This window comes from Camelus dromedarius, chromosome 1 (assembly GCF_036321535.1).
Source record: "Camelus dromedarius isolate mCamDro1 chromosome 1, mCamDro1.pat, whole genome shotgun sequence".
Classification (NCBI taxonomy): Eukaryota; Metazoa; Chordata; class Mammalia; order Artiodactyla; family Camelidae; genus Camelus; species Camelus dromedarius.
Genome location: NC_087436.1, coordinates 96,741,882 through 96,813,970, shown reverse-complemented (window position 1 = coordinate 96,813,970; position 72,089 = coordinate 96,741,882).

The following is a 72,089-nucleotide window of genomic DNA, read 5'->3' as shown; positions in this document are numbered from 1 at the left end:
GATTTAAGGGACTGAAAATTAAGGCTTGTATCCACATGAGTGGTAATTTCTATTAATAAATAAATAACAAAAATGGATGTCCTTATTAATAAGAAAATATATCACCTACTTGAAATGAAGCAGAGAAATAATTCAGTAACAATGTTACAAGGGAGTGACATACCAAGATGGTGAATATGAAATCCTGGACTCTCCTTCCCCTCCTATGATATGGATTGAACAACAATGTATATATCAACTCTCTTTGTGAGAAATCAAGAACTAGTTAAGAGGGTCCTCCACCCCAGGTAAGTGAATAACTAGCAACTTTAAAACTAGCAGGGGAAGCAGAGACATCCTCTTACCAAAATACTCACCCCCAGAACAGTGCCCTATAATTAGGATGGAGCTTCCAGCTCCCAACTTCTCCTTGAGGAGTGAGTGAGGTGGTCTGCACATCCAACATCCCCACTTCTCTGGGTTTCTACATGAGGGACTCACTTTTCTCTCTCTTCTTTGAGAGCTGATGGAGTATTATGCTAGTCCCTCAGGGGCTACAGAGAACAAAACAACAGTCAGGACTAGCATGCAGGCATTGATCACAGCTCTTCTCTCCGGCTCAGCGCAGAATGAGTGATGATACACCCAAGCTCTCAGCTTCCCCAAGGAGTAAAAGCACTGGACTGTGCATATAATTTCCAATACTTCCAGGTGCTCCCAGAGAAACTGACTTCTATCTCACATGTTTCAGAGGTCAGACAGGGCCTAGCATATACCAGTCCCCTGGAGGGTACAGAGAGAAAAACTATGGTTTGAACTAGTGGGTGAGCACTTACCTCAGCTCCCTTCCTTGGCTTAGCATAGAGTGAGTGGGTAATACAACCCAGCTCCCAGTGTCGCCTTGAGGAGGGAAGAATTGGACTGCACACCCAGGATTTCAACTTCTCTGGAGCCATCCAAAAGACTGGCTTCTCTCTTGTCTGTCAGAGTGCTGATGGGGCCTAGCATACTCTAGACACCTGGGTGCAGCAAGGAACAAAGACGACAGTACAGACTAGTATTAACTTTAGAGAGGCCCACAAAAGGTCAGAACAGGTTGAAGGTGAAAGATTTTTCCTGTACAAGACCAATCTGAGAATATTGGGAGAGATGGCAGTTTTTGTTTTTGTTTGCATAAATACTAACCCAGAATCAAATAAAATTAACAAACAGAAGAAATTGATCCCAAGGAAGAAACCAGATATAACTCCAAAAGTCTACTTTAATGAAATAGAGTTATAGAATTTGCCTGACAAAGAATTCAAGCATGATAAAAATGTTCAATGAACAAAGGGAGAATTTCCAAAAAATAATAGAAAATTTTGAAGAGTGAAATAGAAATACTAGAGCTGAAGAATAAGTAAGTGAACTTAAAAATTCAATAGAAGGGTTTAATAGATTAGAAGACAAAGAAGAGAAAACCAGCAAACCTGAAGACAGGTCATTTAAAAGAGGAACATAAAGAGAAAAACTGAAGAAAGCTTAAGAGACTTATGGGACAACATCAAGTAGGTGATATGCATTATGAAAATCTCAGAAAAAGAGGAGAGAGAAAGAGGATTACAAAGATTATTCAAAGAAATAATGGCTGAAAACTTACCAAATCTAAAAAAGAAAATGGACATCAGATCTAGAAAGCTCAAAGGATTCCAAAAAAGTTGAATTCAAAGAAATTTACACCAGTGGGGAGGGTACAGCCTAAGTGGTAGAGCACATGCTTAGCATGCACGAGGTCCTGGGTTCAATTCTTAGCACCCCCTCTAAAAATAAATAAGCCTAATTACCTCTCCTCCCTACCAAAATAAAATAATTAAATAATACATTAAAAAATAATTTAAAAAAAAAACAAAGAAATTTACACCAACTTACTTTATAATTAAATTGTCAAAATTCAGAGAATTTTGGAAAGTAGCAAGAAAAAAGTGACTTGTTGCATACATAGGAACTGTATAAGACCGTCAGCAAAATTTTCTGCAGAAATTTTCCAGGGCAGAAGGGAGTGGAATGATATATATGATACTCTGAAGGGAAAAAAAAACCTGCCAACAAAGAATACTATACCTTGTAAAACTGACCTTCAAAAATTAAGGACAAATAAGACTGTCTCAGACAAACAAAAGCTGAAGGACCTGCACCAGACTTGCTTTATGAGAAATGATTAAGGGAGTTTTTCAACTTGAAATGAAAGACACTAAACAGCAACACAATAACATATACAGTATAGAATTCTTTGGTAAAAGTAAATATATTGACAAATACAGAACAATGTATCAGTGTAATAATGGTGGGCAAATCACTTTAAATACTAGTATAAAAGTTTTTAAAGGTATTAAAATAACTATAACTAAAATACATTAAAGTATACATAATATGTATAGGTATAAACTGTGATATCAATAACAAAGTGTTGGAAAGGAGTAAAAGTGTAGAGTTTCTTATGCAATAGAAGTTAAGTTGCTATCAGCTTAAAACAGACTGTTATAATTATGGTATTTTATATACACCCCATGGTAACTGCAAAGAAAATACTATAGCTGTTATGCAAAAGAAAAATTAAAAGGAATCATAGCATATCAGCACAAACAAATAAACAAAAAACCCAAACAAAACAAAAAGGAAGACAGCAAAAGAAGGAAAAGGAATTAACAAAATGTCTATAGTAAATCCTTTTCTATCAATAATTACATAAAATAAAAAATGAATTAAATAAATTAAATTAATTCCTAATTAAAAGACAGAATAGCTGAATAGATAAAAAACAAATTCCAACTATATGCTGTATATAAAAGGCTCACTTCAGATTTAAGGACACACATGGGCTGAAAGAAAAAAGGATAGGAAAAGATATTCCATGCAAATGGTAACCAAAAAAAAAGCAGAGGTGGTTATATCTATAGCAGACAAAATAGACTTTAAGTCAAAAACTGTCACAAAACACAAAGAAGAACATTAAATAATGATAAAAGGGTCAATTCACCAAGAAGATATATTAATTCTTAATATAGATATACCCACCATCAGTGCTCCTAAATATGTAAAGTATTAACAGTATTGAAGGGAGAAATAATAATACAATAATAATGAGAGACTTTAATATCCCAATCTCAACAATGAATAGAACAACTAGACAGAAAATCAACAAACAGTGGACTTGGACAATATTATAGATGAATCTAACAGACATATATAGAATATTCAAACAAACAGCAGTAAAAAATGTACTCTTCTCAAGCACACAAAAAATTCTCCAAGATAAATCACATGTTGGTTCATAAAACAAGTTTTAACAATTTTAAGATTGAAATCATACCAAGGGTCTACTCAAATCACAATGGACTGAAAGTAGAAAACAACAGCAGAGGGAAAACTGAAAAATTCACCAATACATGGAAATTAAGCAACACACTTTGAACAACCAGTGGATCAAAGAAAGAAATAAAATGAGAAATTTAAAAATATCTAGGGACAATAGAAAATACAACATACCAAAATGTATGAATTTCAGGAAAAGCAGTATAAAGAGGGAAGTTAATCATGATAAATGTTTACATTGAAAAACAAGAAAGATCTCAAATAAACAGCTTAACTTTATGTTTCAAAGAACTAGAAAAAACAAGTTAAATCAAATTTAAAAGTTAGCCAGAAGGAAGTAATAAAGAACAGAGCAAAAATAAATGAAAAAAAAAAAGAACAGAAAAAAGTCAATGAAACTGAGTTATTTTTTGAAAAGATAAACAAAATTAATATATTTAGCTAGAAAAATTAAGAAAAGAGAGAAGATTCAAAGTAATAAAAACAAAAATGAAAGATGTTATAACTAATGCCACAGAAATAAAAAGATTCATAAGAAATTACTATGAATAATTGCATGTCAAAAAATTGGGTAACTTAGAAAAAGTAAATGAATTCCTAGAAATGTTCAGCCTACCAAGACTGAATTATAAAGAAACAGAAATTCTGAAAAGCCCTATAACTAACAGGGAGATTGAGTTAGTAATCAAAAACCTCCCAACAAAGAAAAGTCCAGAACCAGATGACTTCATTGGTAAATTCTACCAAACATTTACAGAGGAGTGCCAATCCTTCTCAAACTCTTAAAAAATTTCAGTCTCTTCTTATGAGGCCAGCATTACCTTGATACCAAAGCCAGACAAGACACGACAAGAAAAGAAAACTACAGGCCAACTTCCATGAAAAATATAGATGCAAAAATTCTCAACAAAATACCAACAAATTGGGATACAAGGATGATTTAACATATGAAAGTCAATTAGTGTGATACACCATATTAACAGAATGAAGACTAAGAATCACATGATCATCTCAATGGATGCAGAAAAAGCATTTATTAAAATACATATTCTTTTATGATTAAAAAATCTCTCAACAAACTAGGAATAGAAGAAAATTAACTTAAAATAATAAAAGCCACATACAAAAAGTGCACAACCAACATCAAACTCAAGAGGAAAAAAACTGAAATCTTTTCCATGAAGATCAGGAACAAGACAAGAATGCTCACTCTCACCACTTCTATTCAGCATATTAACTAGTCAGGGCAATTTGGCAAGAGAAATAAATGAAAAGCATCCAAATCAGAAAGAAAGAAATATAACCGTTCCTGTTTGCAGATGACATGATATTAAATATAAAAAACTCTATTCCAACCAAAAAAAAGTTAGAATTGATGAATTCAGTAAAGGTACAGGATACAAAGTCAACATAAAAAAACTTCATTGTATTTCTATATGCTAATTATGAACTGTCTGAAAAAGAAAATAGGGAAACAATCCCTCTTATAATAGTATCTAAAAGAATAAAATACCTAAAATAAACTTAACTAAGGAAGTGAAGGACTTCGATTTCAGTTCAGGACTGAAAACTGCAAAACATTTATAAAAGGAAGTAAAGAATACAAATAAATGAATAGATAACCTGAGTTTATGGATTAGAAGACTTAATATTGTTAAAATATCCATACCATCCAAACCAATCTACAGATTCCATGCCATCACTACAAAAATTCAAAACGTGTTTTTTATAGAAATAGAAAAAAATCCTCAAATTAAAAAAAAAACCACAAAAGATTCCAAATATCCAGAATAGTCTTGAAAAAGAACAAAGCTGGCTTATCACCCTTCCTGATTTCAATATATTTACAAAGTTACCATAATTAAAATAGCATTGTACTTGTACAAAGACAGACATCTAGACTATTCAAACAAAATAGAGAGCTCTAAAATAAATCCATGCATACATATATGGTCAACTGATCTTTGACAAGGGTGCCATGAATAAACAGTAGGGAAAGGACAGTCTTTCAACAATGGAAAAATTGGATATCCACATGCAAAGGAATGAATTTGGATGTCATACACAAAAATCAATTCAAAATGGATTAAAGGCAAACATTTTTCATGACATTGGTCTTGGCCATGATTTCATGCTTATGGCACCAAAACCACAGGCAATGGAAGCAAAAATACATAAGCTGGATTACATTAAACTAAGATGCTTCTACACAGCAAAGGATATAATCAATAAAGTGAAAAGGCAACCTATGGAATGGAAATAAAAACCAAACATATATATAATTAGGTTAATATTCATAATATATAAAGAACTCCTACCACTCAAAAGTATGAAAAAAACCCCAAATAATCCAATTGAAAAATGGGCCAAGAACTCAAATAGACATTTCTCCAAAGAAGATATACATAAAAAGATGTTCAAAGTCACTATTCACCAGAGAAATGGAAATCAAGATCACAATGAGTTATCACCTCATAATTTTTAGCATGGCTTTTATCAATAAAAACAAAGGACAACAAACATTGATGAGGACGTGGAAAAATTGGAACCCTTGTACACTGTTGGTGAGAATGCAAAATTGTGCAGCTGCTATTGAAAATAGCAAGAAATTTCCTCAAGAAATTAAAAAGAGAACTACCATATGAGCAATCCAACTTCAGGTTATTTATCTAAAAAAATGAAATCAGAATTTTGAAGATATATTAGCACCCCTATGTTCACTGCAGCAGTGCTCACAATAGCCAAAATGTTGAAATAACCTAAATATCCCTTGAAGGAGAATAGATTTTTTTAAATGTGATATGTACATAAAATGGAGTATTATTCAGCTTTAAAAATGGCAAATCCAGCAATACACAACAGCCTGTATAAACCTGGAGATCATAATGTCAAGTGAAATAAGCCAGTCACAAAGGACAAATATTGCTTGTTTCCATTTATGAGTTATGTAAATAGTCAAATTCATAAAAGAAATAATAGGACTGTGTTTGCTAGGAGAAAAATAGGAGTTTGCTAATCACCAAGTATAAAATTTCAGTTATGCAAGTTGAATAATTTCTAGAGAGCTGATGTATAACATTGTGCCTAAAGATAACAATGCTGTATTATATAATTGAAAAATCTGTTAAGTGGGTATAGATCTCATGTTGAGTGTTCTTAACCACAATATATTCTTTTTAAAAAGCCAAATAAAAATTAAAATGTTGCAAATGCAAAAGTTAAGATGACAATTTAAAAGGTCTGTTGTCTCTAGGAATCAGATCTGCACAGAGAATAGAGAAGGAGCTGGAGTGTTTGGGAAAACATGTTTCATAACTACCATTAAGCCAGGAGCAACAGAAGAACGCGAGTACAATGAAGATAGGCTGATTAAGCTGGAAGAGGAGAGATTTCTTTAGGAAAAATGTTGACTATAGACAATAGACAAGAGTAAGGTGAAGTGGAAAATGAGAACTTGAACATCTATATACACAGAAAACAAAAAATAAGTTGTGGCAGATTTATCTATTTTGAATTGACTTAGGTCTGCCTGGATGAAAAGAGTATTGTAATTTATTGCATAGCCCTGTCCTCTCACATCTAAACATTTGTTCTAGCCTACAAGTTATTTTTACAAATGTAGACACCCTCTTATTTCCAACACAAAATCCTGAGCATCAAATTCAAAGCCTCTTCAGTCTGGATCTAGCCTGTCCTCCTAATCACAGGTCCTCATTTGTTTGTACATTCATTTATTCAATGGCATTTACTTGGAATTTACCAGTTGCCAGGTACTTTGCTAGTACATGGAAGACAGTGCTAAAAAGACATTCGCAGTCTCCTGCAACATAGATTTACTATCTTGATGGAAAGAAAAATATTGTAGACAATTTCCAAAGTCAGTTTTCAGTTGGAATTTTATTAAGAGTAAAGAAGACAAACAACTGATCCAAGGTCATATAATAAAGGGACTTAACCAAGTCTTCCCTGTCAGATAAGTGTGCCCTGAGGAAATGGGGGTTAGCCTTAGCTCTAATTTTGAGTGGGTATTAGCTGGAAGATAGAGAGATAGAAGCTTTGGAGGTAGAGAGAGAGAGCTCATTCCAAGCAGAAGGGAAAAGCACATGAGAAGGTCCTAAGGTAGTCAGAAGCAGATGTAGTCCACTTGAGGACATAAAATGTGCTTAATGTTGTACAGTTAGAGCTCAGAATTCTCAAGATTAGCAAGTGAGGACTAACGTGACCAAGAAGTAGCTGGGTCATTACAGCTGCGTTGACCCAGGTGAAAAGAAGAAATTAGTTATGAGACTACAAGGGTGCTGTACCAGAGGAAGTCAATACACGAAGTGGTTGAAAGCAGGTTACTAGGGCTCCTAATGTAAGTGGAAATAAGAGATGAGGTTGGAAGTTTGCACGAAGGTGTGGGGGCATTATAAGGCTTGTCTTCACCGAGAACAAATGGACACCACTGAAGTTTTCAAAGGTGAGGAAAGACAGGGTCACACTTGTATTTTAATTTATCTTATTTTATTTTTATTGAAGTATAGTTGAAATATATTAGTTTCAGGTGTGCAACATGGTGATTTGATATTTTTATACATTACAAAATGATCACTACTATGAGCCATTACCATCTGTCACCTACCAAGCTATTACACTCTTATTGACTATATTCCCTATGCTGTACATTACATCCCCCAACCACTTTATAACAGGAAGTTTGGACCTCTTAATCCCCTTCACTTATTCTGTCCACCACCACCCCCATCTCCCTCTCCTCTGGAATACTTGCATTTTTAAAAAGGTCAGCATGGCTACAAACTGAAGAATGGTGGTCAGAGATCTGTAGGGACAAAGAAAGCAGGTGGAGACCGATGCTCTCACTCACAATTCCCTAAATGTGCCTTAAGACTTCTCACCCCTGCATCACTGCTGACTCGTTTTTCCTTTTGAAATATGTTGCCTCTGTCAACCCCTTTCCCTATCTCAACATATCAAAATTCCGTATGTCCTTCATTGCGCTACCAAAATTCTGCTCCTTCATAAGTCTAACTGTCAATCAGTATGGTTCTGAAAGATCATCTTATTCTCTAGGAATTAATTCCTCTTACTTTCAGTTGATCCATTTATACTTAGAACATTTTTGTACCACTTTGTCATACTTCAGACAGTTTATCTTTATTCTGTATTGGCTGCAAGGATTTTTCTAGTCCTCATTTTTTTGAGGACATATATCTTATCGCTCTGTATCCTTCTAGCATCTAGGATAGTGCTTACAAACAACAGATGGTAATTTAAAAAAATTTTAACTATCTATAACATGAAGATTCTCAATGCATGATTTGAAGGATGTTGGGGCACTTAACAGAGATATCCAAAATGGGAAGTTCAGCAAAGAACCTGACTGTTTTCTGCATAGATTATTTCATTACTCCCTTGCTGGGCTGCCAATAACACCTGATCCACATGTTAAAACCTGGTTTTTAGAGATTTCTTCAATTAGTATTGTCCTTTCTGATTGAGAAATAAGTGCAATCTTTTCAATGTTTTATTTCCAGAGTTAATATGTTTGTATGGTTGATGGATGTCATTAATAAAATCCATTAGGAAAGAAAGAATATAAATAATTGCTTTGTGAAATGGAAAATGCTAATTGCTAGAGAGAGTCCAGGAGAATCGTTTTGCTTGGATAGGCGGCACCAAACTGTAATTGCTTAGTGCTCTCCCTTTGTGTTTTCATAGGAGCAACAACCAGTGATTTCTTGATAGTCTATAGTTTTATTTGTACCATACACCTGCTTCTAAATGTAATAATTAACTTGTGCAATTTATAATTCTATACCTTCTTTAAAATCATCATAATTCTGCTTAGTTAAAAAGATAGTTTCCACAGTATGTGTTTTGGGTTGTACTGGGATAAATCATTTAACTATCACATACAAAAAAAAAAAATCTTACTTCCCTTAACTACTTCTCTGAAGGGCAGCCTCCTTAGGTACTTGTGTTGTTCTCTCCAAACTATTTTATCTGACACCAAACATAGGCTTCACATTTCCAAGTAAAGTACAACATCTCTCAAGGTTTGTTGTCATGTTTCCAATCCTGTGGGTGTCTCCCAGGCAACAGAATTTTAGGGGGACTAAACATAGTATATGAAAAACAGATGGAAATTGAGATGTTGATCAAGTGAACAGTGGAAACTAGAAAAATGACAGACCTTATCTAGATGTTTATAACCTAATGATACTGCAAGGAGCAAGTAGTGAAAATTGACTGCTGATATACCAGCCTATAATAGACAGAGCTGGAGGTAGGCTGTCTTGACCAATATGGAAGGCAGGATAATTTCTGCAACTCCCCAAATATGGCCACATCCTAATTCCCAGAATCTAAGAATAGGTTAGGTGACATGAGAAAGAGGAATTAAGGTTGCTAATCAGTTGACTTTATAATAAGAAGGTTATCCTGTATTATCTAGGTGGGCCCAATGTAATCACATGTCCTTAAAACAAAAAGTAGGAAAAGGAGGCAGAAGAGTCAGAGAGAGCTGTGACTACAACCAGACAGAGAGAAAAGCAACACTGTTGGCTTTGAAGATGGGGGACAGGATCCAAGTGTTAAGGCAGGCTGGCGGCCTCTTAAAAAGAAGTAAGGAAATGAATTCTCCCCTGGAATCTCCAGAAAGACATGCAGCCTTGCCAGTGCCTTAATTTTAGTCCACTGGGGCCCAATTTGGGTTTCTGACATCCAGCAATGTACAGTAACAAATTCATGTTGTTTCAAGTCACAAAATTTGTGGTAGTTGGTTACAGCCATGATAGGGAAATAATAAAATTAGCATGTTTGTCTTTTCTTCACTGTTACAGGGCTTGGGGCCTAAGGGAATCCTCAGGATTAAAATAAACATAAAATATATGCATAGAGTAGGTGGGAAAAATGGAACAATACTACAAGGTCCAGTAGTTTATAGACCATGAGGGATCCAATATATGATGTGGTTTAGGCCAACACAAAAATATGGGACAAGAGTTCTCCTTGACATACAGATTTTTTTTAGAATCAGTACCACCCCCTCTTCACAGTTCTCTCCCCAGTATTTCCCTAAGGCATCTACAGAAAAGGCCTAAAATACTGCATGAGTATCTGAGATCAAAAGACACTTCTCATGACTCACACCATCCAGTTCCCCCCTTTCTACACACCAGACACTGCCACTGGCTGGGGGAGCTCCTGATATTCTTGTCCTAAAAATGGTGGCGGGTTGCTATGGTACAAGATGGAAAATGAGGGTTTCAATGAGTTAAATATAGCCTGAAATTGTGAACCATGAAATAGTTTTGCAAGATAAGTGGAAGTCAGAGTCAGTAGGCTGCATTACTGACAAACTCCATAAAATCAAATATCTCTACGTAGGGTTCCCTGTCTTCAGGCCTGGACAAATTCTTTCTGTGTGCTGGGCCAAAGCCAGACTACACATCTCACTCAGAATTTCTCCCCTAAGTTTCCTTGTTTCTGGAAGGTCTTCCAGGTACACTGTGGCTCTTCCAGATACAGGCCATTGGTTGTAAAATGGAGATGGAAACTAAAGTTGAAGAACATATTTTATTTGGAAAAACATCATGCATTATTATAGGCAAGTCCTGCTATGAAGAGAACAGTGGATCAGGTATGCTGCAGTAAGAGGTGTAATAGTAGAAGTACTCTGCTAGCATGAAAATAATGTAATTTCATTAGGCTATGGTCAGGGGGACATGCAGAAATGGTCCTGGAGAGAGGTGGGCATGCATATGAAAGATGTAGATTAAAACCATATAAAATTAGGATACAAAGAAATGTCTAAAGTTGGATATCTGGGTGCTTTCACATCCAAAGAAAAACAGATATCATTTTCTCTCTCTCTCTTACACAGACACACACAAAGAGGTATCTGGAGGAAAAGAATATAGAATGACATTACATATAATATTGTCATGAATATGTCCACACCAATCATGGGCATAACTATGAGAAATGGTAAAACCAGAGATTTGAGTTATAACAGAACTTTGGGAAACCCAGGTTTCTATACTAGATCTAGGTTTGTGCAATGGACTACTAAAATTTTATTTGTATAGCACTCAATGTTTTGAATAGAGAAAAAGAGGCAATAAAGATGCTAATGCAAGAAGCTTTATACAAGGGATTAAAATAAAGGTAGTTGTCTAGTTCTTTTTTATCATTTGTCACTCATATTTAGAGACTAAGGCGGAGTTTAATTGAATCTTTGTGTTGCCTACTCCTCTCCAGATCATGAAATTCCCAGGGGAACAATATATCTAATATACATAAAGAGTGAGAAGCAAATCCACCCCTCCCTTATCATTAGCTGAGACTCCTATAATATTTTCCGTAGAAGAACTCTGGTAAAGCTTGATCTGAAATCTCAATTCAATTTGGAGTCCTATGCCAAGAGTTAAATCACAGAATCTTAACATTCTCTTATCAGTCACATAGTGTAGAAACATAAAGCAACGAAGCTTAGTCTGAAACAGAGTGTGATCAGGCACGAAAGAGGCCTTGGCTCTAGTTCAGTTTAAATTCCAGTATGTTGAAGAAAGGATAAGAAAAAGAAGGGAGATACAGGCACAGAAGATTTTAGCACAATAATTCCCTGCACTTATAAAACTGAGTTTAAAATTTATCTTGCCACTTAATCAATCATATTAATATTTCCTACTCTTATGAAGAAGCATAGAAGAGTGTAGGCAGTAAAAAGAAATGGAGAGATGCTTTCTTTCATAACACATGGTAGCAAACATGGAATGCTAGGGTCTAAGTTGTCCTGACAGTACTACTAACTCAAAGGGTATTAATTAGTAGAGCTCTGGTGGCTATAACAAATAACACCCCCTCCCCAAATTTCAGTGTTTTAAAGATGGGGTTTTATTTCTTCCCCATATATAACACTCCACATGGAAAATCAAAGGCCCAGACTCCTCCTATCTTGTGGCTCCTCTACTAGCCATGGAGTCTTCTGCCTGCAGCTGCCAGAAGAAAAATAAAGTGGAGAAAGCCTTCTCACTTCTTAAACATTTTGGTCTTAAAGTGACGCTATGTCACTTCTCACCTTCAATTGATTAGAACTTGGTCATACTTGGATGGAAGTGTGACCAGAATATACTGTCCCTGCCTGGAAAGTCACCTCCCAGTGACAATTTTATACAATGGAAGAGGAAACACAAAGGTTTGGTTTAGACATCCAGCCAACTGCCTTGCCTACCTTTGGCAATTCACCAAGAGACTCATGGGGATTTGTTTGGTTTTTTTTTTTTTTTTTTTTTTGTCTGAGAATTTTTACCCTTGGTGTCTGAAACCTACTGCTAAATTTGCTATATCATTCTGATCCCTAGTGCCATCTTAAGCTACCTCCTTTAATTTACTATTTGCTTAAATAAGTCTTGGTGGAAGCATCTGTTTTGAGTTTTCCTGTTAGAAATAAACATAGTATCTAGCACTTCACTCTGGAAACTTCAGGTAAAAATATTTATTGAATTAAAAATGAGAAAAGAGACTTCCCAATCTCTTCTTCTTCCCTAGTCAGTCAGGGTTCCAATTAAATATCTAGATCATTATTTCAGTGAGACAGGAAAGAAGGGTCAAAATCAGAATAATAAGCTCATCTTCTGATGGTCTTTCTTTCATTATCATAGTTTAGATTTAAATCTAAACCTGAAAAACAAATATCAGACAAATTCATACCTAAAGGATATGTGCAGTGAAGTTATTCAATTTACAATGCACAGAGGTTTGTGGGGATGGGGACAAGGTGATCCCTCCTCATCTCTTAGCTACACTGACTGAGTCTCATAAGAATAAAACTTGCTGATTAGTGCGGGATGAAGACACAGCTCTCCACCTACCTGCAATCTCCTCCTACTACAACCTGGATGAGTTTAGAAGTAAGGACTCATCAGTGCTAAAAACATTGTGGAGAAATGCTTGGATTCTAAAGAAAAACAAGATATGTTTAATGCATAAAATACTGAAAAATTTAGTGGAAGAAAATCATATTTATTTTCAGACCCAGAGTAATAGTCTTTTTAAATTGAACTTAAAAAACAATAGAGAAACAGTGCCCTATTTAGGAAAATGCCAGTTCCTGTATCTTCTTTTACAGACACATAACATGAAAGACTATTATATATACACCAAATCCATTGCTAAGGATTTCCAATCAACTTGGACCTTAATACATAGAGCAAAATGATGTAAATTGCTTTGAAAAGACACTCAGAAACAATCAAAATGAGGATAGCTCTCTAATCCTGGTATTATGTACAAAATAACTTCAGGGGCCAGATTAAACATTAATAATTAGTTACTCATGAAAGTCAGGGGAAATGGCTTCAAGTGATGTCTTAGTTTGGGCTGCTATAACAGTGTACGTTAGACTGGGTGGCTTAAACAACATTTATTTCTCACAGTTCTGGAGACTGGAAGTCTGAGATCAGGGTCCCAGCATAGAGGGTGTGGGCCCTCTTACTGGTTACGTGCTCACATGGCCTTCTTTGGTGGGTGCATGCATAGAGAGTGATATTGTGTCTTTTCCTCTTTTTAAAAGGGCATTAATTTCATCATGGGGCCTCTGTCCTCAGGAATTCATCAAACCCTAAGTACTTCCCAAGGCCTTACTTTCAAATACCATTACATTTCAGATTAAGGCTTCAATGTATGAATTTTGAGGGGAACACTCAATCCTTAACATCTGGCAATCATTAAAGAAGTGCTATTTATATAGTTCATGCGTCCTGGGAAAACTCCCATGCTAATATTCCAATAAAATCTAAAAGACTTTCCCTCTCTATCTTTCTCTTTCTCTCAATAAAATATCTTGGCTAGAACTTATTTGATGGAAATCAAAAGATGAAGAAAACTAGAAGACATTTCTTTTCTATCATATATCATTAGTTAGATACTGAATGCCATACATTCAAATCCTCAAGATGGTACAACGTGTGTATGTTTATGTGTGTGTTCCTTATTTTAAAATAACTTTAAGGGGCCCTTGGCATAAAATCAATTAAATTTCTTTTAATTAGAAGATAAACTTCATAAAGGGTGTGTGCCAAATTTGAATAGTGTATGTGGAAATGAAGGTACCCATTTTGGGTCCTAGTATAGACAGGCAGTGATTCTTGCTGGTTAAGCACTCAGTTGTTACAGCAATGAACTTGAATTTAAACTTGGTTCTTCTACTAGGTGTATGAATTCAAACAATTACTCAATTTCTGTGCCTCAATAATCTCATCAGATAAAGAAGGATCATAAGTTTGTTGTGAGGATTAAATGAGTTAAAAATGTGAAGCACTTAGAACAGTACTTAGAACACACAAGAAGCTATATATGTATTTTTGTTGTTATTATTATTACTGTCGCTGCTATTGCTACTACTACTACAAGGGAACAAGAAGGCTCCAGGAGAATCCCTGTAGCAGCCAATAGTAACTTAAGGCAAAACACGGTAGAAATGAAAGTTCCAGGGATGAAACCAGTACTTAGACATTACTGAAGAAAGTATGAATAATTTAATTTAGTTTATGGGAATAGAATTAATGGAAAAAGAGGAAAGGATGAAGACAGTGTTTGAAAAATGTGAATCACAGAAAAAGAAAGTAATAATCACACAACCAGGTCATACTAAGAATTACATCTAAAAATAAGACCAGGAGGACAGAACTAACTAGCTACCAATACCAGGAAATAAAGAGAGATGGTCCTGACACATCAGCCCTAGTCAGTTGGCTTTCGAAATTATGGTGATGGGAATGCAGAACCCAAATAAGTCTGAGATTGTGGCTGCATCTTGCAGGCTACACAAGTAGCCTGGCTTCCCCCTACTGGGATGTACTGGTGGAGAAGACCCCAACAGCTTCAAACTCCACTTTGTCTCCTTGGTTCCCATTTGTTTTGGGAGATGAGTAAGGAGCTAAACTTACCTGGACTCTCCTTTTGAAAATCTGTATCAAAATTAAGATGAAAAGTTACTGACAGAAGGAGAGGAAGGCAAGATGTATTTGGAATCTTCAACATATTATTTTCTGGGTTGGCTATGAATGAAGGTAAAAAGAACTAACTGCATACTTCTGTCTAGTGTTGTTATAGAAAGAGCTAAATTTAAAGGAAGCATTTATTCCTAATCAAAGGGAAAACTTGGAGTAAAGTCTGTTCCAAAGTCAACTTTCAAAACTACACATTTATGCAGCAGCAAATACTGGAAATACACCATTTCATGCTCAAGAGAGTTATCCCTGCTCTGCATTAATATCTTTGATTCAGAGGGTGATGGGCAGTGAGTGGCGCATATGGTAACTCAAAAGGCAGAGTGCAGGGAGAAGGTGATGGTTTTGCTACCTGGTAGTAAAGAGTAAGACTTTAAGAGTTAACAAAACAAAACAAAACACTAGCAAGTGATAAGCTCCACCCTCTCCTCCATCATAACTAATACGTAGAGAAAGACATTTTTATTTTAAAATAACAATATTTTTCCTTTAAATAAAGATAGGTATTTCTGTTTGCACTATAACATTTGGGATCTCGTCTCTACTTCATGATCTTCATGATTTTTTTTTTAATTTCTATGAAAAATTTATGTGGAGACAATCAGTGGTTTGAAGCAATGTGATCTGACCCAGGTCCCCTTTCCTAGGGATTGTAGTATTTGCCTATTCATATCTCATCTCTTCTCTCTCTCCTCTCTTCTTCTTCTCCTTGTCCTTCTTCTTCTTTCACTCCCTCTTTTCCATTCCCCTCTTTTCTTAAAACTGCTAGGTGCCCTTTTACAGAGAGGGCAATGCCATTTAACAACCCTGTGCTTTCATTCTCCCATCTATAAAATAGGATCAAGAAAAACTCGAGGTTATCATGAAAATTAAACAAGACATTCTATAGTAATGAACTTAGCAAAGTATTTGGTGCCTTGTAAGTGATCCAAAAATGGTAGCAATAATAATGGTGATGATTATCAAAGAAAAACTGTATTAGAGAGAATTAAAGATATAAGAAAGACTTTATGTGAGACTACTGCAATCGGAGAGGGAGACTGAACTCCACTGAAAAAAAAACGCAGGAGTGGTTTTTAAGCATCGGAGTAAGCTAGTAGATTAGAACTGGAGAATGTTGGTGAATAGGTAGTCAATGTGATTAGGCAATAAATGTTTGCTAACTGTCCTAAATTAAGCCCCTACCTTCCCACAGAGACTAGGAGATAGTGACTGTATCTCCTTTGATGATCCCATTTCATCCCAGGGCTGTGAGAAAGACATGCCTTGGTTATAAAACTGGCAAAAGGCTGGGTGAAACATTAGGTCTAAAGGGGCAGAGAGAATTTACAGTGAAAAGTTTATTAAGTAAATACTCTAGGAAAAGGGAGGTTAGGGGTGTAGAGGCAGGAAGAAGCCTATCTAGAGTTTAGTCAAGTGAGGCAGCCTTGATCCTGATATTCAGGATGAAGGTAATAGCAACTGCAAATGCACATGGATTATGGGAACAATGAATTAACAGTAAAATGATGTGTATTTCACATTCATTTTCTTTTAGATAAACACAGCGTACTGTGAATACAATGACAGAGAATCCCTAAGGTCTTGTTGTGAGCATTTGTGGAGTCTTAATTACATAGGTTGAAAGCTGCTTCAAGAAATCAGATTTCTATTCTTTTTAATTTCTAAATTGAGAGATACAGTATCAAAGTCAGCCAAAGGGGATATATATTATGGGAACTGAGAGAGAATGTATAATCCATTAGTGCTTGGATTAAAATATTTATACATTCAAAGATAAATCCCTTTTATTCACCTCTAAGTTGATATATGAATGTGTTACTAGGAAACCTTCAATATTAACACTGCTTTATATAGCCTCAGGCACCCTGAGAAGAATATCAAAATACCTATTCATTGTTTAAAAAGGTTGACAAGATTTGAGTCTGAAAATAGTTCCTCTTTATGTGCTATAAAAATTTTCTTTCTTGAATTCTGTTGAAGCTGAAGTTAATTTTGATTATGGGTAGGTAAGGCCACCCATTCTTAGCAACTAGACTAACAGGAATATGTAGATGAATTGGGTGTGCTGGCAAAATTAGATAGAAAAATGCAAATGCCCTGACAATTAGATATTTAAGTCAAAGGAATATATGCAAATCACTTAGTTTTCACACTGGAAACTTTTATTAAAATTCTGCTTTTGAATTTAGGAAAATGTTAATTATTTCTTTCATGCTAAGATGTAAATGAGCTTTCCTGCAATTAAATTCATAATAATTGTTTTAAAATATACTAAGCAACAGCACAACAATAGACAACATTTAGCATTGAAAATGAGACAGTCTGTGTTTATAAACAACTTCATTCTCACGTGACCTTTGACAAATATCTTTATCTTTCTGGACCTCAGGTTCTCACCTGAAAAAAAAAAGATATACGATACCTACTCTACTATTATCACATTATGAAGAATTCTCAGAAGAATTGATGGAGGTGGTATGACATTTTAAAATGCTTTTTAAATTTCAGAGTAGTGAACACATTTCACTGTGGTCATTAACTATTGAGTTCCATGTGAAACTTACTTGAATTCTAGGTATACCTCATTTTGATTTTTCTGTGAAACTATCAGAGGTGAAATCTATGGTCTATCTAAATGAGATTAACTTCAATCCTAATCCAAACCTAGAGAGAATTGCAAGTCCTGTCTAAGAATTCTGTGGATAAGTAGAGAGTTTATCTTCTCAAGGTTGTCTCTGCTTACTCCTATTTCTTGCCTGTGCTTTCTCTGTTCATCACTAAGTATTTTTGATGTAAAATTAATCCTCCTTCATTGTTTTCCAAAAACAAAATGATAAAAAAAAGAAACATGCACAAAAAAATTTAGTTGATTTTATAGACAGGAGAGATTTTACAGACAATTTTGGAGTCCCACAGTTTAAATAGTATGTTAGGCATTTCAATTCTTAATTGTCACTTTAGCCCTACTGCCACTGCCTTCCGTTACCTATACCCAAGCATCTAATCGCCTTGCTGCTTTTTCCCCTTCTCGTCTATTTTTTTCTCTCAGGAGCCACTAACAATATCAAGAAACAAATAAAAAATTTCTATCTTTTTCTCATATAGAGAAGCATAATTTTATTTTTATTTCTTTGGCTTTAGATGATTCACAAGCCTTTAGGGTCTCACATTGTATCCTGGTAGATTATCCTGATGTTTATCAAACAGCACCTGACTTTTTCCAAACACACATAAAATAAAACAAAGCAAAACAAAACAAAACAAAATGTTGCCACAGTTAAAAGGCTACTTTGCCTTCCTATCCAAGGAAGAGTTGTGATCATTAAAATAATTTTTGGAAACTGTTGATAAACTTCTTGTCTTTCTCTAAAGAGGATAATGGACTACGGTATCACTTTAGATCCTTTTAGATCAGGAGTTCATAGCTCTCTCAGTGTCCAATGTGAGGTAGCTTTTTTGGAGTCAATTCTGAATATGTGTAGGTGGTTCATTTCCATAACACTGTCACATAAGTCTAGGTTTTGTAGAGCCCTTTCCTAGTGTAGCTGGAGATCCTATTCAAGATAGTAAAATTCTAGTAGAAGCAATTGTGAAATAATTAGTTAAGTAATAGATAAGACCCATAAGGTTTTATTTCCTCTTCTATTCTCAGAGCCAAGTTCAGTGCCCAGTACAGAGTAAAAATTCAATAAAGCATGTCAAATGAGGACAGAATGAACAAACAAAGCAGAAACATAGAGCTTTATCACTAGCCGTAATGTCAGTGCCCCCATTTAGGAATTTGACTTCTGTCCCTCTACTAATATTACTTGACATTCATTTTGCAAGTATTTCTTATTGTAATTTTGTATCTTCCTAATTGCCCCAATCCAATCTCTTTCTGCCATTCTCTTTTTTTTTTTTCTTTCTCCCCTTTTTGCCTTCTTGATTGTGAAGGAAATATTAGAAATGCTGATTCAATCTCCTAGAGGAATAAAACCAGATGAATTTAGCTGAGAGCCTCTGTGAAACACGTGACTCATTGTTTTGCCCCATAACCACAGTCATTAATGAGGGCATATGTTGATATGAAAATGTGCAGGAGGGACAGGAAGCATTGCTGTGCATGCAAAAGGGGTATGAGCTGACCTGCAAACCCACCTCACTCTGACTATTCTCTGAAATAGCTCTTTACTACAGATTCAGCAAGATGTGCCAATTCTAACAGTCTTTCATTAAAATTTTCAGCTAACATAATCAGAATGTTTATTTTGATAGATTCATAGTGAAAACAACAGAGGCAGGGGAACTAAGAATCAATATTTTCAGGTCAAAGGAAAAAGAGTCCACGGAACAAGAACATCTAATAGTTCATCACTCTGATATTCAACAGCATAAACACATACAATGTAATTACCAGAAAAAAAAAAGGATTGTTTTGCAAAGAAACCATAAATCTGGAGGAGAAATTATGCATGTTGGTTTTTATGGTAATGATCTTCACAGTTTGTTTGTGTGATGTTTTTCTCTGGTCCAACAATTCTGCTGATGAGCAGAGATCATTCTCTTCAGAAGAACATTGTCAAGATGATCAAGGCTGTATCAGGATCTTTTCTGTAATTATTGATCTTGAATTAGAGAGTCTCTATGGAATTTGTGTGTGCTGGTAAAGGGAAAAAGGAAGAAGTTGTCTCTTGGTAATGGTGGGTGATTGGTGGGGAAAAAAACGATGGGGAGTGGTTGTTATGTTAGACAACTGAGAGGTAGATTGCAAAAGAGTATAGCAAAAGCATCCTATGACTTTTTATGAGCTAGACCATCCCTAGTTATCTGGATTGCCCCTCAGCAGTCACCTATTCCCTGGTGTCCAGGGCCACTAAAAGAATTGTGCCAAAAGGAGAAGGTACTTGAGAACATTAGAACCCTAATGTAAATATATTTCTTTCACAGTCACTTACACAAATATAAACCAGAACCACAAATAGCAAATTGAAGAAGAATGAAAAATCATGTCTAGATAATTAAGCTTTTTGTAGCTGCTATTTGAATTTGTAGCAAATTACATCTACTGACACCTAAACTCCCTATGGGTGAGACTGAATCTATACAAATATGTGTTACTTTTCTAACACTTTTTTTTTCTAAGTAAAGTTAATTAAGACTGATGTTATAAATTTCATTTAGATTCTGGTAGGAGTAACTCTGGAGTTTTCTTTAAGAGAGTTTCTTAAATGAGTCAAGATGAAGATTTACAGAACTAGATAGTAAAAATCCGAATTATAATAATTCACATTTCTAGCTAATTGCTTTGAAAATGGAATAAAATTATTATATGGCTAACGAGTTATGCTCCTTTATAATAACTGAGAGGGAGCATGTTCTTGTTAAGAACATGAAAGACAAAAATCGGGATTTGAAACCAAGTTTACATGTCCATACCTGGACATATTGCATAGTCTTCTATGCTTCCGTCCTCTCACCTATAAATTTGAGATTAATAATAGCACCTGTTTCCTGTGTCTTTGAGAAGAAAACTCTAATAAATAGCGTCTCTCTTCCCTACCTAAATTCTACACCAACTGAGAAATGAGATGAAAGATTCAGCAGAGAACCCAAATATTGTAAAGTCTCAGAAGAATTAGTTAAGGGCAAGCACCTAAATGGAATTGTTCCTGCCTGTTCGCTCAGGCTAGATCTTGGAACAGGGTATCAGAGAGAAACTTAAAACTGCAGAACAGTCACATTTACAGAAATTGTTTCCTCCTACTGATGAATAAAGAGGTGAAATATCAGAAATCAAATCCCCCTTAAGGAATGTTGAAAGACCAGCTCCACACATGTGACTACATGAATTAGTGGCTGTAGCCTAATAAACTTGACTTTCATGGGGAAGAATAAGGGAGTCAAGAGTTAGAATATTTAGAAAAAATCACTCCTCATGGAAGTTCCTCACTAGCACTCCCTACTTTTTATTTTCTTAGCACATTGGGATCAACCTTTCAGATTATGCTTGTGCAGGAGCATGCCTAGTCCCTTGGGGAGATTCCTACTTTCTTGAGGTCACTCCCTCAATCCCAACCACTATCCTATAGGTAGTGTCATAGGACTGCTGATGGGCAGTGGTGATATTGACCCCCTGTCACTATGGGGAAATACCAGAATGGAATGGATCAGAAGAGAGCATTACTCAAATCTGCTCACATCCCAAATCATGTCAAAACTATACTTTCTATATGCAAGGAGATTAAATGAATACATTAATGAGTAATAAATTAGAAGAAGGCTTGCACTGATGAATAATAAACTGCAGGAAGATTCTCCAACTATAATATTCCAATCAGCATGGAGAACACCAAATTTAAATACAAATCCCATGCTATGATCCAATGCTCAAGCTGAAGTTAAGTCCAAAAATTAAATGCCTAGATTTGGACTGATTTCCTAGATTTCTCCAAAAAACACACGTTTCAAGTCTCCCATCTCATGGTTAGAACGTGTGTCGTACTTTTTGGTTTAGAGATGATTGCTATGCACTGAGGCCCAATAGGTATTTACAGCTCCGTGTCTCCAGTTAAAACTCATTCTCTGCGAGCTGTCTGAGACCTGTGGCTTGCAGGGTCTCTTAGGCTTTGAATAATTTGGGTAAGAGCAATTTGGGAATTTTCTTTACAATCCTCCTTTCCCAGCCAGTTAAAGTATCTGGGGACCGACAGAAGGAGCCAAAACAAGGATCAGAAATGCAGTGTCAAGGTTAGTCCTGGTGAAATGGGACTCCAGGGCAGAGTAGGACTGCCTCTGTCCTTCCTTAGACTATGGTCCTCATGTGGCCCTGTCCCACCCAGTCAGCTAATATTTATGAATAAAATAACACTGTGTTAGGAATCACATCCTGGTCTAAATTACAGGTGTCAGTCTATGATTTTGGGGTTGTTTCTAACATACTGAGAATGATGCACCACAGGTATTTTAGAAAGCTTTTTTTTAGGCAAGGTTACCTGCTGTTTAGAATTTGGGTTCAGATGATTTCTATCTTTAAATTTTTAATTTGTTTTCAACTGCTTTTGTCTGTTCCATAAATTATCTTAAAATATTGGAAATATTAAATACTAAAAGAGGGTATTTGTATAAATGCTAAACATTTCATATGATCTTATGCAACCATTAAAAATGTGGTAAAAAAAGAATTCCTATAAAACTTCTGTAAATGCCTAAAATTATATAGCATATTTCTGACTTTAATGATGTTCATAATATATAGATAGCTAAGTGAAGAAAGCATGCAACTTTATAATGCACAGCTTTACTTCTCTAAAAAAAATCACATGTAGGTGCATGCATCCTGTTCATGTATGAGACCTGACAAATGTCATAGATAAATAGAAAAATATCTAGACGCATATACCACAAACTATTAATAATATGATTGGTTGGGTAGATAGGAATATGTATGTATATATTTTTTCCTGATTTTTCCTGTAATTATAAGAAAAATAATAAAAAAAAGAAAATTAGAAAATAAATAAAATTAAAACTATTTGCAGTTTTAAATATATTCTTAATTGCTTAATTTCAAATTTATTGTTAGACAATTATAATTATGCCATTTGTTTTAGAAATCATTTTATGATTTTTAAAATTACTTAGTACTACAAAAAAGGCCTAACATGACAGAGTATCTGTTATTATGAGATGAGAAGTATACACACATATATGTAATATACATAAATAAAATATATACACGCATATCTCTTAAATGTATGTGTGTATATACTTTTAAAGAAATTAATTATAAATTTTATACAGCAAAAACTGGGGATAAACTCCCTAGAAAAACTTGCTTAAAGGCATATGAAGTCTGCCGTATTATATCTCAGCTTCATGGTATCCCATGTAATAAATATGCAAATGATCAATCCCTAAGGATCTTTATTGACCATCTGATTGTTTCAAAGAATTTTTACAGTCATCTGTTATCTACTACACTTTTCGGAACGTGAGGGAAAAAGTCGAGTTTGGGACTTTGCGTAAGATTCTTAAGCCTGTGGATCATTCTGAACCATATTTATACCAAATCCCCCTTGTCTGATTGAGTTGTCATTGTCTGAGCTGACTCCTGTGCCCTCTATGTGTGTGTGTGTTTTGATGAGTAGAAAGAGATTTTTTAGAGCAATCCACTCAGCTTCCTTCCCCTCATTCTGTCTCATGACTCTCACATGTTTGTGAAATGACCAACCTCATATGGAGAAATTCTGAAACTAAAGTTAGCTGGGTTTAGCCAAGGACAGAGCAGGCGACTGTGGAGGCAGAAGCAAGCTGAAGTGCCCAGTCCAGCGAGACCTTTCACCTACAGTGTCCCCAAGGACTGCCACCCCACCTGGCTGTTTTGCCGATCAGACCATTCAGACTTCATATCTTCACTTTTTTCTTTTCTTTTTAGGATTAGTCTATATCATCTGGCCTGGAATTTTTTTCTTTTCAGTGTTGAGAATTTTCTAGTCTATTAATTCTCTTGCAGTGTTTAGATGCCTGGCTCAGAGTATCTTTCTCTGTCTGAAATGAAGTTATTGGTTCTGTCAGGCTGAAGATACAAGATCTTGGAGTCTTAAAATCTTGCAAAAAAAAAACAAAACACAGTAAAGTCAGTCAAAATTCAGTCTTGGAATTTGTATGCATTCCTTCTTTCATTCATTCATTTAGTAAAAACACAGGACTGACTCTGCCATGTCTTGTCTAGGTGTTGTGGATAAAATAACAAATAATACAGACAAGCTCTCGGCCCTCACGAAGGTTACAACTGAGTGGGATACACTGAAAATTTGTAAGCAAGTGACTGTATAATGGGGTTTCATGGAATGATAAATTTCAAAAAGGAAAAGAATGCAGGAAAAGTAGATAGACTGATGGATGATCAAGGAAGGCCCCTCTGAAGAGGACATGAATAAGAAGGAAGAGAGAGTCAAGCAAAGGACTTTCAGAGGAAATTTCCTGGTAGAGGGAAGTAGCAAGTCCAAAGGCCCTGAAGCAGAAAGGTACTTAGCCTATATGGGTATCTGAAAAGCAAGATGGCCAGGTTGGATGGTGGGGAGTAAGCAAGGGCTGACAAGTAGGAAATGAAGACAGAGATATCTGCAGAGGACAGATCTATGGGGCCTGGGAAAGATTTTGGATTTTTAACTGAGTGTGATAGGATGATATTGAGGGAGTTTTGAGCCTGGGCATGAATTAATCTCACCTATGTATTTAAAATGGAACTCTGGTTGAGGAGTGGAAACTATATTGTGATTCACAACATGTAGGCAGGAAACCACAGGAGGCTAGACAAGAGATGATAATGGCTTGGACCAGGATGCCAGCATGGAGGGGCTGTATAGATGTGATCTGAGAGGGGAAGGGTGAAATTCAGTTTGACTGTGGGAGCTTTGGCCTTTGGAAAAGGGTGAATGGTTGTGTCATTTGCAAAGACGGGAACAACAGAGTAGCTGGCTTACAGGACTGTTAATGAGGTGATAAATAGAAAAGCTATTCAGATTCTGTGGGACTATTCAGTCATAATAAGATTGGTATATATTTAGGATAAGGCAACTGAAATTCAACATTGATCTATTTTTTAATCCTCCATAAACCCATTATCTACACTACTGACAAGTGAAAAGCGCTGGCATATGACTCATTTATTTGTGAATTCGTTTCCCCCGTACACACAGATGGTGTTTGCAGAGACTGGAATAGGGGACGGCCTGTTGGAGGAGCAAGGATCCTCAGAGTCACATGTAACCGTCTCACCTATGGGGGAGAATGTGCACATGCTAGTGTTTATACCCCTGCAAGTCAAAGCCAAATCACAAGGCTTTTACTGTCCTTTTCTCTGGTCTAACATTTAATATGTTTCTGTTGCCTTTTTCTTTTCTTCTCCTATATATAGATTTGTATAACTATTGTCATAGCAACAAGATAGTCTTTGCTTAGGAGAAATAGTTTGGACTAAACTGAATTATAAATCAACACCATCAGTAATATGGCTCTTTTTGCATTATTTTTATGAACCCAAATAATATTGAAGAGTCATCATTTTATTAAGGTTTAGAGACATAGGACCTATTTTGTCTAATGCAGAAGTCAGTAAACTTTCATGTAAAGGGCCAGATGGTAAACATTTCAGGCACTGAGGGCCACACAGTCTCTATCACAACTGCTCAATTATGCCTTGTGGCACGATACAGCCAAAGACTATGTGAACCAGTGGCTGTGTTCCAATAAATCTTTATTTACAAAAACAAGCAATGGACTGGATTTGGCAGATGGACCACAGATTGCCAACCCCTAATCTAATGGGTTCCTCCCTCTCACTTTCTAAGAGAGTGTTCAAATTATGTTCACTGTGTCATCCACAGCAGAATTCCTAGGTCCTACCTCAGACCTACTGAACTAGAATTTCTGTGGTTATCAATCTGCAATAAGCTCCCCAAGTAGTGCCCACTCAAGTGTGAGCTCAAAGGCTGGGGTGTAACAAACTTCTATGAAAGCTTCTCTAAATAGGCTGGAGTGCAAATTACCACAAAGCTCTCTGCATTCTGAAATCAATATCCATCCACCCTAAGTGAAGTAACATAAGAGCAGCCTCGATAGTATTTAAAAAAAAGAAGACAAAATTTGCCAACATTTTAAAGTTAGGAAGATTTCACTTGAAAATATGGACTTCCAGCTCTTATGATAAATCGTAGCATCTGGCAACACTGAGCCCACATTCTTGCATAGCAAAAATCTGCTGGAGTTGAGTCATGAGCACCCAATTCAGAGAAAGCACATGTGCTCAGACTTAGACCACACTCCCCACCAGTCCCTATTATCTCTTTTATTGTCTTGCTTTACCTATTTCAGTTATAGGTCTGCCTTCTGTGATCATTTCATTTTACAATGACTGATTTAATAAATGCACTCTCAGTATTTATTAATGATGGATTATCATTGGCTAATTTATCCACATTTTATACCAGAACATTAGGACATATGCTGTAAGCTACACATGTGCAAAATTTTAAGCCGCTCATTCTAATAGAACACCTCTAGAATGCAAAAGATAAAACCATTCTTGTATTTCCTGTTGTGGTACCTATAACTTTGCTGTCTCTATGAGAAATGACAGAAAGGACTCTGAATAATAAATGGCAGGTCAAATGGGTGTATTTTTATCAATTGCTGAAATGTGTCATTGAGATAGAAAGGATCAATCTGCAATTTCTGTTCAATAAAGTCTGCTCCAGCACCCCATATTGTAAGGGAGAATGTGTTCCTTGGCCAGCTGCTCTCTTGTGTTTCTGATGGGGATACTTTCAGATGAAGCCTGGAAGAGGGGATGAAGACAGAGTATGACAAGAAATGTAAGCATTTCTGACTTGCCAGAGCAAACGTTGATTCTCACCTTTTGTACTTGCTGACAGGAAGTTAAAGTCTAACTCTTACTGGCTGACATTCGCTTTTATTCTCTGCTATCTCACTTTCTCCACTAGCTATTCAGAACCCCTGGTTGGGAGGGGATAGGAAGGTATGGAAGAAAGGGGAGAGATCATGCCAAGATAGAGTACATTTCTAAGAAAGACGTTTGTACCAGATTTAATGTTAAAAAGGAAAAAAAAAAATCACTTGGAAAGGATTTTTTGTTCTCTTTTTGTTGTGAGGGAAGGCACTTATTTTCATTCACAATTGTCCTAATTTTTAAAGCACTACTAATAGCAGGAGAACATAACAAATGGTTATGATGTCACACACTAGATTTGGTGTCAGATACACGTAAGTGTGAAAGCCAGCTACTTAACTTCCAAGTTTCCTTTTAAGCAGTTACTTCATTTTTCTAAGCATCAATTTCTTCATCTGCAAATGGAAAGAGGAATACTTTCTGTCTCATCAAAGTGTTATGAGGATTAAATCCATGTGAAGGGCTTAATAATGGGTTAGGCATTTAGTAAACAAAAATGATATTTCTCCCTAATTATTATTTTTATCTGTAAAATGTATATAATAATGATATCTATCTCATCAGGTTATTATAAGGATGTAATCGGGCCACACCCATAGGAACATTTATTCCAGTGCCTTACCCATGGTAAGTCCCTGATATATGTCACTTGTTATTAAAAAATTATTACTATAAGAAGTATTGCTCATAATAATAGTCACAATCATTTGCAAAAAAGAAATTCACTGTGGAAGAGATTGCTAATAATTACCTAATTCTTCAAACTATAATCTAAATTATGCCATATAAGAACCATCCTGAACATGATATTGCCTTGATTTTTTGGCAGGACATAGCATAATATATTGGAAGGAAAATATGCTTTGGAGTCAGGGAGACCTGAGTCTGATTCCCACCCCTCTAGTTACTAGTTGGGTGATGTTAGTTTTGTTATCTCTTGAGCTTCAGTTTCTCATCTCTGAGCCAAAGAAACCACTTGATTTAGAATAAAAACAACTTTTAAAAACTTTGTCAAGATTCAGTGAGATGGGTATGTGCTTGATACGGAAGGCTTAGGTTACCAGCTTTACTGCTTTAGTTTTTGGATGCTTTCCAGTACCGGTTTGCTTTGCACATGCTCTCGCTAACATTTCACACATTTTTAAGTTGTTAGAAGAGACTCTGAATAGAATACTTCTATCATCTAACACAGTGGTTCTTCCTAGAAGCAATCCTCCTCACAGGAGACATTGGCAATGTCTAGAGACATTTTTTTATTGACTTGACTGGGTGGCAGGGGTGGGGGTGGCAAGAAGATAGTATTCTACTGGCATTTAGTGGGTAGAGGCCAGGAATGCTCTTAAACATTCTACAAATGTATAGGACAGCTCCCTACAGCAAAGAATGTCAAATACTTTGGCCAACATGTCAATAGTAATGAAGTTAAGAAACTTTGATCCAATACATTGATCTCTGCACTTCTTTAGACATTACTGAGCTGAGAAGCTTAAAGTAGATAAACAATTTCAAGACTGGTCTTAGAAACTGCCAACCTCAAAAAATAAAATAGAACTACCAAGTCATCCATCAATTCCACTTCTGGAAATACATCTAAAGGAAACAAAAACTCTGTGTCAAAGGGATTTCTGCACCCTTGTGTTCATTGTCATATTATTCACAATAGCCAACACATGGAAATAGTCCAAGTGCCCATCGATGGTTGAGTAAACAAATAAAATGCGGTGTCTATGTAAATGATGGAATATTATTCAGCCTTAACAAAGAAGGAAACCCTGCCACTTACAATAATATGGATAAATCATGAGGGCATTATGCTAAATAAAATAAGTCAGAGAAAGACAAATACTATATGATCAAGTATATGTGGAATCTAAAAAACAAGAAAGCAAACTTACAGAAAAAGAGATCAGATTTGTGGTTATCAGAGGAGTGGGGTTGGGGAAGGGGAATTGGACGAAGGTGGTCAAAAGGTACAAACTTCCAGTACCAAGATAAATAAATACTAGGGATGCAATGTACAACATGATGAGTATGGTCAACACTGCTATATGGTATACCTGAAAGTTGTGAAAGGTAAATCCTGAGTTCTCATGACAAGAAAAAAAAATTTTTTTTTCTTTTCTTTGTATGTCTGTGAGATGATGAATGTTAACTAAACTTACTGTGGTAACCATTTCACAATATATGTAAGACATACCATTATGTTGTACACCTTAAACTTATACAGTGCTGTATGCTTATGATATTTCAATAAAACTGGTTAAAAAAAGAAACTGGCAACTTGAATCATATGATTCCCAAGAATATTGATATTTCCTATGCCAACATGCTTTCTATATTTATCTAGCAGTTAAAGATTTATTCCTTTGATTATTTTTAACTCCTTCCTAGATAAGAAACGTACAACATCTCACTTGTTATTGATATACCTATGTGCTTCTTGTATCTGCCTAATATTTGCCAAGACAACAGTGAAGTAACATGAGCACGATAGGCTCTGAGACTGGCAGTTTCAAGGCCAGCCATCCAGAGTGACTGGTTACAGTGCTTCAGTATCTGCCTGTTCTGAGTCTCAAATACATAAAGCAGTCAGGTGATCTTTCTATAACCTCAGTTCAGGACCATCCCCTGATCAAAAATGGCTCCACAGTCTTAAAATAAAGCTTAAACCTTTACCCCAGCTTCAAGACCCTGTGTAATCTGACCCTGCCCAAGCTCTGATTTGGTGTTACAGCTTGTCTACACACTCACTCAGCCCTATACAGACTAGCTTTCTGGCTGTTCCTCTGATAAACCAAGCTCATTTCAGTCCCAGCACATTAGCCATTTCTACTTTTCTGGAATACTCTTTCTTTAAATCTTTGCTCATTTAGGTCTTCGCTTTGAAGCTCACCTCATGAAAGCCCTGGCCTTCCTATCAGAAATATGACCTCAACATTACCCTTTGCATATGGCACTTCCCTTCTGTGCTTTGCTTTTCTTCAGAATAGTGCACTACCCCACAGTGTATCATATATTTTTTGGTACTTGTGTATTGTATGCCTCTGACATTCTCAAATATAAGCTCCTTTTGACTTGTCATCCCCATAAACATCCTGTTGATCAGAATTCCACGGGATACAATTTGGCAAATGCTTAGTTAATCCGTTTTTTTATATTTCATTTTCTCCTGGTTTTGCCATTAAACAAGAGAAACAAGCTACATCTGTGTGTCATTAAAATGTGCTAGAAATTCCAGCAATCATCAGAACATTTGATTTATCAAGACTAGAGATTCATTGTTTAAATCTGACCAACACAGAGTTTGAATAAAATTAAATCTGAGTGCGTTTTAGAGGAGCTTCTTCATTCTCTAGTTCACTCTCATGACTAGCTATCACCTGTGCGTGTGCACACGTGCACACACACACGCGCGCGCGCATGAACATATAAGCGTCCCTTGATATCGAAAGGGGATTGATTTCAGAAACTCTCTTGGACACCAAAATATGAGATGCTCAAGTGCTTTACATAATATAGTGAAGTATTTGTACATAACCTATGCAATCCTCCTTTATGCTTCAAATCATCTCTAGATTACATATAACACCTAATGCAATGTAAATGCTATGTAAATTGTTGTAAAAACAATGCAAATGCTGTAAAAATAGCTGCTGGCATGTGGCAAATTCAAGTTTTATTTTTTGGAACTTGCTGGAAATTTTTTAAAAATATTTTTGATCTGTAGTTGGTTGAATCCATGGATAGGGAACCTGCGGAAATGGAGGGCCAACTGTATATAGGTGAATAGATAGATAGACTATATAGATATATAACATCAAACTATAATACCTATATTAGGTTCCTCTAAGAAGTTAATGTATTATCACACCTGGTCATCTCACACATTTGTGTTATTTGCCTGAATCCCAAAGGCATTTAAGTTTATTTATAAGCCCTGATCTAAATGATGGAAAGACAATTTGCTTAAATGAATTTCATTTAAATTAATTCAATTAAACATTATGCATAGGTGAATAGGTGTTTGCCTATATACAGTGTGATGTGAAGACATCCTATACCTCCTTTTCCTTTTGATTCATCAGTGTCTAAATGGCAATATTAAAATGATATCACAACCCCAATGTTCATAGCAGCACTATTTATAATAGCCAAGACATGGAAACAACCTAAATATCCATTGACAGATGACTAGATAAAGAAATTTTAGTATATATAATGGAATACTACTCAGCCATAAAAAGAATAAAGAATAAAATAAGGTCATTTGCAACAACATGAATGGACGTAGAGATCATCATTCTAAGTAAAGTAAGCCAGAAAGAGAAAGAAAAATAACATATGATATCACTTATATGTAGAATCTAAAAAAGAGACACAAATGAGCTTATTTACAAAACAGAAATAGACTCACAGACATAGAAAACAAATTTGTGGTTGCTGGTGGGGAAAGGGATGAGAAGGAATAAGTTGGGAGTCTGAAATTTGCATATACTAACTACTATATATAAAATAGATAAACAACAAGGTTCTTCTTATAGCACAGGGAACTATATTCAGTATCTTGTAGTTACCTATAATGAAAAAGAATATGAAAATGAATATATGTATGTTTGTATATGACAGAAACATTGTCCTGTACACCAGAAATTGACACAACATTGTAAACTGGACTATCCTTCAGTTAAAAAAGAGAGATTAAAAAAATCACACACACGCAAATGCTATTACAAACCACAGAGGTTTTAGACAAATGCAGTAGTCTATGCTACTACTAGTACCAAATATACGTTTTTCAGTAGAATTTATCACCTCAGTCTCTAAAGCACCTTCTTATGGTTTTGAGGATATAGGAATCGCAGGAAGTCCATCATTAAATTGGGCACAACAAAGGTAAAGTTCAAAGACATGACTGGTCAGGAAGGTTCAAAAAGGAAAGAGGAATGAGAGATAAGTTGAAAATGTTTGAAACAAATGTGGCTTTTAATTTTTCCAAAACAGGAAACTGCCTAAGCTTTACTTACTCAGTACTCTGTTTTGTTCACATTTTCATTTACTTTCATATAGAGGTATCCATCCTTCTTTGTTTTGGTGCTGATTCTTGTCCTCACAGGAATATGAACCCCTTTAAACTGAAGAATGGAGTAACTTGTTCCTGAGATCATTTTTGCTGGTAATGTCCCATGTTTCTTTTCAAGCTGACTAGACATACTCAGTCAGCTTCTAAAGATGGAATAATCCCTGATTTTTTGAACTTTGGTCTTCCCCCAACTCCACTTTCCAAAACACACAAAACAATCAACAGTTTGTTTGCAAGGTACTTGTAATGTCTGGCTCTTCCTTTCCTGCCTGGGATTAAGCCCATGCCACACCTTAGCTCCTCCCATGTGTGTTCCTTTGAGTTTATCCCATCTATTTCTACGTCACTGTTGTCTACATCATTGTGTGACTTTCACCAGAGACTGGTAGAGCGGCCCCAGTTCCTTGCTTGGTCTTCTGACATGAATGCCTGTATCCTGACGGGAACACCATGATGTTCCATCCTAGACTTTGGACAGAGACAGATCACCCTATCCACTATGTTATTGAAGTTTATTGTAATCCCTGGAGGTTTTAAAGTGATAAATGCTGTGTGTGATTTTCAAGAAACATAGATAATTATCAGCGGAAAATCATACCTGAACCATTTCTTAATACATATTTTTCCCAAAGAATTTAAAGGAAAAACTTCTCTGATATTTTTCCCCCTATTTGAGAAGAAGACTGTTAGAGAACAGTCACAGAAAATGTATAATCCTCACCCGTGGCCTGGATTTATACTATAACAAAGTATATGGACTTATAATTTTCCATTATTCTGTGCTATAAAGAGGCATCAATCTTGCTTTAGACACTGCTGTCAAGTTGAAACATCATTTCAGGCATAAGCTGAAAATATGAGACTCTTTAGCTACATAGTCATGTAAAAATCATTTAAAAAAAATTCTCTGTGTATGAGCATTCACCAGATTTTTTCAGCAACAATGTACCAGGCCAGAAGGTTGACAAGATTCATATAATTAGACATGCAAATGCTGCTAATGGAAGCTTTATAATTGCTTTGAAGCACAATCCATCATAATCACATATTCTGAAAGCAAATAAGTAACATGATACCTTAAATTACAGGTTTCATATAGACTGAAGTATAATCTTCTACTTTCCTTTTATTCTTTATGTCCCCCACACTCTAATTATTGGTAATTCTGGCAGGAAGAATATGCATGCAAGTTTCATCCCTCTTTTAAATGACTTTAGTTTCAAATCTATTTGAAAAAATGCCCTATATTAGGAAGCCCCATGGAATGCTATTGAAAATACACATCTGCCGGGTAATTTTTTCATGTAATTATGTAAAGTAAAATCTTCATAAACAAAGTAAAGAAAATTATAATCCTCAGTATTAGGTTTTGCAAAATACCCCAAAGCAGTTTTTTTCCCTAATAAGTAAGTCAGAATTAAATTGAACAAATACCACCACCAAAATTCAATTTTCTTTCCTTTCATAAAGACCTGTAAGCAACTGCTCTATAGCTAAAATCCATCACCATGTGCAATGCTACTTTGACCTGGAAGTAAGTACTATTTTAATTTCCAAGGCATGGCTTGCTATCCTGCACACAGTTGTTTGCCTCTCAATATCCCCTTTCTCTCCTAACAGAACCGTTGTTTTTCCATTTTTGCCCTAAAAGAACCATTGTTTTTCCATTTCTGCCCCACTTCCTTATCTAGCCCATTCTGCTTTCATGGCCATTCCTACTCAGGCCAATGAGGAGAGAAAGGATGTGAATCAGTTAGCTTTTGTTATATTGTAAACCATTCCAAAGCTTAGTAGCTTCAGCTACCATTTATTTAGCTTATGATTCAGTGAGCTGGTGATTTGGGCTGGTCTTGCTTGGTGGTTCTTCTGCTTTCAGCCGGGCTCAGTTATGTGTTTTGGAAGTGCCACCTGGTTGCAGGGCACTGAATAGTTTCAGCTGCAAAGATTCATTTCTGTTTCATCTGTTTCTCATCACCCAGCAGACAAGCTCAGATTGTTCACCTTGAATCTGGATAGGTTTTCAAGAGAGAAAGAAGAGGCATAAAAGGCCTCTTGATGCCTAAACTCTGAGGTGCACACTGTTACTTCCACTGCATTCTGCTGACCAAAGCAAAACACGAGGCAAGCCCAGATTTAATGGGTGGGAAAGCCGAATATGTCTCTTAATGGGAGCAGCTCAAAGTCACACTGCAAGGAAGGGCCATGGATACAGAGAGTAGAGAAATTGTGGCAATGTTTCCAAACATTCTACCATAGGGAGTTTGCTAGGTTTTGGGGAATAAGTTCCTTTTCTTTTAAGACTGTTACTTAGGAAGAGATAACGCCATTTCTCCCAGTTATTTTCTTGTGAGGATATCAGATGTAAACCTGCAACATCTACTCAGCATTAACAAAGTAGCAAGTGGGCACAGAGGAAGAATGAGTCCAGAAAAACAGAGAAGATGCACTGGATAAAGCCAACTCTAGTCCATCCTCCCTCCCAACCCTCCCTGGCCTCTATCAGCCCTAGGCAACCACTGATCTGATTTCTGTCACTCAGGATTAGTTTCAGTTTTCTAAAATGTGATTATACAGTATGCACACTTTTTGTCTGGCTCGTTTCACCAGACACAATTATTTTGAGATTCTTCTGAGTTCTGGCATATATCACTAATTCATTTTTCAACTGAAGTATATTCAGTTTACAATGCTGTGTCAACTTCTGGTGTATAGCAATAATAGTTCAGATATACATACATATATTTATTTTCATATTCTTTTTCATCATAGGTTATTATAAGATATTGAATATAGTTCCCTGTGCTATACAGAAGAAACTTGTTGTTTATCTGTTTTATATATAGTAGTTAGTATTTTCAGATCTCAAACTCCCAGTTTATCCTTTCCCACCCCCTTTCCCCCTGGTAACCATAGATTTGTTTACTGTGTCTGAGTCTGTTTCTGTTTCGTAGATAAGTTCATTAGTGTCTTTTTTTTTTTTAGATTCCACAAATGAGTGATATCATATGGTATTTTTCTTTCTCTTTCTGGCTTACTTCACTTAGAATGACTATCTCCAGGTCCATCCATGTTGCTGCAAATGGCATTATTTTATTCTTTTTCATTGCTGAGTAGTATTCCATTGTATAAACATATCACAACTTCATTATCCAGTCATCAGTCGATGGACATTTAGGTTGTTTCTGTGTCTTAGTTATTGTACATAGTGCTGCTATGAACATTGGGGTGCATGTATCTTTTCAAATCAGAGTTTCCTCTGGTTATATGCCCAGTAGTAGGATTGCTGGATCATATGGTAAGTCTATTTTTAGTTTTTTGAGAAATCTCCATACTGTTTTCCATAATGGCTGCACCAAACTACATTCCCACCAGCAGTGTAGGAGGGTTCCCTTTTCTCAACATTCTCTCTAGCATTTATGGTTTGTGGACTTTTTAATGATGGCCATTCTGACTGGTGTTAGGTAATATCTCATTGTAGTTTGACTTGCATTTCTCTGATAATTAGTGATAATCATTTTTTCATGTGCCTATTGATCATTCATATGTCTTTACTGGAGAATTGCTTTTTTAGGTCTTCTGCCCATTTTTGGATTGGGTTGTTTGTTTTTTTGTTATTAAGTTGTATGAGATGTTTATATATTCTGGAAATTAAGCCCTTGTCAGTTGCATAATTTGCAAATATTTTCTCCCATTCTGTAGGTTGTTTTGTTTTGCTTGTGTTTCCTTTGCTATTAAAAAGCTTGTAAGTTTAATTAGGTCCCATTTGTTTAATTTTGCTTTTATTTCTATTGCCTGGATAGACTTCCCAAGGAGAACATTGCTAAGATTTGTGTCAGAAAATGTTTTGCCTATGTTTTCTTCTAGGAGTGTCGTATCTTACATTTAAGTCTATAAGCCATTTTGAGTTTATTTTTGTGTATGGTGTGAGGGAGTGTTTTAACTTCATTTCTTTACATGAGGCTGTCCAGTTTTCCCAACACCACTAGCTGAAGAGACTGTCCTTTCTCCATTGTATATTCTTGCCTCCTTTGTTGAAGACTAATTGACCATAAGTCTGTAGGTTTATTTCTCAGCTCTCTATTCTGTTCCATTGATCCATATGTCTGTTTTTGTGCCAATACTCACTGGAAAAAGTTTGTCCAATCTGTTCCACTGATTCATATGTGCTGGTTTGATTACTGTAGCTCTGAAGTACTGTCTGAAGTCTGGGAGGGTTATGCCTCTAGCTTCATTCTTTTTTTTTCAGTATTGCTTTGACAATTCTGGGTCTTTTGGAATTCCACATAAATTTTAGAATGATTTTGTTCTAGTTTTGTGAAAAATGTCCTGGGTAATTTGATAGAGATCTCATTAAATCTGTAGATTGCTTTGGGTAGTATGGCCATTTTAACAATATTAATTCTTCCAACCCAAGAGCATGGGATATCTTTCCATTTTTTAAGTCATATTTAATTTCCTTAATTAATGTTTTACAGTTCTCCATGTATGAGTCTTTCACCTCCTTGGTCAGATTTATTCCTAAATATTTTATTTTTTTGGTTGTGATTTTAAAAGGGATTGTTTCTTTACTTTTTCTGAAATTTCATTGTTAGTGTAAAGAAATGCAACTGATTTCTGTATGTTAATCTTTTATCCTTCTACCTCGCCAAATTCTTTTATGGGCTCTAGTAGTTTTTGTGTGACATCTTCAGGGTTTTCTATATACAGTAGCATGTCATCTGCATATAGTGACAATCTTACCTCTTCTCTTCCAATTTGGATCTTTTTTATTTCTTTTTGTTGCCTGACTGCTGTGGCTAGGACTTCCAATACTATGTTGAATAGAAGTGGTGAAAGTGGGCATCCTTTCTTATTCCAGATTTTAGTGGGAAGGCTTTCAACTCTTCACCATTGAGTATTATGCTGGCTGTGGGTTTGTTTAAAATAGCTTTTATTATGTTGAGATATGTTTCTCTCAGGCTTCTATAAAGATTTTATTTTTGGCTTCCCACTAGTTGTAAATAATTTAATGATGATATGCCTTGGTGTAGTTTTTTTCCTTGTTTCTTTTGCTTGGAGTTTATTGTGTTTCTTGGATCTGTGAGTTTATAGTTTTCACCAAATTTGGAAAAAGTTTGTCCATTATCTCTTCAAATATTGTTTTGGTCTCTCACCCTTTTTTTTTCTTTAGGGCTCTGCATATACATAGATTTGGCTGCTTGAAGTTCTTTCACATTTCACTGATGCTCTGGATTTTCCTTTCCAGTGCCTTTAATCATTTCACTTCATTTTGGATAGTTTAAAAAATTTTCCCCCACACAGTGTTTTTTTTTTTTCGCCTCAGACATTTTAGTTTGCATCTCTAGATGTTTGATTTTGTGTTTTAATTTTTTTATTTCCCTATTTTACATAATCAGCTTTCCTCTAGCTTCTTGAACATATGTAATATAGTCAAAATGACTGTTCTAATGTTCTTGGCTACTAAGTCTATCACTGATGTAATTTCTGGTTCAGTTACACTAGAATGATGTTTTTTTTTCCCCTCATTATAAGTTGTATTTTCCTGCTCTTTCTAGGTCTGTTGATTTTTGACTGGGTAGTGATATGATTAATTTTATCTTTTGTGGTGCTAAATATTTTCATATCCTCAAAATATTCTTGAACTTTATTTGTGACAGGCTTATTACATGAAAACAGTTTGATCCTTTTGCATCTTGCTTTTCAGCTTTGTTAGTCAAGGGTTGACTTTCCCCCTACTACAGAGGCAAGATCTTTATTATTCACACTAATGTCCCCTGAATAATGAGTTGTTTTTTTTTTTTTTTAACTCTTTCTGTTGGGAAGACACATTATTCCTAACTGTATGTGAACTTTGGAAACTATTTCCTCTAATCCTTTTAGTTGTCTCTTTCCTGGGCTTTCAGTAGTTTATTCACACACATGTACCTAACAGTACTCAAGAATACTTAATAGGAATCCACTCCAGGTCTTCAGAATTCTCTTCCCCTGAAGCTATTACTACTCTAGTATTTTGCTCTTCTTAATCTAGCTTCCTTGGTTCTCAAGACTCCCAGGGTCTTTTCATCAACTGAGGGAAATTGCCTGACTATACTTGGGTTCCTCCTACTCGTCCTAGAGTCTGAAAACATTCTCCATACAGTGAGCAAGGGCAATTGTAGGGCTTACTTCATTTTTCTCATCACTTAGGGATCACTCTCTATTTTCTGATCCCTATAGTCTAGAGTGCCTTTTCCTCTCATCTAGTTTATATATTTTTTTAGTTATTCTGACAGGAGTATACACCTGGTACCTATTATTTCACCTTGACTGTAGAATATCATTGTATACTGATATATTTAATGCAACTTTAAAAGCATACATTCAAAGAACTGTTTGAATGAGTGAATGAAGGATTGCTATATTGATCAGGAGCCCAGGAGCAGAGAAAATGATGATTACTGTTTTAACACTGGATCTATTAATAGTTTTCCTACTATAAGTGCTGTAGAAGAACTGGGCTACCTGATTTTCTGCTTGTTGGATGGAAAATGTAAAAGGCCAGCGAAGGAAGGATATGATGTTAAAATTTCCTAGCAGTACTCTGGCAGTGCCAGGATTAAAAATGATAATGGTAGCGGCACGGAACATCCAAATGGAAAAATGATAAGGATAAGATTTTACATTTCCTTTTCTTTTGACTAATCTTAACAATCATCAACTAAAATAGCTGATACACACTGTTTCTATCACATACACAATAACATACTCAGAACTGCAGATGCAAGAAAGGATAATGAAATAATACTAACACTTATAAAAGCAATTAAAATGCCATAAGATTAATTATTTAATTACTTTTTAAAATAGTTATTTCTAAGTATGTTTTCTTTTAATTAAGCAATCTCTACCATTTAGAAAAAGTAGAAGAGCTATTATTACATTAAAATTGTGAGTCATTCTCTTATTCCTTTATAATTGTATGAAAACAATTTATATTTTACAAATTCTTTTTATAGTCAGGTCCTTCAACAACACTAGAAATAAGTCTTTTATTTTAAATACAAAAAAAGGGCTTATATTTTTAGTTAAGCTTATCAAACACCAGATAATTTGAAAATTCACTAAAAATAGCTGGTATTCTATACATAAAGATTATACAAGCTTTTTCTTTTCTCTCTAGATATATCTAAAAAGTACTCAGAGTTAATTTATCCAGTGAATCTGCCAGTTAAATCATTACCATCAATACCACTTCAAACTGATGAGGACTGAAACCATTTTTGTACACTTTCTTCAAGGCTAGTTTATTCTCTTCAACTCACAATTATTCCTCTTTGGCAAAAAGTCACATACTTTTTCATGCTTTCCTAAAGGCTAATTTTATCCTCTTCTTTACATAGTCAAACATTTCCTGTAATTGTTTTGGCAGAAAGAGAAGATTTTTTTTTTCTTGGTTCACTTAATAAAGAGGACTGTAGGAAAGTTACAAGTATTCAACTTAAAATATGTTTTATTATATTATACTTTTGACAGAAGCTCGTTGTGGGCATTTTGAAAACTCATAATGTTAAAAGGAAGTGAGGGAAAGAAATATACATAGTTCTACCACCTAGAGATGAAAACTATTAACATTTAGAATATTTGGTTCTAGTTTAAGAAGCCTAATTTGAATTTTGACTGCAGTTGTGTATATGATTTGTTTCTATCCCAACCCATGTGGTTACTCACCAGATGGAGAAACTCCACTAATTATCTATGTCTCCTCCAGTGTCACATTTACCAGTTGGCACTCTCACCACAGATCTTCTGAGCCCTTCTACCATGTTGCAGTATACTGCTTGATGTCTCCACAGCTGTGTCACTCTCCTTTGTAAACTTAAGCCACCCACAGCCCTTCTTGGTTATGAAGAGAGAGATAATTAGAAACCTCCAAGTGGGCTCAACCTATCATTCAGTTATTGGTTTTGAGATCTTTGAAAGTACATTCAGGAAATCGACTGAGACTTAAGCGGTGCAGTATGGTATAGGATGAAATTCACCAGTGTAAGAGAAAATACTACTGAGCACTGAGAGTATTTCTCCCATCCGCCCTCCTCTTCTGGGAACAGATCTGTGTCTAGACAATCTTAGGGCTACTTGCCTGCAGCCAAAGATGAAGAAGGATGGACAGAAACTGAGAGCAAATATTGGAAGAAAGTTTTAAAGTTCCTTTCCTGCCTCCCTAGCACCGTGACTTGTAATGGCCTGGGCACAGGTATCAGAGGCAAGGGTTTGATGAGAGGGCAAGTGTGAGTGGGCAGATGAGTAGTCCCTCCAAACCTCCAAAGACAAGCAGCCTGCAAATATTCTGCCTAAGGATCTTATGATGAAATCCTGACCAGAGATTTAATCTGGCTGAATGGCAGCGGTAGTCAGCAGGGTTTCTGTGGGGCTGGCACTTTTCACCCAGGGCTCACCCCTTCCTCGTCCTTAGAATTACCAGGGGGTAATTTACCTGGCTTTCGGCCTTTGTCCAACACACATTATCAGACAGAGAAGCTGAAACACCTAAGAAAACACAAGCTTACAAGCACAAATACCCATTTACTTGAGCTGTACCACTACTACAAAGAAAAAACAGGGACAACATGAGCCACATGAATCATAACTACCAGAATTCTCAAGTCAACAATGTAGAATAAACCCTATTAATAGAGACAAAATATAAGGAGAAACATTAATGATATTTAAAAACAGATGTAAGAGAAAATAAAAGAAGTAAGAGGAAATATTTGATCTGAAAAATATAATAGTTTTTAAAAGTTAATTGGAGTAAAGTACTGCAGCCACTATGGAAAAACAATATGGAAGTTCCTCAAAAATTAAAAACAGAACCACCGTATAATCCAGCAACTCCATTCTGGGCACACACCCAGAGGAACTGAAAACAGGGTCTTGGAAAGATATTTATGCATCTGTATCTATAGCAGCGTTATTCACAATAGACAAAAAAGGAAGCAACCCAAATGTCCATCAACAAATGAATGGATAAACTCAATGTGGTATATATAAACAGTGGACTAATATCCAGCCTTAAAAAGGAAAGATTACCTGCAGCTTTGTAATAATTTTTGAAATCAGAAAGTGGGAGACTTCTAACTTTGTTCTTCTTTTTCAAGATCGGCTATTTGGAGTCCTTTGAGATTTTATGTAAATTTTAAGAATTTTTCATTTCCACAAAAAGATGCTATTGGGATTTTGAAAGGGATTGCATTAAATCTACAGAAACACATGCATGTTTAAGGCCGATTAATCTTAATTCTAAAACTTCATAAATTATTATAAGACAGGAGAATTATAGCTTCATTTTGTTTGTGAACCTAGATGCAAATATTAAAATTAGTAAAATTAAAATATTAAACATCAAAAATAATATTACCTAACAAAATCCAATGGTATGAAAATGCAGTAAGCAGAATTTATCCCTTCAAATACAAGGAAATAATATTGGAATATACAAGAATTTCCATGTATCAGTAAGTAAAAGACAGGAAACCAGTGGAAAATTAGGCAAAGGCTGTAAACTGACAGTTTACAGAAATGGAATCTTTGTAAAGCTAGCAAGCATATGAAGAGATGCTCAAACACATAAATAATCAGACAAATGAAAATTAAACAAAAATGAGATATCATCCACCAGTATGGCAAAAAATTAGAATAATGATAAGTGTTAGTGGAGATGTGGCTGTATAGGATCCCACACATGCTTGCAGGTGCATGGACTGGAGGTTGTTCTGGAGAAGAAACTGGCGTCACTCATTCAAATTAAGTATGCATATATACTATGACCCAGTATTCTCTACCCCTACCACCGGGGTATATAGTGCAAAGCAGTTTTCATATGGGTTCATAAGAGGGCACATGTGAAGATACACATGACAGCATTGTTTGTGGTTGTGTGGGGTAGAAACCAATCTTTGTGTCCACCTAATGTGATGCAATTATAAAAAAAATAAAATGCACATATAGCAAGACGGATACATTAAAACACAGTGCACATTAAAAAACAATAAAATGAGAACTAAGGCACAATATAATTATGCAAATTATAATACATTCAATGCAGAGAAAGCATTATTGCAAGTTTTATAAGAACACTTACCAAAAACCTTAAAAAAAGTATTTGTCTGTGACAATGAATATATATATGTTCGTGTATAACTGAAAAATTGTGCTCTTCACTGAAGTTTGACACAACATTGTAAAATGATTATAACTCAATAAAAAATGTTTAAAAAAAAAAACAAAACTGACAACAGAAACCACAGCAGAAGGGGATTAATAATTTGAAAAAAAGTTAGAAAGTTCAGGATGCCCCTCGCCCCTCAACCCCACTCCGGCCTGTGCATGGCTTACACACTAAAGGGTAACTGTTTGGCCCCCTAAAAGGGAACCATTCTCCTCGTGGGAGTTTCTGCAGAGGCTGAAACCGTAGGAAAACAAACACTGTCAATAAATTGACATTTGCTACATACAAAAGAAGGACAACTGAGAGTCATGAAAATCATGATTTTTGTTTTTGTCTTAAAAAGGTCACCCTAGGGTGGGGGTGGGGGTGTCTTAAATAAAAAGTGCAAGAAGGCAAAAAAAAAAAGTATTTGTCAGGCACATTTAGAATGACTGCCTATGAGAAGGAGGAATGGGAGTGGGGAATGGGGAAAACGGGAATAATGAACAAACAAACCCATAAATCAGAGAGACTCCAAGGCCTTGCATGGACCAATGATGATTGCTGAGAACTGTGCCTTATGTGTAACCCAACTGTCTGCAACTGAGAACAACAACGAAGTCTCAAGTGGAGGCAAGATAGAGGGCCTTAAGCCCATATTTTAAAAAGTTAATAAAGAGAATGACAGCCAAAGAGGAGAATACAGAGTTTTGTTTTGTTTTGTTTAGGGAGGGGGCACAGGTAAACGTTTGCATGTAAAAGGGAATAATCCATTAATGAAGAAAAGTGAAAAATCTTAGACAGGGAAATAATATATTTAAGGGGAAAAAATTCCTCAAGATATTTTGTAATGCTAAGGTCAATGGCAAACATGGAACAGTTAGCTTTAGGTGGAGGAAGGTCTTATTGTGAGACTAAGGAAGATGACCATATTGTGGAGAGCAATGGAGATGGGTGGTCTAGTTCTGCTAAGTGAGAGAAGAACTACGTTATCACTAAAGAGTTTGGATTGAAGGATGGGCGATGAGGAAGAGGAAGTAGAAAAGCACTTGGTCATTTTTCTTAGGACTTGATCTGCAAACTCTCCTCTAATTCTCAGTCTTCCCCAGCTCAGCAAATGTTTACTTTCTACCCTGCTGCTTAAGACAAACACCTGAGAATCAACTTTTATTTCTCCTTTTTCCTCACTCCCCGGTTCAATCCATTAGTAAGTCTTATTGGCACTGCCTTCAAAATATATAGCAAATTCATTCATGTCTTTCCACTTCTACTAAAACTGTCTTTTTTCCAAATTGCATCATCTCTCAGATTGATTATCTCAATAGTCCGCTATTTCTCCTGCTTACCCTCCGGTCCTTTAATTCATTCCTAATCCTTAGACAAAGTGACCTTTTCTGAAATGAAAATAAAATTACATCATTCCTCCATTAAGACTTTCTAATGACTTTCCATTATTTTGACAATAAAACCCAAATTTCTACCATGGCCTCAAGGACCTTGCCTACTTTTCTAACTAATCTTAAAATATTCTCCTACATTTGACTACCCTCCAGCCACACTGGCCTTCTTTTTTTTGCAGACACATGAGGCTCATTCACACTGCAACATCTTTCTTTGCACGTGCCACTTCTAATTGAAACGCTCGTCCTATGATCTTTGTCTTACTGACTCTTTCTTATCTTCATGGACCAATTCCTTAGTCATCTCTTCAGAGAGGTCTATCCTCTTTCACTTTACCTCATTTTATATTTTTCATAGTAATAACCACTTTTGGACTTTATCTTATAAATGTACTTATTTATTTTATGTTCCCTACACTTAAATGTAAGCCCCACACTAGCAGAGTTCTTTTATTTGCTTATTCACTATTCCATACCTAGGGCCTAAAACAGTGCTTTGCACACAGCAGACACTCAGAAACATGTACTGTTGCTGAATAAACAATGTCGGTATTACAAATGTTGCCAGTTTTCAAGGACCCAACTGAATTTGGACACATTTAGAAAGAGAAACACATTGCACACTGGGAATGGGCAAGGTGGACTTAGTTTTGTAGTAGATACAACAGACGAGACTTTATGGTGATAAACTGAAGTTTTGGGAATATTGAAGTTCTAGTTTTCTCACCAATACGACAGAGATGTTCCCAGGAATAAAAGAGAACAATGCATTTAAACACTCTTACTAGAAACCCTGATACCAGTACAAGTTAGCATTATCATTGTTATTCTAATATTTAAGCTTTGCTTAATAGACTGTACATAGTTGGAAAGTTCACCTATATAGTCAAGAATTCACCAATTGAATTTCCTTTCATCTATAATATTTTGTGATTCTTTGCTTATGTTATTAAGTGGTCATTTCTAAGTCTATAACATCATGGGATCAGTCAAACCTTGTCCAGGCTATTTCTAGAGCTTCAAAATATTTATATTTAACATCATATTCATATTATTCTCTTTCTTTTCACTCTTTCAGCCTTATTTTTGCTGCACATTCTTTTACCCTTAATCTCAGGGCAGCTAATGTAGTTTAATGCTTGTTCATTTTATATAGTTTCTTTTCTTTTGGAATTTGTTCTTCTTCAGTTTCTATTCTTATATTTTTCTTGGTTTATCCTCATGTAAAATTGCAATAAACATAATCACTGCCTTCATGGTGAGAACATTATTTGTTAACAGATGGTAGATTTTCAAAATCGAATTGTTTAAAGTAGGAGACACTGAAAAAGGTAGTCAAAATTGTACTCTGCTAAGACTGAAAAAGAAAGGTCAGTTTTTTTTTTCAAGATAAATTAAACTCTTATAAACAAAGTTACCAACATCTAGAAGCATTAAGGCAAGCACATACAAAGCCATGGGAATTCATTTGTCTCTCTCAATTAGTTAATGGTTTTTGAACATTAGTCATTAGGTTTCTCTATTTTAATTAATTTAAGTAATTTACATAATGAAATTTCTGTACATAAAATATTCTTAATAAGCATTTCATCATTTATCCCGGAAGGATTTCATGAAAATTACTTCAAGTAATTCAACGCTACTTCAGGAAGGAAGGAGCAGGAGCTGGAAACTAAGGGTGATACTGAAATGAAGCGTTAAGCAGAAAAGTGCCACAAAGAGCAGGAGACCAGCTCTCTCCAGTCATTACCAGCCACCGGACAAAGGATCGAAAACAAGATGACCAGGGCTTAGAAAACATTTAGTTTATATTCAATCTGTTTTTGTCAGTGTACAAGTTCTGAAACTGTCTGGTAAATCTTCTCTAGTAACTTCTTATAGGTATGTTTTTAAAACTTATTGTAAGATTCTTGACATCAGAAACCACTTTTCACTATTTTATTAAGACTTTATTATCTTAAGAGTCATTAAAATAACTGTGAGGACACACCTTAACTGAAAGTTGTGGTTAGCTCTGGCAAAGGAGTTAGAATGGGGGGCCACTTCCACTTATTCTGTATTTTTTTAAAATAATTTTTAACTTTTAATTTTGAGTTAATTTTAGACTGACAGTAGAGTATTAACAGTTTCTATATGCCCTTCCCTCAACTTCTTCTGTTAACATCATACATGACAAATTTCAATTATCACAACTAAGATACCATTAGTACAATACTATTAGATAAGCTGCAGACTCTATTCAGCTTTCACCAACTTTTTATGCTAATGTCTTCTGTTCCAGGATGTATTCTAGGATCCCACATCACATTTGATTGTCAAGTCTCCTTAATCTCCCCTAAGTTGTGATGGTTCCTCAGTTTTTTATTATTTTAGTGACCTTGAATTTGAAAAGTATAGGTCATTTATTTTGAAGAATATCACTCAATATGAATTTATCTGACATGTTTCTCATGATTAGACAGAGGTTATATATAATTGGGAAGAATGCCACAGGTGTAACATTTTCTTTTCAGGGCATTATACTGAAGGGCAGATGATCTCAATATCTCTATTTTTTATAACTTGACTCTTAGTCAAGGTGGAGTCTGCCAAGTTTCCCCACTCTAAAGTTGCTGTATTTTCCTTTGAAATTAATAAAGATTTATTTTTGGACAGTTTCTTTGAGACCATTAAACTGAACTTTACCCACTAATTTTAGCTTTCATTGGTGGATCTTGCTTGCAGCAATTATTAGTGTGGTGTTCTAATGATGATTTTCTATTTCTCGCAGTCTCCCTACAGTTAGTAATTAGAATTATTCTTCTGTAATAAAGAATTGTCACCTCTCCCCCGCTATGTATGCATATATGTATGCACGTAAGATTTTATTCAGAATGTGATGCATGCATTTAATCACACAGGCTCAAAGATAATTATTTTATTTGTATTAGTATCTATTATTCTTATTATTTGCCTAAATTATGCCATCTGTTTCAGGTGGTTCCTGGGCCTCTGTGACATGTTGCCTTTTTTTTTTTTTTTTTTTTTTAAGTGCATCCTTGTTTTCTGGCACTACAATATGTTGCAGGTTTATATTGTATTTTTACTTCCCCAGCCCTGGAAGTAACCATTTCTCCAAGGAGCCCTGATTCCATTTATCAGATAATGGTTTCCAGAAACAAAAATCTGATTACTAGAGGTGTTCATTGCTTCTGGAATGTCACTATTTCTAGGCTTTCTCAGATAGACAAAGCTAAGAGATACACCAATGTATACAAACTCATATATATAAGAGTTTATACTGGCATCTCCTACTCCAATCCAGCATCATTCTAGTCTCCCTTCCTTTATTATTTGTAGCTTCTTTCTCTGACAGAAATCTTACTTTTATTTTCTACAATATATTTATTTATTTATTTGCTCACCCTAGTAAACATATGAAGTAGCTTCTCAATTGTTAATCTGTGTCCCTGTGAGAACCAAATTTCTCAACTAGAGTACAGTGTTTATGTACAGTCTGCTTTTATTCTTATTGTGTCAAATCAAAACATTGTTAAAAAAACTTTTTTTTTTAAAATCTATGAATCTTTCTTCATTTTCTGGTTCAGCTTTGGGTAAAACCAATGTTTCATGAGTTGCTAATTAATGAGCCTATACAAAACTCACTGACTCATTTGGTCCACATTAATGTAATTTTAATAGTCTTTGTCTACAAGTATCCACCTTAGGGTAGATGTGAAGTAGCTGCTCTCCTCTTCAGTGCTCTTAAGGAATCTGAGTCATTCACAGATTAACTCAAGAAGAGTCTCCTGATCATATAATCTAAAAATACATTGTTTTTATCTAGAACAAGATTTGTCTGGCATAGGTTGTAATGAACAGATTAGCCAACTTTTCATCTACAACAGTGGTTTTCAAAGTATGGACCCTGTACCAATAGCGTCAACATCATCTGAAAACTTGTAGAAATGCAAATTCTCAGGCCCCACATCAGACCTACTACGTCAGAAACTGGAGATAGAGTTTATCATTGTGCATGTTCACAAATTTTCCAGGGTATTCTGATGCATGATGAAGTCTAAGAAACTTTATCCAACTAACCCAATCTCTTCAGGATATTTTGGTCTAGTGAGGACTTGGGTCTAGTTTAGAACTAGAGTCAATTTCTGATCCCTATGGCTCATTACCATCTTGACAATGAAGATTTAAACCTACTAATCTCTTTGGAAAATAGCAATTCAAAGGTTTTCAAAACTTTAGAATCTCTCAGCGTTAGGAGTAGTGTAGATTCCTGCTTCTTGGACTTTAAAATGCATTTGTACCACCTGTGGGTCTTGTTAATAGGCTGATTCTGTTTCAGTAGGTTTGGGATGAGGCCTGAGGTTCTACTAGCTGACAATCCCCCACGTGATGCTGCTGGTCCCTTTGTATCTGCCCTTTGGTTTTAATATCGCAGCAATATCCTCAGAAATCAGACAGTTGTGATCCTGTCCTTGATACCTCCACCTATTTCATCTTTTAACAGCTCTGAACATTATATAATGTTCTTGTCATGCCACATCTCACATCCAGATTTCTCTAAAAATACTGGTTCTTCATTTATCTCTGGACTTTAAAGTCAAGAGTCAGGTGAAATACTATAGAAGACTGAAAATACATCAAAAATATATGAAAGCTCTTAAAGTTATTCTGAATTATTGAAGCTGATCAGTGGGGTGAGATTTTTAATGTAAAAATTTTAGAAGGTATTTCCTTTCTTGGGAATTATATATTGGAAGATGGCAGGCACAGTAGGCCATGAACACTATGAGGACAAAGATTCACAGTGTTAACTCATCCCAAACCAAGCGTTACTCAGAAATAGAAACACTGTCACAAATGCATCAAAATTCAAACTGGGCATTGTCATTTGGAAGTTATATGGTTATATTGGTAAAATGTGGCTTGATATTCAAGACTAAATTCTGCTTAAACTTATTCAACAATATCTTCCTGATAATCTACATTCCACCCAGTATTGATCATTCACTCCTTTGTGTAACATTGTACATTGCTCATAGCTATTCTCAGTACTCATCTCCGGATGCAGAGCTGTGAGCTCCTAAGAACTTGCTGCTCCAATTATGGCCACAGACCAGCAGGAGCTGGAAGCCTGTCAGAAATGCAGAATCTCATGTCCCACCCCACACCAACTGAGTTAAAATTTGAATTTTAATAAAATTCCTCAGGTGATTAAAATGAGCAATAGAATATGAAAAGCACTTCTTAAAGAGAAAGGGAAAGTGACTTACTCATTTTAATATCCTCACCTTAGAGTCTGGCGTAGCTTAAGCCCGTTAGAACCATTCTTGAATGATATGAAATGAATTCACCAATATCACTTATACTTCTATAAATGATTAAATATGTTTAAAGTAAATAGTAAGTTCTAAGATAGGAACCAGGGAGTCAAAATAAGAGTGATAATGGGGCAGCACAAGCAATTTAAATACAATTTTCCAAAAATGCTGTGAAAAGCAAATAAAACAATATAACTATAGTTTAGGGATCACAAATTTTCAAACTCTGCTCTGTGTTTGACCCTATCATAGGAGATAGGTAAGCTCTTACATTTTATGATTGATCTATGTACTACAGAACAGCCCATCAGTCCAATGATATTTGCAACAGTCTGGCATGTTCTTTCACCAGAATGAAATGAGATCATCATAATTTTTTAAACAATAATTATAGTCATAATGTTTACAGAAATGCACTGGGAACTTACTATGTTTTACAGGCATTCTTTCATTTAACTCCTTCAGTTGTATTATGAGGTAGGCTCCATTATCCTTATTTACAGATAAAGAAACAAATTTATAGAAGTTAAGTGACTTATTTAAGAGCTGCTAGCTGAACTCAGCTTTGACTGATTTCACAGACTCAATTCCTGACTACTGGCAACATGCAAATGTTAGCTGAGAACCCAGAAGAAAGATCATGAACTCTGACATTCAAGAAGCCTCCTTTTCAACCGTAACACATATGTACCAGCAGTGTGGGCTTGGGCAAATTATTTAAACTATCTATCTCAATTTCTTCACCTAAGGCTAATAATACATACCAACCTGTAGAGCATTGCAAAAATTAGTCACTTAACTTGTGATAGAAGCCAAATTAGGGAGGACTATTCTTATTATTTCTTCTTATTAATATCATATTAAATAGCTATACCTTAAAATCAAAGCTAAGGCCCTAGAGTTAAAGTATATGAGAAATCTAATGGGATGAGAGATGCAAAATCCAGCCAGATGGAATACTTTCATGGGAAGCCCTTAGTAATTGTCCATTTTTACCTGTAGTAATATAAGAAAGCAAAAGCAACGTACTAATAAGCAGATTCAACTGCTCCTTATAACCCGAATGCACTTCATCAAACAACATATTCTTGCAACTCAATTCCTTCTCATTTTAACCCCTAATTGTAATGATTCACAATGCCATACTTCACAGAAGGATGCATTTAATAAAAAGTAATAGAATACATATTTGCTATGAATCAGTACTTATTAAAAAAATAACTGACTTATTGATGAATTAATATACTTCCCTTTTCGTTCTAAAGTATAAGTCTGGAAAATCTAGGGCTATTCCCTGTTGAATTAAACAGAGCACTATACAACTGGTGACTCTTTTGAATGTTGACTTTTTAAATGTATTATACATTAAAAACTTCTGAAGTCAAAGGACGTATTATGTGGACTCAGTAAGTGTGCAAAATTGTTTGGTGGTTTGTTTAGCTGCCCTTTAGACCTGCTCCTCAGTTATTTATAATATATTAAAAGAAAAAAAGAACAGAAATTAGACTACATGGTAAAATTAACTGCCAGCCAAGCTAGCAAGCTCAGTTGAATAGTGGTATTTTGTTCTAGGATATGTACACACACAAAAAATGTACCAGATTTTAAATGGGAAGTGGAAGCAGAAGAATAGGAAAAGTAGGTGATACAAAATGATACAGCAAAGAAAAAGAAAACAAAATTAATGTGATCTTTTTCTTTCCTCACTGGAAAATATAGAGTGGTTTTTAATAGGGTTAACTCTGGGGCTAGACTGCCTGAGCACAGTGCCTGATTCCTTCACTTTCTAGCTTATGACCTATGATTAAAAAATGTCAGATTCATCATCTCTATCATCTGTAAATGAGGCGTATGGATACCTACCTCAATAGGGTTTAGCTGTTCGAATGATACATCTTCCAAGAAGCCTTTCTGATTCCCTTGATGAATATAGCACTTAGGTATTCCTTTCTGCCCTGCCTTAGTTTTCTTCATTCCCTGACACTTACTACTACCTGATACTACATTAAGTAAGTAATGTCTGTTTCTTTATTCTTTCTCTCCCTCAAATGCAAGTCAAATGCATACCATATCTACAGTACCTATCAAATGGCCTGGCACATAACGAACACTAAATAACTGGTGTTCCCCTTGTTGTTATTAAAGACAAATGGATTTATTTATAAAATATATGTTTATATTCAACAAATCACAGAATACTTGTTCATTCATTGAAAAATGTCATTCAGCTTAAAAACTGAACTCATCATTTGAATTGATGAGGAATGAAAACAAAGTTAACAATGTTTAGCCAACTGAATTTTATTACAAACTGATTTTCCTCCCTTACCTACGTAGTATTTTCATTTTAGCCATAAACATATCTAAGGGGCATAAACTGAATTTGTTCAAACAAAATACCAAAGACAGCTTCCCTGAGGCTCTTAGTTGAGGTTCATTTGGTTACAAGCAACAACAAAAACTATGATGATTTACTTAAGAATAAAGATAAAAGAATGTAGGCTGTTCATTGGAAGGAACTGGAATATCTCCCAGAATCCTAATAATAGCTACCACTTGTAGGGCATCCACTATGTTCCAGGCACCATTCTAAGCTCTTTACATAATTACCTTATTTCATTCTCCCAAGGGCTCTGTAAGATACTTACAGCAATTATACACCTTTTATAGATCAATAAACGGTTGTACTGAGAAGTTACATAATCATCCCAAAGTCACAAGTTAGTGAGTGACAGATCTGGAATTCAAGCCCTTGGCCCTGTTCTCTTATCCACTCTGCCATACTGCATCCCAGATGCTCATGAAAAGTGTATGTCCAGGCTTCAGGAAGGGCATGTACTTAAGTGGCTCCAGGGATCCCATGTTATTTCTAGGATCCTGACATCAAAATGACTCACTCTGATGACTATTAGTTTCAAATTCCCGGGAAAAGTAAATAATTGGCTTAGATATCTGCCCTGCATTAGTAAGTGATGGCCAATGGTTCAAAGACATGAAACATAGACATGGCATTTCACGGTCAACTCTTGTGGTATGTAGCCTTCCCAAGAGAAAAGATAATTATTGTAAAACAAAGAGAATTCCACTCCAAGAATTATTTAATATATAAGGTGTGAAATACTAAAGATGTGGTCTATAGGTTTAGACATATAGAAACATTAATAAACAGAGGAGAGAAATAAATTCTGTTTGATTTGTGTGAAAAACCTTGACTGGTATATATTATACCCATTTTATAGATAAAACTGAGGGCAGATAGATTAATTTACACTCAAAGCTAAAGAGCTAGTAAGTCAGGCTTTTACATACAACCATTAGCTCCAAAGTCCATGCTATCTCGACTGCACTATAATCCCTCCGTTTTGGCTGGCTAAAATTTGGCTCACAAGAAATAGAAAAACAGATGGAGCATTTATAAGAAAATTTCAATAATCCTCTTTTTTGTCCATAATGACAATACACAGGAGGTATATGATAATTTTGAGGGCTTTCCTCTCATTTGTCTAAAAATCCCCAAAATGCTTCAAACAGAAAATTGTGTAATTTTCAAGCTCTACATTTGTTTGTTGTAAGTCCCACCAACTCTATAGCGAGCTAAAAAAGAAGTTAAGAACTGAATCAAGGAAGGTATTATGAAAAGGCATCGAAACAAATGGTTAATGAGAAAAGCTCAGGAGACCATGCAATACATATTATTCATTAAAATTGTACTTCTACTTGAGATATTGAAATGATAGACCATCACTGCTGAACTTGGCTGTATCAAAAACTTATTGATTCCTAATTTGAAATAGAAGCATAATCTGTTTTTTAAGAAAACTTGTTTTAATGAGAGATACTGGGGGGGGGGGGCACAGAGTTAATCACTTTCCTCTTTCTCCAGGTATTAAAGCAATTAAAGTTGACATTAGAAAAAGATAAGCTTCAAACTACCAGCCGTATTGCCAGTGAAACTGAATTACATAGCAGATTCAGCCTGAAGTGAAAAATGGCCTCTCTACTCCTACCACTTTACTTGAAATTACTCATCCAGTTTTGAGCAGTTGCTGGACATGGACATGCCCCCAACATCCTTCATCCCCTCAAACACACACACACACACACACACACACGGAAAGTCTATCCATGGGGCTAACAAGGAAGAACGAATCAGAAGGGCCCTATGCCACCAGCTAACAATGACACTTCCCACTTCTCATTGATAATATCAGAGAGAGCTTCTTCCCCCAGGAGACACACATTAAGGAGGGAGAAAGATGGTTGGAAAAATTCTTGTCACTGGTCTTAGGTGAAGAGGAGTGACTATTTTATGTAACATAAAGAGATAATTCAGTAATTTTCCTATCTATCCATCCACCCATCCATCCATCCATCTATGAATCTATGTATCTATGAATCTCACTCTCTCTTTCTGTTTCTATCATACAAACTCCATGCCTAAAATAGTGAATGGATGTTTTTATGTATCAAATCTATTCTTCAGATGTAAAATCATTATGACCAAATACTATAAATACTAACTAGAAATGTGTGTGTACAGAGAAATATAATAAGTGAACATTTAGGCCTGGATTTTAGGGACTTCAAGCCTCCATTTACTGAGTATTAAATTTATGCTGTAGTCATTCAGAGCAGGTGTAAATTATTTCAGGTACTATGTCTTTCAAATGTTTAGTATTTTGAAGATTTCATTTAGAAGTGAAAATAGTCTACCCTGGGAAGAAGGAAGCACATGACAAAGTAATTATTATGTAATTAACCCCTCTAGGGTCCCTGACTCATTTCAAAGAAACATTTTTAATATCACACTAAAGAATAAGCACAGCCTCACAAATTTAAAAATACGTGAAGTACCAATTAGATGGGATAGATGCTCTGCCACTAAGCAGTACATTTGTTTGTGGAACAGACGGGATGCTCTTAGCATTTGAAGCTTCATTTTAAAGACCAAGGCTGAGAGTCTCCTTAACTCATAAATAACACCTCACAATTATCCTTAAACTGGGCATGTATGAATGAAGGGGAAAATGCTTAAAGAGGAATGCTTAGACTTATCTTGTTGCTATTGCTGCTTAGGATATATTAAATTCTCCTTCTGTGCCGATTCTCTTTTTTCTTTCCCTCTCAACACTTCCTCCAGTTAGTAATTTAAGAGCCAAGTTTGTTTGTTGAATCATATAACATTAAAGTTTTTTTTTTCAGACACCCAGAAATCTTTTATAAGATTGCAGGGGAAAATCCTTGTTTTTCTTGCTCCTCAGTGCATAAAACAGCAGAAAGATTAGATTCATTTATTATTTCATTGTAAATGTTCATTAAACATTCCTCTATGTGACAATACAGCTGGATTCCAGGCTCTTTCTGAGAAGTATGGTCAGGAATTCACTACCCTATAGCAACACAATCTGGGCAGAGAAAACTAATATTTTGTGCAGACCTGAATAAATCCTGGAGATCTTCTGTACAACACTGTGCCTACAGTTTAAAATACCATATCACACACTTAAAAATTGGTCAAGAGTTCTCATGTTAAGTGTTCTTATTGAGTAAAAAAATAAAAAAGATACGCTGTTCACCAGCTGCTCTAGGATGGTGCTTCTCAGTCAAGGATGAGTTTCATATTTACTGGGAAACTTCTGTGAAAGTACAAATCACACACCCCTAGGCTCAATATCTGGGACTCCTCTGTGTAAGTCTGAGGTTGAGGTAAAGTTATGTTTAATTTGGAAAAATCTACCCAGTGTGGCTATCATGCTTACCTCTTGTTGGGAACTATTTTCTCTAGAAGGCAGGAAATTTACTCCGGAGAGAAGCACATCACACTATACTTACTGCAGCTGACTTTCTTCCATTTACTCCCTGACCACAGATGATGCCATTGGACTGCCTTTGTCAGGGTTTCACTTTGTTTGGGTAAATTCTTTGCTGTCCCTTGCTTCTTTGCTTAACATCAGGGTTCTGTCTTCTGTTCTCCACTTAGAGACACTTTTCAACATCATTTTGAGAGTACATGTTGCTCTTTCCTGCTGAGCATTCTAAAAGGAGTGCATTTTTTAACAAACAGATCTTTCAAAGAGTATTTTTCAAAGCTTTAGGATTGGCATGCTCTTAGCTGCCTCCATCTGCTGCTATTCCCTGGATAGAACGACCTCTGCCACTTCATAGTGAGCTCCATATACCCAGAGGGTATTTTCTCTTCACCCTTTTCCCTGCGATTACAAAATAAAACCCATGACTCCTTCCTTAAGTGTTTGTCAAAGGAGTGCCATTTTGAGTCAAATCCTTCATTTTGCCAGACCTTCTCTGACGGCAGCATGGCTAGCCTCTCTGCCCTTATCAGTAAATGCCACTATTCCATGTAAAATCCAAAATATCTGGAGGGGAGGGTATAGCTTAACTGGTAGAGTGCATGCCTAGCATGCAGGAAGCCCTGGGTTCAATCTCCAGCACTTCCATTAAAAAAATAATTACATCTATCAAAATTCATCAAATTGTACATCTGAAATATGTGTAGTTTACTGTACAGAAATTATACCACAGTAAAGTTGTTTAAAAATAATAATTAAATAAACTTAATTATCTTTAACACCCCTCAAAAAAAAAAAAAAAAACTAAACTAACAATATATCTCCGCCTGTTTTTCTAAAGCCAGTTAGCAGAGCAGCATCACTCAAATTCTGAACCACTGTTTGTGAATCTAAGGGACCTGGGGACTTGGGCATCCCTTAAGATTCTCTTCACATTTCCCTAAAGGGCAGAGACACCCATTGGAATTGGATTCCAGAAAAGTTCTGGGCACTATTAACCATTTTTCTTAAGTGAAGTCTCTAAGAACATATGTATAAGATATATGCAAGTATAAATACCTGTCAATGTGCTTTCTCTTCTAACAATAAGAACTTTCTAAAGGGATTTTGTTTTAGGTACAAATCTCTATCTTACAATAATAAAAATATGTAGGTTAAACAAAATATTTTTTAAACTGGAAAAGTTATAAAGCATAGAAATTAGAAGGGAATAAAACACCAATGCTAAAAAAAACCCTACTTTTAAAATCCCTTTTAAAAAATAAGGAAACAACATTTAAGAAAATGTACACTTGTGGTCTTAGTATATATATTACATTCACCATGCTGTCAAAGTTTTGCCCAGGTGGTCATCACAGCTCCACTTCAAGCAATTCTCTAATTTCTGTATTGTAACTTCAATGTGAAACTCTTGAAAGAGAATGTAATTAAGTGACTAATGCAGACCTCTGAGTGGGCTGTGTCCCAGACAGCAATTCAGAATGGGTAACTATTTCTCTATCCCAAGAGGGTGAGACAACGGCATGCTGAGATCACATCCTTTCCATAAGAGAAAGACCATCTTGGATTGTTAAGTCTTCCTAGTATTATCTTTGAAATGCCAGAAAAAGAACTTGAATGAAAATTAGGGCAGTCTTTATTTCTGGTTCTCAAACCTTGGGTAAGTCATTGAACTTCTCTACAGTTGCTCTAATTTAGTGTTTCTTATATTTCTGATTCCCAGGGGATGTTGATATTGCTTACCTCAGGACCACATATCAAATAGCAGTGTTCCAGTACTTTAAAATTCAAGTTTTTAAGACCTTACAACTCATCTCAAAAAGTGTGGTCCCCTGGCAGTCTGTTAGAAAGATACTTTTTGGGAGATTGTTGAAACGCAGAGTCATAGATCTGCCTCAGACCTACTAAATTAGCATCTACCTTTTTACCAAGATCCCCAAGTGATTCATATGCACACTGAAACTGAAGAACTGGTCTAAGCTTTCTTGAAACTTCTATGATTTGAATTTTGATAATCAGCTATTAAGCCTGCTCAGTAACAGCATATATTTTATCAATATAGCACAAAAGCCATAATTAGCTTTTGTATTTTAAAGTCCTTAATATCAAAATTAACTTGTATTAAAATATCATAAAATCTTTCGATCTTTTTATTTTTCTTTTCCTTACCGTTACTTCCTGATCTGATATTTGAACATAATTTAATTGTATCTTGAGGTTCTTAAAAACTGTTTCTTTCACAACTTGGCTTTTGGCACACACAAAGTTCTGCTTAAATGACTCATTCATTCACGTCGTTCCTGCTGTGCCTAAGAGTGCATTTATATTTTATGTTGGCGCCTTTATCCTTTCTCTGTCTACTTCCTGCTGGGGTGTTTAGGGAGATTAGTTCATAAAATTAGTGTCTGTAAGATATTACCAAGAAACCCTCCCATAGCAAATATTTCATAACATTTAAGCAACAAAGAATTCTCTTTCTTCTGCCTTCTACCTCCTACCATAAGTAAGAACATGATTTTCCAAATTCCTCTAAAAATAGGTGCGTCTAGTATTGTGTAAAATCTCATATTTCTTGTTTTATCTGACAAGTTATCACTCTTAGCTGAGTTCCTAGAGTACTTATTGTAATTTTGGCATTGAATATCCGTGGAATTGAACTATCGCAAAATAGATGTAATATATAGTAGTTCAACAGATCCACAGCCAAAGCTCCTGTCCTTTCTCCTGCAGTCTCGCTTTCATGCTTCATTTTAAAATGTCTCCTGCAGAGCTGCACCAGGATGAGTGAAGAATTTGAGGATTCCTCACTCACTTCCTCCTCATCCCACCCTGATCTCCTGTGTTAGTTATTTGATGCTGTGTCATGAATTACCCTGAATCTCAATGGTTTAAAACAACCAGTTCTTAATGCAGCTTCTGTGGATCAAGAATCCAGGTGCAGCTTAGCTGGGCCCCCCATCTTAAGGTCCTTATTGAGCTGGAATCAAGATGTCCACCAGGAGCTGTGATTATCTCACAGCTTGGCTAGGAGACATGGGCTCCCAGGCTCACTCATGTGGTTGTTGATTCAGTTCCTCACAGGTTGATGGGGTTGATGAACTGAGGGCTTCAGTTCCTTACTGACTGTCAGGAGGAGGCCTCCCTCAGTTCTTTGCTTCTCCATACAGAAGTTTATAACATGGTAGCTTGCTTCCTCAAAGCAAGCAAGCAAGCAGAACCAGAGAGAAAGAGAGAGAGCAAATAAGACAGAAATCATAGTCTTGTGTAAGATAATATTGACAGTGACATCTTATCATTTTTGTCATGTTCTATTTATCAGAAGCACGATGACAGGAGGTCCAGCACCCACACAGGGGGAGGATTGCATAAAAATGTGATTAACAGGGATCACTGGGATCATTCATTCATCTCACAATTCTCACCAACTCTCTCTTACGCTCCTTAGAAAGCCATCCCTTGTTCTTTTTCTTCTTATACTTCACAGCCTCCTCCTCTCCTGCCTCCCTCCCCTCTTCCTCCACTTCCCCCTTTTCCTTCTTCTTCTGAACCAACATATATCATCATGCTTTGCAAAATGGGGACACTAAGCTTATTGGTAAATGGATCAGAATTTCATTATTGTATTATTTATTTGAAAGATGTTTAAGTTCTCTAATATGTTCAAAGAAATAGAAAAGCAGCCCCTCTCACCTGGGAGCTGGTCTGGCATTACCAGAGAGGCCTTGGTGTTGCTATGAGATGACCCAGGACTCAGAAGTAGCATGCGGTGTTCTGATGAACGTAAAAATTTCACAGACCATCATCAGACAAGGCCATCCAATGCCTCTAATGGAGCAAGACTAAAAATACCATTGTTCAAACTACAAATATGACCAACTGTCCCCCTATTCTGGCTGTTTATGAGTACCTGCTGCTTCTTTACCAATGACAGCTTTAGCCTTGCTTCATCTCCTCACTTTCTAAATAAGAATGATTATAATAGCCAACTGCAGAATTACTTCAGTTCCCCAACAGTATCTAATCCAGTGGCTAATCCCCACTTCCTTAACCCCCCCTCAAAATCACCTAAAGCCCAAGTCCAAGTCCTATAAGTCCTTTCTAACATATTCGTATTGAGACACTCCATAGTTTTCCTTGGTGTGCCTTCACTCTCATGTCAGCAAATCAGTAAATTAGCTTTCTTTGAGTATAGGTGATCCTGGTAGTCTTGGCTATGGGGCATTGGTTGTTCTAACCATTCATCTTAAAAATGATATAAATTAATCATTATGTACCATTTGAGGAGGGTTTGTATGCTATTATATAATAGCATTTGTTTCATTACTTTTTTCAAAACTTGATATATGAAAACAAAATATAGATAGCAGAGTTCTATTTTATTTGCTATAAATTACACAATGAAATCTTTGATTATAGGTCGTATGATTCTGAACAGCCATTAGGTCAATACTATATCCAGAAGGGAGTAGCCTCAGTCTTCTTTGAGCTCTTACCCCTTCAACTCCATCTTCACCCAAATATAAATACATAATACTGAGCACAGCATTGATTGCTTGGCAAGAACTGAAATACAAGACTTCTCTAGGAAGTCAACACAATGTTGTTCTTCCACTGAAAGTTTGGCCTATTTTCTTCAAAAGCACTCTGCCTATGTGATGGCTTCCGACTGTGTAGTAAGTAGTTACTTTGGAGTTTAACTTCCCCAGGCTTTAAGTCCATCCCTGATAGAAAGTTCAGCACTAGTAGTAGTAAGTTACCTCCTTTGTATTTCCAAGATATTGTTGGATATAAAACTTTCATTAAAAAACTAAATGCTATTCAACTAAATTCCCTATCTATAACTATATTTCTTTGAGCTTTAGTTTAGTCATACATAAAGGAATAAAAGTTGGAGTAACAAAATACTAACTAGTGTGAGACAGCCAGTTTTTATTAATGTTGGATTACATACAAATTGACTTCACTATAGTTAGGGATATAGATAATTAAAAGAAAGCATAACAATGCCATTGATTAATGACACCTCTGATGTAGTAATTTTCAATTCCATTAAATTGTATTAGAACTTTAAAATAACATATTGTTGAGCAATCAGAATGTTAAAAAGGTGATTCTTGCCATTTGTCCTTGTAACAGAAGGGAATTAGGTCCATGACACAATTATTTTAAGCTCATCAGTCATTGTAAGTGTTTTTTTTAATTAAATTTATCTATCCTTTTAAATGTTAAATTTTTAAATTTGTAATGAAAATACAAGCTTATATCTAGTAAATACCCCTTGTACTTTCTTTTCTTTTTTGAGTAAGAGGTAGATGGTTAAGAAGTAATAGAAACCATATAGAAAGAAGGTAGGAAGGAAGAAAAAAAAGACATGTTCAGAATACAACAACAAACACCACTTCTGTAGAGAGGCAACAGCAGTGTTCTATAGAGAAATCTAATTTTTTTGGCAGGGTGGGGGTGTGAGTTGCTTGCTTGTCTTTTGTTTTATTTTCCATTTTTGCTTTTTAAAACCCAGACATGACCTATTTATTTTCCTTGGACCATATTATTAGAGGATCAAAGCACCATGTAAAACAATTAACCAAAAAGAGTGATTAGAAATATAGGCCATATCATTCTAGGGCACATGGTAGCTGGTGGAGGAAAAAGTAAACTAAATTTGTCCATTGAACATTAAGAAGAATGCTTTCCAAGCTTTTCCAGTTAAAAGTAAGTATGTTTCTACAGCCTAGGGTTTGAAAACAGAGGATCAAAAGATCTCTAAGACATAAATCTGATTAGATGTTGACAAATGATGCCAATGATGAAAAAAAAAAAAGGTGGATATGATATCTTAAAAATCATCACTAAGACAGCTCTAGCAGGCTCAAATTTAGTAGGAGTAAGTAGAAAAAGTAGATAAAGAAAAAGGCACATAATGTAGGATGAATATAGGAGAGGCGCAGATGTCTCAGAATAGTTTCTAGAAATAGAAATCCTAGAATAACCCAGGGCTTGTGAAAAAAGGTAAAAGCAAAAAAAAAAAAGGTATTTTTTTTTCCTTATGTTTGGAGAAATAAAAAAGGAAGGGATATAGCCATTGCTTAGCACAGATTATGTAACACGAGGGATAACACAATAAGAAGGTTCTCAAACTTTGTTTTTATCTTCTTTATTTATACTTAAATAGATGATTTTCAGGACGAAAAGTTTAGAATGAACTTTGGAATAAGAGAAAAGGTTCTGAAAATAAGTAGGTGGTAGAAGGAACTTCTGCTATTCCTATGCTAGCGATAAATCCTAAAAAGCTTTTGGAAATGTATTTTATCACTTCATGTGGTACCTTATATTTTAAATATTTTTCTTAATAATTTAATGCTTAGTTTTTTATTACCCAAGGCAAAAATCTCTGTTTTATAGGTACATTTCAATGCTTATTTGCACATATTTTTCTCTACTGTTAATAGGTAATTTATCAATTTAAGGCTATTGCTTGACTTATGACTTCAGTTTTTTTCATATATCTGATATACCATTTGCTATTCCATCTTTTATTGTAAATGGTAATTACCTAGTCAATCAACTGTAGGCTTCTGATCTATAGATCAGTTTTATGAGCCAGTATAATCCACATACACCTTCTCTTAAATAAATACAGTAGAAATGAAACGTCCTGTTTGGGTTTCAATATATAATGATCTTCAGTAGACTGAATTCAATTTAATTTGTTACAGTTTCGGGTCCTTATGTATAAACTGAAATTGGGATATTATGCATCAAAATATGTTTCATCCACTCCATTCCATACAACAGGGATAAACTGTGACCCAGAGGCCCTGACACCGCATTATTTTTTGAGACTGTCTTGATTAGCAGTGAAGAAAGCAAAGAAATGAAGTTAAGGCTATAAGAAGCAGAGGATGTTTAATTGGCCACCATGCTGACAGGCTGGGTAGGAAAGTTGGGTAGCCTGAAACAGAGAATGAGGAAAAACTATGATCAGGGTCATGAGACAATTGAGGATTGTTTGCAGAGAATTCACTGCTGAAAAAGAGTAAGGCAGAAGACTGCTACTAGGACGTATATTGCCAGCAAGGGAAGGAAAATTCAACCAAGGGTGTGTGGAGGGAGTGGAGGAGAAGGAGCCTAATGAAGCCTGTGACAGAACCTCCAGGGAAGCACACATGGCAAACCCAGCTCTGGCTATTTCTAAAAGAAAGAGTAATGTAATACCTGGTGATGCAGACATGACACGTGGATGTCTAATCTTCTGTATATGAGGATAAGGGAAATTCTGGAAGGGCATTATTAAAGCCACCTTGGGTTTACTAGACCTTGTCCTGCTCAGTGTGGCCTTTTTGAGGTCAGGGGCTGGGTCTTCATCGCTGCATGACACAGTGTCTCACAGAAAATGGGTATCAAATATGTGTGGGGTTGAATCTTGTTTTTATTGATGTATAGTTAATTTTCAGTATTATATTATTTGATGGGATTGAATCTTAAATATAGTTTGGTAAGGATAGAAAATTCTGTAAATACGAAAGTATCCAAAGAAGAAAAAGAAACTAACACTAATCTTTCTATGTAGAGGTAATTAGCTAAATTTTCAGTGCATTTCTTAGTCTTTTTCTATGCACTTATATAATTTTACATTTTTTTATTGCTTCGGGAATTACAGAAAACTGTAAATACTTTTTCATTAAATGTATTAGAACATTTATTAGCCATTTAGTCTTTCTCTAAAGCATAAACTTAATACAATGCTTGCATACTAGTTTATGAAATAATAGTAGTGTTATAAGTGGAAGGTGCAGTAGTAGAAGGGACAATAGTAATAATACAGAGGTTGGCCAAAATCCGAGCATATTACATACTTACGGTTGTCAGAGCAAAATTTTAAGTACCTTTTGTAGATTATTTTATTTAATCCTCAAAATGAGACTATACTATGTGAATTATACAGTACTCATTTTACAGATAAGAAACAGACTTTTAGAAACCAAACAATTTGCAAGCTTATATGTATGTAAACCACGTGTATGTAAACCACATGATGGCAGAGAGAGAATAAGAGAAAGGGAGTAAAAGAGGAGAGCAGGAAGATTAATTGATTTAGTACAAAGACGAATTTGATCAAAAAACAGCATTAGGTCAGTTATGTACACTTTATCATACTCTGAGTCCTCATCCTTATAGTAAAATTTTTTTCATTTTTAGGAATAAAAACTCCCTCTAAACTTTTCAAGCTTTACATGTTTTAACATACCATTTAAGGCAGACAATTTTATCATTAAAGATACAATGCATGGAAAACTAAGAGAATAACTAGAAGTCAAGTAGATAGCTTACTTTTTAACTTCCTGAACATAAAAATGGCAAAGGAGAAAAATCATGGGACATATTAAGTCTTAGAGGGGCATCTTCCAATAACTAGAATAGAGTTCCCCTATAAAAGAGAGTAGGAACTGAGAACTATTTGTAAGGCATTTACAATATACAGTTTATAGTAAAAAAAAAAATGGTTTTATTTAAAAAGGTATAAAATTAAGGCAATAAGAGGTTAACACTGTGATTCATCTCTACATTTGTTTTTTTTTTGTTTGTTTTGTTTTTTTGGTCTCTTTTTAAAACAAGTTATCAGTTATTTTGGATACATTTTTTAGCTCTTCTTATTTATTGCCTATGTAAAAGTTAAATTAAAATGTACCTTAAATTTTATTCACTTTCAATCTAGAGAACATTTCTGTTCCTCTGTAGAATATATTGGTTGCGTCTGTCCAGAACACTTCAAATGAAAATGTAACATAACATTTTTGTCATATATTTCATTATAAATAATGACACAAGTTTTCCTGACCTCTTCCAATGCTGTCAAAATGTTAGACTTATGATGTAACTACACTCCAAACTGACCTTTTCCTTAGTTTAAAAAAGCATCCTTAGTTTAAAAAGACATCAGTTTATTCCTTTATTTCCTCTTGCATAAATTTTAAAGAAATAAAATTATGTAATTTGGAAATCGTTTTCTAGGGAAATAGTTAGCTTTCATAAAACTGAGTTTTTAAATCTCATAACATAAATGTAAAACCAGAAAATATTCAAGTTCAACAAATTGAGCAAATATTTGTCCAGCACCTACTATGTGCCAGATACTTTTCCAGGCTTGGAGCTACTTCATTAGGTTTTGGAAGGAGGATCTATAGGAATTTCTGTTGGATTAAATGTGGTGAGAGAAAGAAACAAAAATCAAGGCTGGCTCCTCAACTTCACTTGAATAGGTAAGTGAACGTTCCTGCTTGTTTGTAAGATGGGGAAATCTCAGAGAAAAGATTTGTGGAGAAAATCAATAATTATCACTTAGATGCATTATTTCTGAATGTCTGTTACATCCAAACAGGCATACCTACTATGTGATTGTGTGTTATCCTCATAAATTTAGGGAAAAGGTCAAAGCTGGAGAAATTAATTTGAGAGTGCTTAACATTAGATTGTATTTGAAGTCATGGTTCTGGATAGGATTGTCTAAGATGATAGTACAGAGAACAAACAGGAGAAAACCATCAATCAGCCCTAGATCACGCCAACATTTAGAGACCAAACAAAGGAGGGGATGCAACAAATGAACATGAGATGGACTGGCCAAGGAGACGGGAAGAAAACCAGCAGAATGTCATTTCATGGGGAAGAGAAGAAAGAATATAAGAAGGACTAGTTGGTTGACTCTATCGAATACTACTCAGGTTAAGAAATGCAAGTCTATTTGGTTCTTCCACTCATTGCCTTTCTCCTATCTCAAGTATATACACACATATATAGACTGAAATCATATGTAGATGAGCAGACCAAATAGTCATAGCATTCTCTGAAGGCAAAGAGATGAATAGAGATTATAAAGCACAAATGCTATGAAAGTAGAGACGTTTATTCAATATGCCAAATCTGATTCTGAATGTTGAAAAAGAAAAAGCCTTGGTTACTAATCAGAAAGACCATGTTTTTATCACACTCTGTCGCTAGTTAGTGGCCTAAGAAAAATAATTTCATGTCATCATTTTTTTTTGTTTTTATTTTTAAAGCTGAGGAGTTGAATTAGATTATTTCAAGGTCCCGTCTAAGTCAGATTTTATAATTCTCCTCTGTGAAGGTCTTTTGACCTAGAAAAATGAGAAAAGATCAGATCTAAGATAACAATATAGGGTTCATGTTTTAGGGTAGGTAATTTTACACATAGGTTCTGTTGCAATAATACTGCTCTGCTTTTAAAGGCCTTATATTCTCTGAAATATGTACATCTAATTTAATTATTTAAGTTCAGAATTGGGGTTTTCACAATAAATAAAATCTATCTGTACATCCATTTTGAATGAATCTTTATACAAAAGATTTCTAAGTGAAATGTTAGTGCAGCCTTTAATTAAAGCAGTCTTCACAAATCTTTCAATGAGTAACATTTACAAGACTTTAAAAAGAGTTAGTATCAGAGTACTTCACAAATTCATAGAAATGCTTAAATTGCAGTTTTTGATTTTGTTATGACAGTCCAATAAAATTGAATAATGGCTTCTCAGGGAATGAGAGTGGAATAAGCACGCATGTATTTTATGAACACCATTTATACAGACTGCTGTGAACATTTTTTCAGTGAATGAGCTTTTTTAAAGTGAGCTAAAACTTTCACTTACATTTATTTATTTGCTGGTGTATAGTAAGCCATTTTCTATTTGTTAAATCAACATATATGTAATGTATTATTTACTAAGTAGTGTCTAAATAGTTATTTAGAATTAAACTTGGTGTCATGGGGAGAAGGTCATTGTTTCTCTACACTTAACCATATATGGGGGAACCTGGAGGAAGCGATCAGAAATCCTTTTTAGAAAAAGGGACTTTTAAGTCAGGCCAGAAAAAGGTGTTTCTACCAAAAATGTTAATACCAAAGAGCAAAAGTTCACCTCCCTGCCAAAAGATAAGTATACTCATGAGGAAACAATGAATACGAATCATCACAAACAAAAATCAGAAGAACAATTCTCAAATAACGCAGATGTTAGAATTATCAAAAACACAGAAATTCAAGTAAGTATGTTTAATAGACTGGAAGAAATAAGAAAGGCGGCAGAAAAAGTTCAAGGTGTCCTCTAAATTTTAACATTTTAACATAAGGTCTAATGTCCTTCTTGGACACGGGCAGGAATAGGCCAAGGGTGCCAAATGGGGAGCGGAGGGGGGAGGTGGACACAAGATGGGAGGCACCTGACTATTTTCCAGGGCTATGGTAAAGGTTAGCAGCTGACACCTTGCTATGGATTCAGACAGAAGTGATCCAATCAAAGTTCTAGCACTTTCTGTCCTTAAGACCGTAGACAAATCTCTAAACTTAGATCTGACATTGTTTTCTTTCTGTAACTTTTGATTGTATATGTCATATACACAGAGGAACGTACGAAATGTAAATGAACATTCATTTAAACATTCCAATATTAAGATACAGTAGTAACTTGAAAGCTCTGTTCTGTCTCTCCTACCTAATCATCTCCCTATCCCAAGCCTTTAATCACTCTCCCTCAGAATGACCTCCATCCTAAATTTTGTAATAATCATAACTTTGTTTTCATTATACTTTACTTTTACCAACTATGCAGAGACCCATAAACAATAAATGTTTCTTTTCCTTTACTTATTCATTCAGTAAACACTAATATAACACACATTCTTATGTGATTTACTATTTTTCATATCATGCTTGTGAAATTCATATGTAAATTAAGTAGCTGTAGCTTTATTTTCACTAGTGTATAATATTACACGGTAGGAATATATCATAATATATTTATACAATACATATTTGGTGAACACTTGAGTTGTCTTCAGAATTTTTGCTATGACCATTTTTGCAACATACATCTTACAGAAAACATCATGGAATGGAATTTCTGGATCAATATTACTGGATAATATCAAATTGCGTTTAAAAGTGATTTTACTAATGTGCTCTCCCAAGCAGAGCACAAGAGTCTCCTTCATTCAACATGCATCTCAGCACTCAGGATGGTCAGAAATTTTACTTTTTGCCAATATGAACTTTGTATTTTTATTTCTCATTGTGTTTTAATTTTTATTTCTGTAACTACGGTTAAAATAAATTATTTTCATATATGTATTGGCCAATTGTATATTCTCTTTTATAAAGTTCTGTTCTATCTTCTGCCCTTTTCCTCTTAGGCTGTTTTACTTTATATTATGATTTCTTAAAAAATAAATACAAATATAAAACTAAACTTAAACATTGGCTTAGTCCATTTAAAGTGTTATAACAAAATAGCATAGACTGAGTGGATTATAAACAAAGAAATTTATTTCTCAAAGTTCTGGAGGCTAGAAAAGTCCAAGATCAAGATGTTAGCAGTATTGGTGTCTGGTGAACACTTGCTTCTTGGTTCATAAACTATCTTCTCGCTGTGTCTTCATATGGTAGAAGGCACAAGGAATGTCACTGAAATCTCATTTATAATGGCACTAATCTGGTTAATGAGGGCTCCACCCTCAGGACCTAATCACCTTCTAAAAGCTCCACCTCCAAATACCATCACCCTGTGGATTAGGATTCTATATATGAATCTAGGAGAGAAACAAATATTCAGTCTATAGCAAACACAAACATAGACATAAATATAAACTAAACATGCAAATACATATATACACATTCTAGATAATAGTCCTTTGTCAGTCCATCAGAAAAATGTAGGAATAATAAACCTATGCATGCATGGTCAATGACTCTATAACAAAGGAGGCAAAAATACAATGGGGAAAAGATGGTCTCTTCAATAAATAATGTTGGAAAAGCTGGATAGTTACATGAAAAAGTACAAAACTAGACCACTTTCTTACACCATATATAAAAATTAATTCCAAGTGGATTAAAGATTTAAATATAAGACCTGAAACCACAAAAATCCTAGGACCTAGGCAATACACTCTTGGACATTGGTCTTAGCAATATTTTTTTTGAACCTGTCTCCTCAGGCAAAGGAAATAAAAGCAAAAATAAACAAATGGGATTATATCAGACTAAAACACTTTTTGCACAGTGAAGGAAACTATCAACAAAACAAAAAGGCTGTCTACTGAATGGGAGAAGATATTTGTAAATTGTATAACTGATGAGGGGTTAATACCGAAAATATACAAGGAACTCTTATGACTCAGTATCAAAAAAAAATCTGATTAAGGAATGGGCAGAAAACCTGTATAAATAATTTTCCAAAGAAGACATAAGAATGCCCAACAGGCACATGAAAAGATGCTCAAAATCACTAATCATCAGAGAAATACAAACCAAAACCACAATAAGATATCACCTCACACTTGGCTATTTTGGAAAGGTAAGAAATAACAAGTGTTGGTGAGCATGTGGAGAAGGGACTCCTCATTCACTGTTGTTGGGAATATAAACTGGTAAAGCCACTGTGGAAAACAGAATGGAGGTTCCTCCAAAGGATAAAATAGAACTACCATATGATTCAGTAATTCCACTTCTGTGTATTTAAGTAAAGAAAACAAAACATTAATTCACAAAGATGCACACATCATACTGTTCACTGCAGTGTTATTTACAATAGCCAAGATATGGAATAAGCCTAAGTGTCCATCAATAGATGAATAGGTATAGATGTGGTGTTACTCAGCCATAAAAAAAGAATGAAATGTCATTTGAGACAACATGGATGGACAACATAGAAGGTATCACACTAAGTAAAATAAGTCAGACAGAGAAAGACAAATATCATTCAATCTCACTTATAATGTGAAATCTAAAATACAAAACAAATGAACAAATGTCATAAAACAGAAGCAGATTCATGGATACAGAGAACAAACTGGTGGTTCACGGGGAAGGGAGTGGGAGTGTGTGAAACAGGTTAAGGAGATTAAGAGGTAGAAACTTCTAGTTATAAAATAAAGAACTATTCTGAATCTTGATTCTAGTGGTTGTCAGATGACTCTAGGCATTTGCCAAAACTCATATAACTGCACACCAAAATGAATAAATTTTTTATTAAATGTCAATTTTAAAATAATTGTTTAACTGCTCAAAAGAAAATAAGTCACAGGGATGTAATGCATATCATAGGGAACACAGTGAATAATGTAAAAACTTTGTATGTGACAGACGATAACTAGGCTTGTAGTGATCCTTTCATAATGTATAAAAATATCAAACACTGTAGTACACCTAAAGCTAATATATTATTACAAGTAAATTATACTTCAAATAAGTAGATAAATAAATAGTGAAAGAAATAATATAGGGACATGTTTAGAATTGCATTGACTCTATAGATGAATTTGTGAAAAATTAACCTCTTCATGTTGAATGTTTGAAAACATGAACATGATTTTTTTCCAAGATACTTCATATTTTTATAATACTATAAATAGTATATTTTAAGATTTAATTTTCTAACTTCCTACTGTTGTTATAGAGAATACAATATATTTGTTATTTTTTATCCAGTTACCTTGCTGAACTCTCTTATTAATTCTAACATTTCTGTAGATTCCCTTTGGCATTTTCTATGAACAAAATCTATGAATAGACATTTTTCAAATTTTTAATCTTTGGTTTTTCAAGTTTCTTTTCCTCTCTTTTTCTCTCTAACTGTAGTAGATAGGAACTCCAGTCAATGCTGGGAGGAATTTCTATTATCAGGCTTCCTTGTTTCTTACCTCAAATCGTATGTTCCAAATTTCACTGTTAAATATGATGTTTGCTATATTTTTTGTAGACATCCTTTACCTGGTTAAGAGAAGTCCTTTCTCTTCCCACACTTACTTGTTTTTAATCATGAATGCGTGTTGACTTTTATAAAACTTTTGCATCTATCCAGAGGGACAAATGATTTTTGTCTTCATCTACTAATGTATCTAGCATTCTTTGGAAAAATCCACCTTGATAATAATGGAAATTTTTTTAAAAAATTCATTACTGAAGTTTGGTGTATTAATATTTCACCTGAGATTTTGCATCTTTTTCATGAAACATGTTAGCCTATTTTTTTTCCATTTTCCTTTTTAATACTGATCGTGTCAGGTTTATTATCAAGTTTGTGCTAGCCTCATAAAATACATTGTATTTTAGTGTCTTTAAACAAAAGAAATCATGTATAGCAACATTAATAGCTTCATAAAATAAACAGCTGAATGTGTCTACTTTTCGTATACTCTTTCATTCATTTAACAAATATTTATTGAAAACCTACTGTGTATCAGGTATTCTCCTAAATATTGGAGACACAGTGGTGACCATGATAGACAAAACTCTTTGTCTTTAGGGAGCTCATATTCTAGTAAGATGGGACAGAAAATAAACAAATAAGTAAAATATATAATTTGGCAGATACTGATAATAATATGAACAATACAAAGCAAGGAAGGAAAGGAAATAGAACATTCTGGAGAGGGGAAGAGGTCACAATTTTAAATTGGAATTAACAGATAGGACCTCTGTGAAGGTAACCTTTGTGAAAAGACCCAAAGGACGTAAGGGTGGATACTCAGTGACTATTTCCATGAGCAAGACTTCGTCTTCCCACCCTTCAGTGATATATTTGTGCTTTATATAATCCATGTGTAACTTAATCTTGGCACCCACCTTACCCTACCTCACTAGAATCTTCCTCCTATACCCCAAACACTGAATCTGTGTACTTTTTCTGAGAAGCTAAGTAAAGTTTTCATACTTAGCTTATAAAGTAGCCAAAGCACATTTTAAAAACTTGAAACCTTTCATAATAAATAGTTTTTCTAATAAAAAAGTATGAGTTACTTCTTCAGCTGATATAAAATTCCATGAAATATCTAGTGAGATACACAGTCTTCATCAGCTATAGATTTTGGTATTTATTCTTGTGGTCTTAAAGAAGGAAACCAAATACATTTCATATTCTCTGGATCCAGTGTTTATGAAGTATTGACATTTAATTCTTGCCCTAAATGGTCTAGAGAAGTCAGATATTAAGATGAGCTGGTTCCCCCACAGCCAAAGTTTTATGCATTACCAAACATTCAAAATATGTCTCTGGCCATAAAGCTGGCCCATATGCTTAAAATTCTATTACCCCAACAGGTCTTGCCAAGACTTTTTAGATGTAGGTGGGAAAAGAAAATATAAGAAATGTACAATATATACATACTTTAAGATCTTGAAAATGACTGGTTTAAATTTGTTCTTTCAAGATATCATTTTTTTTTTAGATTTTTCTCAGTTTGAGGCTAAGTGGCCAAGCACATATGTCATTTCCCACTTCAATCTTGAGAAGGAAATGTTAATCTAAGTGTATTTCTCCAGTGATGAACTTTTAGGGCATCTGTCTGAGATCAAAGATTACTAACACATTACAAGACTGCCAACTGAACTGTGCTGGAGAAATGTCTTCTCTTCTTGTTAAATATGTTTGGAAAGGGATCTTGAATGGAAAATCTCTGTGCACACAAAAGTATTTATTCAAATTAATAGGATCTGCTTATGGTGGTTGTGACAGTGCCAAAGGAAAGGCAAATAATAAAACAAAAATTTTCCTTTGCTACATTAATTCTCCTGTTTGATATATTTCTTAGAGAAACAAACAAAAAAAGACTGAGAACAAATATGACAAAATGTTAGCAGTTGCTAATTTAGAATAGAAGAGAATAATATGATGTTTCATTTTTTAGTATTATTCTCTTTTTCAATTTATCAAGATAAATTTTTAAAGGCAGTAAACGTTTGAAAGAAGAATAGCCGGGCATATGGGTATGGTTGAAAAATGGTTTCCCAGTGAAAAGGAAGAGTGTGCGTTCTCAAAACTTGCCTGCTCCTAGCAGCTGCCTAAATCTGCTCAGAGACAATGCCCTTGGGTATCATTTGCAGAACTGTTTTAAATACACCCATCATTAGGGAACCAGTTCACAGAGGTGACAGCAGAAGGGAAATCATTGCTCCCTGCTCTCATGTCCTGGATCTCTTCAAATAGAAGAGGTCAGCTTCAGGTCCCTTTGATGACAGCCTCACCACTTCATCAGATGTGAGCTGCATTTCTGAATGCTGAGGGGAAAATAAAGCATCAATCTGCCAAGTATGACCCTGATCTTCCCTCTAAGGAGTTTTCTTTGGATGATACATGGCTCCACAGATTGCCTTGAATTTAATATAAACAAGGTACAGAATGATTGTCTAAGAAAAAATAATATTATGTGGTGGGCCAAGCATATTCTATGTATTTCCTTCTCCAGGAATTCTAGTGTATTTCTTAAATGTTATGTTGATATTCCCTCATTTAAACAAATGAAATAAATATATTCACAGTTTTACTTTCTAGCAACTAGTAAGATTTTGTGCTATAACAAAATCCAATCACATTTCTTTTATTTTTCATTTTGGAGTTGAATTAGTAGATTTGTAGTAACTGCTTCAATAAAAGGTTTCAGGCCACCTATGAATTTTTTTTCTGTTGCTTTCCTAGGTTTTTGGAC